Source organism: Notamacropus eugenii, chromosome 4 (assembly GCF_028372415.1).
Source record: "Notamacropus eugenii isolate mMacEug1 chromosome 4, mMacEug1.pri_v2, whole genome shotgun sequence".
Taxonomy (NCBI): Eukaryota; Metazoa; Chordata; class Mammalia; order Diprotodontia; family Macropodidae; genus Notamacropus; species Notamacropus eugenii.
Genome location: NC_092875.1, coordinates 186,074,750 through 186,146,838, shown reverse-complemented (window position 1 = coordinate 186,146,838; position 72,089 = coordinate 186,074,750). Strand labels below are relative to the sequence as shown.

Here is a 72,089-nt window from a genome sequence, read left to right as displayed (position 1 = left end):
CATGAAGTCATAAAGATGTGATTTATTCTCTACTAATACCCTCATTGAGGATTCACCAAAATTCTAAATGAGTCAATATAGTTATTTAAATGTATCTAAATGAGTAAATATATTTGGTACTTTATAATTACAAATAATTGGCATCACTTTGCATATTTCTGACATTATTTGCTTTTCAGGATAGCCCAGGGGAGTAGGTAGCTCAATACCATGTTACAGAGCAAGAAACCAGGGCTCAAGGGAAGTAAAGGACATGCCCAGAGTCACACAGTTAATTACTAGCTGTGAACCACATCATTGATCCCAAATCAACACTTTTTGCATTCGCCTTTATTCCTTGTTTTTAATCAAGGTCCAGGCACACTGGCTTGTCACTACACTGTCACATGCCTGTCTTAGCAATTTGGGGAGAAATGTTAGGAAGCTTTTAAAAACTTGCTAATGACTTGTTAATTACTTTTTATGGCTTTTCAATAAAGTGTGAAATGCTATAACAGATGTCAGCAGAGTCAAGATGTCGCAGCACTTTTTCTTTACTGATGGTCTTTATCTGGTCTGGTAATTAAAGGAAGCATCCTGATACAGCAGAACAGCTGGCTAGATTTGAAGTCATAGGGCCTGAATTCAAATCCTAGCTCTGCTCCTTACTGTCTCTGTGAACATGGGCGAAATCTCTCTTGGTCACAATTTCCTCATCTGTAAAACAGAGGCCTGAGTTACATGACCTACAAGTTTCCTTCTAGCTCTAAATCTCTTATATTGTTATCATCAAAAGTAAGTTCATTTTAATAATCTGAGGAGATGTGAAAGAAGATTCAGTTCTCAAGTTTTAAAATGCTTCTTAGCTATAGAAAAAGAACCACCACTACCACCATTTTCACCATCACCATCACTGCTGCTACTGTCACTACCCCCATCACCATCACTCTTACAGCTATCACCACCATTATTATCTTCACCACTACTATTATCATCATCACCACCATTATAATCACCACTGCCACCACTATCACCACCACCACTATCACCACCACCATTACCACCACCGCCACTATCACCACCACCATTATCACCACCACCACCATTTTCATCCATCACCATCATCATGACAAATCACATATAGTTTACAAATCATTTTCTATGCTACAGTCTTATGAGATGAATAGCATATTTTGACTTTAGAATGGAATAAAGGCAAAGAGATATTACATGACTTACTTAGGACCCATATCTCTTCTGCCTCTGGGGGCTAACTCCTTAAGAAAGTCATCTCTAATAGGTGAGTGCCTCCATTTCCTCTCCTTTCATGTTCTTAATGCTCTACAATCTGGCTTCTAGTGTCATTATTCCACCAAAAAAGTTAACAATGATCTCTTAATTGCCAAATCCAATGGCTGTTTCTCAATAGTTGTCCTTGATCTTTCTTTACCCTTTTATGTTTTTTATGACTTTCTTCTCCTTAATACTCTCTTCTTTCTAGGTAGTCAGGATGATACCCTTACTTGGTTCTCATCCTATCTGTCTGGACTACTTCTTAGTCTTTGCTGGAATTTCATGCAGGTCTGTACCATTAACCATGGGTGTCCCACATTACTCTGTCCTCATCACTACAGGACAGCTAGATGGTACAGTGGATAGAGCACCAGTGCAGGAGTCAGGAGGACCTGAGTTCAAATCTCACCTCAGACACTTGATACTCACTAGCTGTGTGACCTTGGGCAAGTCACTTAACCTCAATTGCTTCATCCTGGGTTATCTCCAGTTATCGTGATGAATATCTGGTCACTGGATTCAGATGGTTCTGGAGGAGAAGTGAGGCTGGTGACCTGCACAGCCCTCCTTCATTAGAACAAAGTCAAGTGCAAGTCATGTCATTATTTCTCTGATGGCATGGTCTTCTTTGTCAATGAAGGATGAGCGTACAAACACACAATACCTTGTCCCTTTTCTCTTTTCCCTCATTTGGCGATCCCATTAGCTCCCATGGATTCAGTTATCATCTCTGTGCTGATGCTTCTCAGATCTACTTATCCATCCCTAGACTTTTAGATGGCCTCTATTCTTGCATCTGTAATCGCCTATTGGACATCTCAAACTGAATGTCCTGTAAATATCTTAAACTCAGTATGTCCAAAACTGAAGTCATTATTTTTCCTCCCAAATATTCCCCCATTCCAAACTTCCCTATGACTTGACAGTGCTGCTATCTTTCAAACCCCTTCCTTATCCTATTGCCAGTCTTTCCCTTGTAAGCCCCAGCCTTGATTTACTCCCACAATCTACTATCTTCATTCTTACTTACCAGCTACAGAACAAAAGTGGGGAAAATCATGAAACTATGTTTATGGGTCCACTCTAGATTTATGTTACATAATCTCAACTGGATCTTTAATGCAGTAGGACAATCATTTTACACCTCTCTTTAACTAATTAGTTAATTAACAATGGATAGAGTGCCAGGTCTGGAGTAAAGAAAACTCATCTTTCTGAGTTTAAATCTGGCTTCAGACACTTAGGAGCTATGTGACCTTGGCCAAGTCATTTAAACCTACTTGCCTCAGTTCCTCATCTGTAAAGTGAGCTGGAGAAAGAAATGGCAAACCATTCTAGTATCTTTGCCAAGCAAACCCCAGACAGACTCAGAAAAAGCAAGACACAGCTGAGAAGACTGAACAAGACACAGCCACTTTAAGCCAAAGATGAAACTTGAACCTATGACTTTTTAACTGATGCTGATGCTACACTTTCTCAGAAGATGAATTGGGCAAATAATATTTTTGAATATAACAAAATTTAGAATCATTTTCCTCTCTATTATTCTTAACTGAGTTTTTTTTTGTCTATTAGTTTTATTTCTTTGTAACAGAAAGAAGCAAATAAGAAATGAATTTAGATAGTTTGGGGATTTTGAATGGGATCACAGCTCTAATGAGAGTGATCATAGAAAGGATGACCCTCAAATTGCCATATGGATTTTTCTTCTTTTCACGGCTAAAATCCATCTTTGTCTATTTACTTCTTAACTGTCTTTACCAGATAGATGTCCAATAGGCAATTACAGATGTGAGAACAGAGGCCATCTAAAAGTCTAGGGATGGATAAGTAGATCTGAGAAGCATCAACATAGAGATGATAACTGAATCCATGGGAGCTAATGGGATCGCCAAATGAGGGAAATACTAGGGACAGCTTTCCTCAATACCAGCAAACCTAAAATCCCCTCCTATACAGAGGTCTCGGTCTTAGCAAAATGTCCAAGTAGTGAGAAAGAAAAATAAGTCCTAACCTTGAGTTCTGGCTAAATGAATGTTTTCCCCTTTCTTGTCTTAAAATGTTGCCTTTTTTGAAAAAATCAGTAACACCCTGGAAAAATCCCTTTTGTGGCTTTCAACTAAAGTTTCCCCTGTCTAACTCTGAATTCTTAAAATATCACTGGCTTCCCTATGACAATGTCTTCATGATACATTCATTACTCTACCTTCTATAAATACATAATCAATATGAAAAAGAGGGACCCCTTGTAGTAAACATTTTACAAAATACTGGTTGCTTTACTATAAAATGTGGACAGTGAATTAGTAAGGATATAAGAGGATCTGCTCCTCATTGTTATAAGAAACAACACAGAATATATAAATAGCACAGAATCACAGAATTGGAGAATTGGAAGAGATCTCTGGGGTCATCTAGTCCAAGTCATGCTCTCGAAGGAAACTGTAATACTCAAAACTCTTAGTTAAAAATTTCAACTTATTTCTCAAACAACCTTAAAAAAGGGAATCCCTTTTTTGTAATAGCCTGAAGATAGAAAATAGAAAATGAGGAGGGAAAATTAACAGTTCTAAAAATTCAACAAATTGAGTTGTTAGTACTTTAATAGAATATTGCCTATGAAAAAGCTATTTCACATTTATGAATTTTTGCTTCATTTGTTTGGTCTTTGGTAAAGACTTCTAAATTTATCTATTCTAAGCTAAAGGGATTCCAACAGTCTCTGATTGAGATCTCTTAGAAGCTTGCGTGTGAGTCAGCTGCTTTCAGTATGACTGGTTCTGAAAGCAAAGTGGGAAATTCACAAGAATCCTGATGATTAGAATGTCGGCTAGAGTATGGGGACCTAAGTCAAGGAGCTGAAAGGGGTTCGGACTAGTGTTCAGGACCTGGACCATCAAGCCCTGTTTATCCATTTGTTATGATAAGGAACAGCACTTTCAGAAAAGATTGTAATTTTATTATTTATTATTTTATTATTTGCCTAGTTCTTTTCCCAAAGGAAACCAAAAGGAGTAGCCAATAGGGAGATGAATTTTCATTAAGAGACCTGGGGTGATTGACATATACACATGTATTGTAAACATATGTGTAAATACATGTACTTGCACATGTTATATATGTAACTAAGTATGCTGTATATTGTTATGAACGTAAACTAGTTAAATATATTGTACAACTTAAAAAATAACCCTTGGAAATGTAACTCTGAGCTTATCTTCAGTCTTTTCATAGAATTATAGAACTGAAAGTGACTTCAAAAAACACTTCTAGTCCAAATGCTCATTTTACAGAGAGGGAAACTGAAGTTCCAAAAAAGGACAAGGGATTTGCTCAAACACAACTGGCAGAACCAGGACTAGGATTCCCCTTATTATGAGTCCTGTGCATTTTGTTTCCTCCTAAGCTTTGCTTTCACTAGAGGATGCATTCCATAAGGTTTTCAATAGCCGAGCACCTTATCTCTCATTATGAGGCAATCGTTCAAGTGAATGCCACCAACCCTCTAACTCTAGATATGTCCATCTGTAGAAGAGTTGGGTTCAGTAATTCCTGTTCTGGACTATGCCATGAGCCAGATAATTTCTGAGATCTTCAATGGAGTCAGAGCCGTATAGAAAGTGGCCATTGCGGTGATCCCCTTCAAACTGTCATTTCCTTTCTTCTCACCCACTCTTCAATTTCTTATAGGTGTGGTTTCTATCACAACCAATTGACTGAAACTGCTCTCCCGATGGTCACCAACGACATCCTAATCACCAAGTTCCAAAGCCTTTTCTAAGTTTCCTTCTTCAGCACATTCACGTTTACTGGTGTTTACCTTCATCTCTAGTCCCTTTTGGTCTCCATAATATAACACAAATCTAGTTTTTCTCTTACTTTTATGATTAATTCTTATCTCTCTTTCACCTGTATTGGTTCTCCTTGGGCCCTTTAAATATAGGCTTTCTCTGAGGCCTTTTTCTCAACCCTCTTTTCTTGACCTTTGCTTTCTTTTTATGTTTTTCAGTCATTTTTCAGTCATGTCCAGCTCTTGGTGGCTTCACTTGGGAATTTCTTGAGAAAGACACTGGAGTGCCTTGCCATTTCTTCTCATATTAATATCCGAAAGGGTGAATGACTCTCACCCTTCTATACTCTGGCTTTGCTCCTGACCCTCTGGACGTTTTCAGCTTTTCCCCAGCTCCCACCTCACCATAGAGGTGCTTCCATACTCACATAGGTATCTTCTCCCTTCCTTCTCTCCACCCCTGCTCCTATACTCTGCTTGAAGCTCTCTTGAACATGTTGTCTTCTCTCATTTATTTGTGTTTATTTTCCCACTACTTAATATAGTGCCTAGCATACAGTAAGGACTTAATAAATGCTCTCTCTCCCTCTCTCTATGGATGACTTATATGGATGACTCCGAGATCTACCTCTCTCACCACATCCTCTCTTCTGAGCTCTAGTTCCATGTTTACAGCAATCTATTAGGCCTATCTTATGAACATCCCACCATATCTCAAACTTGAAATGTCTAAAATTAAACTCATTATCATACCAGCAAATTCACTCCTTCTCCAAAAATTCCTTAATTTTTCTAATGACACCACCATATGGCCAAGAACTGGAAATCAATAAGATGCCCATCAATTGGGGAATGGCTGAACAAGTTGTGGTATATAAATGTAAGGGAATATTATTGTGCTGTAACAAATGAGGAACAGGAAGACTTCAGAGAGGCCTGGAAGGACTTATATTAACTGATTTTGAGTGAAAGGAGCAGAACCAGGAGAACATTGTACACAGTAACAACTATAGTGCACAAGGAATTTTTCTGGTAGATTTAGCCCTTCACAGCAATGCAAGGATCTAAAACATTCCCAAAAGACTCTTAAGGCAAAATGCCTTCCACATCCAGAGAAAGAACTATGGAATTGGAACACATAATGAAGCAGATTATTTCTTTTGTGTTGTGTTTTGTTTTGTTTGGGCTTTTCTAGTGGTTTCCCTCATTCATTTTAATTCTTCTAGATAACATGACTAAGGTGAAAATGTGTTTAATAAGAATGTATGTGTAGAGCCCATATAAGATTGCATTCCATCTCAGGGAAGGAGGGATAAGAGAGGGGGAGAAAATCTAAGACTTATGGAAGTGATCATTTAAAACTGAAAGCAAATAAACCAATAATAAAATAATGACACCACCATATTCCCAGTCCCCAGACCCAGAATCTTGACATCCTCCTAGACTGTTCCCTCTCCCTTTCCTCCCCCATAAAATTAATAGCCAAGTCCTGTTGCTTTGACAATCCAAGTATCTTTTCCAATTTTTGCCTCCTTTGTACCTCTGAAACTTGTTATAGTTCAAATACCCTTAGCACCCTTCACTTGGACATTAGTCTACTAACTGGTATTCCCAAGGAGTTTCTCTCCTTCCAAGCCATGCTCCATGCATTGGCAGATTAATCTCACTAAAATATAGCTCTAATCAGGCCATTTCCTTGCTTCAAAGGCTCCCCACTGCCTACCTAATAAAGTTAATACTCCATAGCTTGACATTTAAAGCCATCCATAATACTACGCAAATTTTCTTTCCAGGCACATCCCCTATTATTCTGCGGTATATACTCTATATTCTAGTCAAAATGTATTACTCAGTCTTCCCTAAATACTGCCCTCTCAAATTTCTCAAATATATACCTTTGCTTATGCTTTTGAGAAATTAAAATAAATGATTTCTTCCATTTCAGAACTATACCCCACCAAAATGAGACAGAAGTCCAGTACAGGTAATGGAGTCAAGAACACAAGGTCAAGGTCCCTAATCAAGAATGGCAAAAGACTGGAATGTGAGAAAACAAGGATACAGCCACAAGATGAGTTGGATACACACAATGGAAAGTCTAGTCTTCACTGTTTATGAGGGCCCCTAACACTCACATGAGCCTAAAGCTCCCCTCCTCACTGAGTTATGACACTAGCATTACAATGAGCTAATATTATCATTTAGTTTTTTTTAACTCCATGTTAAAACTTAAAATTCCTACTTTTGTCAGTCAGTAAAGGAGTATTTTGCTGCCACCATTCTCCCACCTGTATCAGAAGAGGTCGATCTTTTACCTTTCTGAAACAAATGAACTTAAAAGTATATAATAATGATATTATTATATATTATATTATATATAATTATATTATTATAATGTATAATTAATATAATATAATAATAATAACTCCCACTGAGCAAGATCTTATTCAACAAGTTTGCTGAACAGTCAGTAAAAACTGCTCAGGACAGTTCTCCTTTCTACCCCTTCCTCCATTGTAAAGAATTTTCCCATGGTTTTCTCAGTGGCAGGGGTATGTTTGTTGTTTGGCTGGGGGTTTTCTTTTCTTTTTGTTGGCAGGAGGAGGGTTAGAATTTTTTCTGAGTCATCTTGAAAATTGCCTCAATGTACCTATTCACTTTGCAGAGATGATAGTCAAACCCATCCAGAAATCTATTTTATTTCATTACTTCATGAGGACCATGCAACTATACCTTCTTCTCATCTCACCTCCCTCACCCTGCGTCACCTCTATTATCTACTACAGGCTTCCCTCTACCCTATTCTCCAAATGCTCTCAGAGCCTCAGGTATCTTTCTGTGGGATTGGAGCAGGATCCAGGTGCTGACTGGACTAGGCTGTTCCTGAGATGCTTCATTTATCACCCAGCCCTAGTCTTTGTTAACAGTTCATGAGAACAGGTGGTGCACAAGCAGCTGAAACTTAGTTTCACAAAATGGTGAATCAAGGTAAAATGGAGTCACTCATGTTACTTTCAATGTAACAGAATGGGGATGCTTGTCCTCACATCAAGCTGAAGACTGCCCCTCGATGCCTTGCATAGAGTTGACCAGCTTTTGTCTTCTGGGCCAAGCAGCACAGGTCTGAACCCTCTTCACAACAGTCTTTCAAAGAGGTAAATATAGGTTTATTTCTCTCTTCTTTCTCCCCCTCATAATCTTCTAAACAACTCCAGTTCATTCAAATGTGACTCATGTGGCATGCTTTAAAGACCCTAATGACCCTTCTCTGAAGTCATAAGACTCAGATTTAAATTCCACCTCTTATACCTCTTATCTGTGTGACCTCAAGCAAGTCTCCAAATATCCCTTGGTTCCACCAGCTGGACTCTGAGGTCCCTTCTAGTTCTATGATCTAATTCATCTTATCAATATCCTTCCTAATAGGATTTAGGCCTAGAAAGGGTTTCAGTGTCATTGAGTCCAGGCACCTCTTTTTACAGATGAAGAAACTGAGGCCTAGAGAGGTTAAGTTATTTGACCAAAGTAATGCAGATCATGAATGGTAAAGTCTACTTTAGAAGCTTAGAGCTTCGGGCTCCAAATCTAGGACTATTTCTGTTGTCCTTTCATGCTTCCAGGTATAGGGGGTGTCTGACAAAACCATGACGGTCCAGATGAAGTGATGACCAAGGTAGCAAGGATGGTGGGTCATGGCTGAGTTGTGAGCTGATTAAGATTTAAAGAGATCTGAAAGGAAGAGTTGGGGCAGAGCTAAAGTCAACAGTGGTAGGGGAATGTTTTATTATATGATTTTTTAAAATGCATTTCAATTACAAAAATGAGGTTGTGACTTAATGATGGAGCAGATTCCCCTATAGTGTTGGTAAAGGGAAAAGATGATTTTCCCCTACAGGTAAAAGAAGAGTATTTGACTTGCTTGTAATTTGTTTTGCCAGCAACTTTGCCATATTTCCTTGTTTGTTTTTTCTAATTCTGGATTTTTGCTTTACTAGTTATCATGATGAGGAAGCTAGATGGTGTAGTGGATAGAGTGCAGAGTCTGAAGTCAGGAAGACCTGAGTTCAAATCCAGCCTCAGACACTTACTAGCTGTGTGACACTGGACAAGTCACTTAACCTTGTTTGCCTCAGTTTCCCCATTTGCAAAATGAGCAAGAAAAGGAAATGGCACTATTGTATCTTTGCCAAGAAAACTCCAAATGTGGTCATGAAGAGTCAACATGATTAAAACAGCTGAGCAACAACAAAGTTATCCATGACAGTTCTAAAAAATGCTTCCTGAAAATGGTAGCAGGAGAGAGAGAGGGTGCAGAATTTATCCATTTCAGAATAACTGAATCAAGTTGTCTGCCTAGACCAGCATGTTTTGGCCCAGATAACAGATCCAACTCATTTAAACAGTCATGCGAAACAGTACAGGTGACAGCCGTTGGCTCCAGAGTAAACTTCACTTTTGGTCTAGAGATTCCCTACTAGGAGCATGAGATGACCATCACCCAGGAAGCCAAAATCTGGAGGACAATGTTGTATGGGTATCCACCATCCTTCAACTCCCTTCCCAGAGGATGTCATTCTGCTTACCCTTGCCCATGAATAGTAAATAAAGTTGGTTAGAATAGCACTTCCCAGCCTGTTGCAGTTGATGACAAACCAGTAAACCTGTTCATTTATAAGAAGAGAAATTCTCTGTTTAGTCATCTGTCTAATTACTCTATACACATGTACACACACACACACACACACACACACACACACACACACACACACATACCAGTCATTCTCCCTCCTTTTTTCGCATAGCTAATCTACTTTCAATCCCCCAGGTCAAAATTTGGAAAAGGAAATTAGGGAAAGCCAGAATATCTTAATACACCTAGGACATCCTCATGATGCATCAAAATTGGCTGGGAAGCAGAAATAGTGAAGAAAATTTTGTAGGTTTCTTTCTCACGAGGCTCAATTGATTGTCTTCTATTTCAAGGCCACAGACTATCCTCCTGATCACTGAAAATATAATTTCTCTTTCTATCTCTTCTTGCTGAATTTTATTGGTATTGTATAGGAATAATATTGATTTTGTGGACTTATTTTATATCCTGCAAATTCATTGAAGTTTTTGTTTCAATTAATTTTAGTAGTCTCTTTAGAGTTCTTAAAGTAGAAATCTCATCTGCAAAAGAAAGTGATCATTCTGTTTCTTATTTACATGTATTTATTCCCTTAATTTCTTTTTTCTTGTCTTATTGCTATAGCCAGTATTTCTAATACTACTTCTACTACTAATAATAAAAACTAACATTTAGATAGTGCTTACTTACTTGCTTATGTACTAGGCACTGTTCTAAATGCTTTATGATCATTATCTCATCTGATCCTCACAACAATCCTGGGAGGCAGGTCCTATTACTAGCTATTTAATTTAGATTTTGAAAACTTTTTCATTTTCTAGTATTTTTAGTTGAATTCTTAATTCATTGATCTGTATTTTTTCTTAGGGCAAATATTAGTAATGTCTTTCCCCTTCGGACTTCACGTAATACTTTATTTTGCACTTCTCAGATATGTTTATGAGGTTGTGTTTGTTATCATCTTTGTCCTTTGTTGTAACTTATAGCCCTACTAAACTGTAAATTCCGTGAGAGCAGGAACCAAGTCTTATCTAAATTTTCTATCTCATCTAGAGTCTAGCATAATGTTCTGCCCAAGGAGGATTCTGAATAAAAATATGCTGAATGAATCAACCAGTAACTGAAAGAATAATTCTAACCACATCTGTTGAAATCAGGTTCTTGAAGACTCAGAATAGATCAGTTCTTGGGGTCCCTGAAAGAGAAAGATCTAGAGACTGTGAAAAATACTGAAGTGTTGAGACTACAGAATTGAATTGCAAGTGCCTCATGACTTATCCAACATTGTTGTGTTTTATAGTTGTTTGTACGTGTGTCTTACCCCTCTACTAAAGTGTAAGCTCCATGAGGGCAGCAAATATCTGAACTTTGTGTCTTTTCCAGCACTTAAAATGGTGTATGGGACAAAGTAAAATAATGAAATTTATTGATATACAATAAACCTTACAACTTGTTACATCTCCATTTAGGAAATTCCTATCATTTCAAAATAACTCTGCTTCTTGGTATGTCAACATATTTATCAAAGTTCATCATTCCCTCAGTGAGTTCAAGATGTCCAGGCCTGCTAGAAGTTAAGAAAAACAAAAACATTTTTGAGTATAAAGAAAATGTCAAAATTTTACAGGCTCATCTGGACTTTTTCTTGCAATGTTTTTAGTGTTGACTAGTATAACAAAAAACTGGTCAGTGAAAGTCCAGTCCTAAAGTCCTGCACAATATTCTTTGCCTGACTTTAATCAAACACATAGAACTTTGAAGAACATTCTTCTGGCTGTGAGTGACACAGGGGTTGGCGCTATGTGGTGTCAAGGAATTTTCTGGTTGACTTTGGAATAATTTTGCATCTGGAAGGTTATTTACCCCTCACCTAGCCTTTTTTAAAAAACCTCTTTCTTCCCTAGAGACTTTTAATTCCAAAAAAAGTATCAAGAGCCTCTAGGTACAGGGAGGAGCTGTGGTTTCAGTTGCCTTATCTCCCCATCTGGCCACCATGTTCCCTTGAGTACATGGTGCCTATTTCGGTCCTATTTATTCTTTCTTGATCTTAGTTGAATGAGTACACAAAGACAAAATAGACTAGATTTTTACATTATAAGATTTGAACGGTAGGTCCCCTTAGAAACCAGAGATGGTAACAGAGACCACTAGAGCTACTAGCATCAGCAGAAAAATATAGTGAGGAGCCAACCCTGAGGATCGACCTGTCTAACCCAGCCCTGCAGTAGATTAACCTGTAAGTTAATATATGGCATCCTGTAAAGAATTAGTCCAGCAGAGGAAAGGGAAAAACCACATTGGTCGATGGTACCACACCCAGAAAGAATGCTGGTGGGGATCCCTTGAAGGAAGAAAAAGATTCCCAGAGTTAGCTGGGAACGTGAGGGTGCCCCTCAGCTCCACCTGTTCCTTATATATGTGCCTCAGTAACTTTGAGCTTCAAGTTTGAGCCCACTGTCTCCAGGGACCAAGTACGTAGCAGAGGAAAAAGTGCAGACCTGATTTGTGGAATATTTTTGTAATATCTATCACTGGTATACCTTCTCAGTAAATATCTCTTTGCATTGGAAGGAATACACCAGATGGAGCTCATAAAAAAAAGTAGTAGAAGATATAACTCCTTAGGGTTATCCTGAGGAAAGATGTTAGCCAACCTCTGCGGATCCAACCTACCAGTGTGACTGAACTAGCAGTGAGCCCAGAGAAGGAGACTGCACTCAAATTAAAAGGTGAGTTTAATGAGTCAACAACATGGCAGCTAGGTGACACCATAGTGCACAGGAGTCATGAAGACTCCTGTATGGATTCAAATTTGGCCTCAGACACTTATTAGCTGTGTGACCTTGGCCAAGTCACTTAACCCTGTTTGCCTCAGTTCCCTTATCTATAAAAAGGAGCTGAAGAAGGAAATGGCAAACCACTCTAATATCTTTGCCAAGAAAACCCCAAATGGAGTTTTGAAGAGTCGCATGTGATTGTACAACAATTAGTCAAAAATTACCTTTTTCCAGTCTTCCTGGCTCCAATTTTTGTATCATCAATGGTACTTGAGAGTAATTTTTTACTGGACTTTTTTTCCTATTGTTACAGCTTTAAAAAACCTATGTTGCATTGTAGAAGATAATCAATTATAATAATAATAAAGCTAACATTTATATAGTGCCTACTGTGCCAGGCACTGAGCTATGTGCTTTACAATATGATCTCATTTGGTCCTCAGCATTACCCTGGGAGGCAGGCACTATTATTTTGCCCATTTTATGGTTGAGAAAACTGAGGCAAATAAAGATTAAGTCATTTGCCCAAAGTCCCACAGCTAAGTAAGTATTTGAGGCTGAATTTAAACTCAAATCTTCCTGACTTCAGGCCCACTGTTCTATCTGCTATACCACATAGCTGTCTCCTCTAGTTAACAGATCCCACTAAAGGTCTTTGCTTATTTTCTGAAAGTTAATTGGACTGTTTTATAGAGACAGTTTTTCAGTTGTTGGCATTTTTCAAAAATTTGACCACATTTTCCTTTCTTCTTTGATGCCTCTGATTCTATTTCTTTATGGGCCTGAATCGTCCTTTAGAGGCTTGATTTCTCTACAGTAATAGCCACAGCAGTATCTCTAACAGTCATTGTAGTGTTGTCTGTTAGAGTTTCAAGTTTCACATGTTTACCTGAAATAATATCCATTCTTTAAAAAGTACAAAATTAAAAACACAAAGAAAGGAATGAAGCACACATCTATAGCACAACCTCCTGCATTGAATTGATGGACACCTAACTAAAGGTGAAGAAACTAGTTCAGTCCAGTTTTATCTGGCCAAGATCAGAAGTTCTGAGATAACACATACACATATGATTTGCCACAAAATAAAGTCACATTAGAATTATTCTTTGAACTTAGCAAGGACCATGGCACACAGTAGGTGTTTAATAAATGTTTCTTGAATTGAATTCTCTGTCCCAAGTAATCTGAATTGCTACGATTTAAAGTTTAATATCAGTGACTTGGAGATAGAAGATGTGTGTTTGAGCCCCGGCTCTGACATTTATAAGTTATGGGACTGTGGGTGAATCATTTCAACTCCCTGGGGCTCCGTGTCTACATCTGTAAAATGGGATTAATAATACTTGTATTACTTACCTCATGAAGCCCTTTAAAAGAAAATATTCCCAACAGAGTAGAAAGATGCACATACGCTAACTCCAAACCCACTGCCCATAAAATATCTGTAAAAAAAGAACCACTGGCGAATTCTGGAGCAGCAGAAGCCACAGAACAACAGACGGAGATTTCTGCTCCAGAGAGCCTGAAAACCTCTTGCAAAAGGTCCCTCACGCCCCAGACGAGGAGCTCAGCCCAGCCCTGCCGTGGAGCAGCGCGGAAAGGAGCGGATCCGAGCAGGCTTCAGGGATGGAATCTCCAGAGGCCGCGCGGGTCCCCCACCCACAGGTCACAAGGGTCAGTGAGAGGGTCTCTTTGGCGGGTCAAGAGGGGAGCGGGGTACCCCCATAACTCAGGCCCCCTTGGGAGGCAGCAGCGGAGGTGGGAGCAGACCAGGGCTCCCCAAGCAGGCAGGAGCCCAGATCCATTGTTGAAGGTCTCTGCATAAACCCCCTGAGGGAACTAAACCCCCTGAGGGAACTGAGCCCTGTGAGGCAGCCCTGCCCTGCCCTGAGCACCTGAACTTGATCTCACACTGAATAGTGGCCCTGCCCCCGCCCAAAGCCCTGAGGCTGGGAAGCAGCATTTGAATCTCAGACCCCAAGTGCTGGCTGGGTGGATCTGGAGGCGAAGTGGGGGTGGAGAGGACACTCAGAAGTCAAGTCACTGGCTGGGAAAAGGCCCAGAAAAGGGAAAAAAAATAAGACTATAGAAGGTTACTTTCTTGGTGAACAGGCATTTTCTCCCTTCCTTTCTGATGAGGAAGAACAATGCTTACCATCAGGGAAAGACACAGAAGTCAAGGCTTCTGTATCCCAGCCCACTCAATGGGCTCAGGCCATGGAAGAGCTCAAAAAGGATTTTGAAAATCAAGTTAGAGAGGTGAAGGAAAAACTGGAAAGAGAAATGAGTGACATGCAAGCAAAGCATGAAAAACAAGTAAACACCCTGCTAAAGGAGACCCAAAAAATGCTGAAGAAAATAACACCTTGAAAAATAAGCTAACTCAATTGGCAAAAGAGGTTCAAAAAGCCAATGAGGAGAAGAATGCTTTCAAAAGCAGAATTAGCCAAATGGAAAAGGAGGTTCAAAAGCTCACTCAAGAAAATTGTTCTTTCAAAATTAGAATGGAACAGATGGAGGCTAATGACTTTATGAGAAACCAAGAAATCACAAAACAAAACTAAAAGAATGAAAAAAATGGAAGATGATGTGAAATATCTCATTAGAAAAACAACTGAGCTGGAGAATAGATCCAGGAGAGACAATTTAAAAATTATGGGCCTACCTGAAAGCCGTGATCAAAGAAAGAGCCTAGACATCATCTTTCATGAAATTATCAAGGAAAACTGCCCTGAGATTCTAGAACCAGAGGGCAAAATAAGTATTCAAGGAATCCACAGATCACCGCCTGAAAGAGATCCAAAAAGAGAAACTCCTAGGAACATTGTGGCCAAATTCCAGAGTTCCCAGGTCAAGGAGAAAATATTGCAAGCAGCTAGAAAGAAACAATTCAAGTATTGTGGAAATAAATATCAGGATAACACAAGATCTAGCAGCTTCTACATTAAGGGATCGAAGGGCGTGGAATAGGATATTCCAGAAGTCAAAGGAACTAGGACTAAAACCAAGAATCACCTACCCAGCAAAACTGAGTACAATACTTCAGGGGAAAAATTGGTCTTTCAATGAAATAGAGGACTTTCAAGCATTCTTGATGAAAAGACCAGAGCTGAAAAGAAAATTTGACTTTCAAACACAAGAATGAAGAGAACCATGAAAAGGTGAACAGCAAAGAGAAGTCATAAGGGACTTACTAAAGTTGAACTGTTTACATCCCTACATGGAAAGACAATATTTGTAACTCTTGAAACTATTCAGTATCTGGGTACTGGGTGGGATTACACACACACACATGCACACGCACACACACACACACACACACACACACACACACACACACATAGAGACAGAGTGCACAGAGTGAATTGAAGAGGATGGGATGATATCTTAAAAAAAAAAAATGAAACCATGCAGTGAGAGAGAAATATATTGAGAGGAGAAAGGGAGAAATGGAATGGGGCAAATTATCTCTCATAAAAGAGACAAGCAAAAGACTTATTAGTGGAGGGAAAAAGAGGGGAGGTGAGAGAAAAACATGAAGTTTACTCTCATCACATTCGACTAAAGGAAGGAATAAAATGCATACTCATTTTGGTATGAAAACCTATCTTACAATACAGGAAAGTGGGGGATAAGGGGATAAGCAGGGTGGGGGGGATGATGGAAGGGAGGGCATGGGGAGGAGGGAGCAATTTGAGGTCAACACTCATGGGGAGGGACAGGATCAAAAGAGAGAACAGAAGTAATGGGGGACAGGATAGGATGGAGGGAAATATAATTAGTTCTTACACAACATGACTATTATGGAAGTCATTTGCAAAACTACACAGATCTGGCCTATATTGAATTGCTTGCCTTCCAAAGGGAAGGGGTGGGGAGGGAGAGAGGAAGAGAAGTTGGAACTCAAAGTTTTAGGAACAACTGTCGAGTACTGCTCTTGCCACTAGGAAATAAGAAATACAGGTAAAGGGGTATAGGATGAAGACAAGGGCAGAGAGGGATGATAGAAGAGAGGGCAGATTGGCAGACAGGGGCAATTAGAACGCTCGGTGTTTTGGGGTGGGGGGAGCGGACAAAAGGGGAGAAAATTTGGAACCCAAAATTTTGTGAAAATGAATGTTAAAAGTTAAATAAATAAATAAATAAATAAATAAATAAATAAATAAATAAATAAATAAATAAATAAATAAATAAATAAATAAATAAATAAATAAGGGAAAAAAAAGAAAATATCCCCTAAGAAACAACAGATTACCTATTCTGAAGATGACAGTCCTATTTTTCAGAGTTCCTAGACCTATACACATCCATAAGTTTATCTCATATGTGTTTCATATCAACAAAGCAACCACCAATACCATCATCAAGTTTCTCAGTTGTTAATAATGCCTAAAATTTAAAGAGATCTTTAAACTGAGCTACACAGAGATACTCTAAAGTGGGGAGTAAAATAATATCCTCATTTTACAGATGAGAAAATGGAGGCTCAGGAAAAGGAAGCAAACTGCCTAAGAACATACACTTAGTATGTGGTAACTCTTGAGTTACTACAAGAACCAGGAATCCAAACCAAACCTCCTGATTCCTTAACTTTTGCTAATTCATAGAATGATAGCTCTAGAATTGGAAAGGACCTCAGAGTCTGTTCAAATAATTCTCATTTTATAGATGAGAAAACTGAGATCCAGAAACTTGTCCATGGACATACAGCTACGTCAAGGCATAATTTCAAAGGCAGAAGGCAGAATTTGAATCCAGCACTTCCAAATTCCAAATGAAATACTCTATCCCCAATGCAATGCTTCACTGCATGGCCTCAAAGCAGCTCTTATTTGCTCAGCACCTGAGAAGATTCACCTCTGCAGAGACCAATAAAATAATAAAGTAAGTATGAAGACAAAAGGTTCTTAAAGGAACAAGACAACTAAGGCAGGAACTTCCGCCGTGTCTGTATTCAGGACCTTCCCCAGTACTATAGCCATCCTATCAATGGCCCTTGAAAGGGAACAGGAGCTATCAAAGTATCTAGAAAGAGAGCTGAATTTGGGAAAAACTAACATAAATCCTGGCTTTGAAACTTAATACTTATGTGACCCCAGATGAGTCACCTGACTTTTTTGAGTCTTAGCTTCCCCATTTGTAAAATGAGGATTTTAATATTTGTGCTTCCTACCTCACTTGTCAGTCCTTTCCCTCTTTTAATTATTTCAAATTTATCCTAAAAATGGCTTGCTTTGTTTTCATGTTGTCTCCTCCATTAGATTTTAAGCTCTTTGAGGGTGAGGGCTATCTTTTGCCCTTTTTTATGTCCCTAGCCCTTTGCACAATGCCTGGCACATAGTAGGTGCTTAATACATATAGATTGTTTTGCAAATCTAAAAGTGTTATATAAGTTGTAAGTTATTATCAACAGCAGCACATTTACCAGTGCTCCTTCCAGGGGTTATTGGAATTTGGGGTTCATGAAGCTATGTCCTTAGAATAGAATGTTGCCAAGTTGTCCCTTAAAATAATCTTTAATTTTTTTAATATCTGTCAGAAGTGATGATTTTATTTCAGACTTTATTAAATATTTTGAGAGGAGCCAAATTTGGACTTTTAAAAATTTAGTTATAGCTGTTGATAATCCATAAACAGGAGGAAGAAGTTGCACAGGTATTGGAGAATTTTTTGTGTTCAAATCCCATTCCAACAGCAGCCTAAGGGACCTTGAACAAAGGACAAAGGTTCTGGTATTTGCTTTTCAGAATCTGTGATTCATAGTATGACCTCTAGGTGGCAGTAAGGTACCACACAGCTATAAAGGCGATTGATTGTCGGATTCCTCCTTTCAAATGAAATAAGGCTGGAGACAGGCACAAAGGAAAATTTTCTATTGATTAGTTCTCTGGTGTGACAGCTCAGTGACATTCTCTCCTGAGCTGGAATGAGTCACAGAAGTCTGACAACATTATAGGGTAGGAGGCAAACACAGTGGACATTAGCATTCCACCCAATAAAGCTAACACTGCGTTCCTCTGGGTGCGTCAAGAAAGCCAGTGTCTAGGATGCAGGACGAATAGGTGGGTATGCCTATTCTTGTCAGGCCAAACCTAGATGTGAGGAGGAAATGTGGTTCTCCCCCTCACTTATTGATTAAGACACAGGAAACAAACGGTGGATAACAGCAGAAATAAGTGTTAATGTGCTAACATGTCATTAACTAGCAGGGATCCTTTTACAGTGTTAACATCTTTCTCTGAGTGAAAAAAGAAGGGGTATCAGTGATTGGCTAGGCTGAAAATGGGGAGGGGGCTTTAAAATAGCTGAGCCCTAGAGAAAGCAGGCAGAGAGGTGAGCAGTGACTTGGAGTCAGGAAAACCTACCTTTCTGAGTTCAAATCTGACCTCAGACCTTTACTAGCTGTGTGATGCAGGCAAGTCACTTAATCCTCTTTGTCTCAGTTTCCTCATCTGTAAAATGAGCTGGAGAAAGAAATGGCAAACCAATCTTTTCCAAGAAAACTCCAAATGAGGTCACAAAGGGTCGTTCATGACTGAAAAACAACAGGACCTAGCACCCAGTAGGTGCTATATAATATTCTTTGCCTTTTCCCCACTCTTCAAAGTCCAGCTTATAGGCTATCTCCTTCTAGAAGCTTTTCCTGGAATCTACCTTCTTCTTTTCTTTATATCCTACCCACATTGTTCTGCACCTCTCTGGTATATTAAGGTGTATGACAGCTTTCCTTATTGGCACCTTACTAGACTCTACAGTTAATAAGGGTAGGAATTGTATCTGCTGGATTTTCATATATCTCCTCTTTCTCAAATGTAGGCATCCTCCAAGGCCCTGGCATAGGACCTCTTCTCTTCATTCTTTATATTCTGTCATCTCTTAATGATTCAATATCACCGATATACAAGTGACTGCCAAATATCTATATCTAGTCTGAATCTTTCACCAGAACTCCAGCCTTGCATTGCTGACTAAAGTTACTGGCAACCCTGGAAATACAACAGGTCCCAAACAAAACTCATCATTGTTCACCCTAAACTGGTGCTTCCTGTATTTCTATTGAGGGCAATATTTGTGATTTCAACCTCAGAATCATTTTCCATTCTTTTCCCTCTCTCCCACTCCATACTTAATCAATGAATTACTAAATCTTGTCAATTCTATATCTCTCACATGGATTCCCTTTCTAACATTCACATAGCTGCTACTACCCTAGTTCAGGCCCTTTTACCTGAGTGTTAAATTGTTATAACTGGTCTCCCTCATTCCGGTAGCTTTTCTTATCAATCCATTGTACACACAGCTGCCAAAAATAATATTGATCAAAAGTTTTTCATGGTTTCCTATTACTTCTAGAAAGGCAGCTAGGTGGGGCAGTGGATAGATTGCTGAGCCTTGAGTCAGGAAGAATCATCCTCATGAGTTCAAATCCAGCCTCAGACATTTAGTAGCTGTGTAACCCTGGGTGAGTCACTTAACCCTATTTGCCTCAGTTTCCTCATCTATGCAGTGAGCTGTAGAAGGAAATGGAAAACTGCCTCTACATCTCTGCCAAGAAAATTCCAAAAGGGGTTGTAAAGAGTCAGACACAACTGAAAAACAGAATCACAAAAATTACTTCTACCATAAAGTACAAAATCCCCCCACCCCATTCCATATAACTCCAAACTACCTTTTTTATCATACTTTATGACTCCCTTTCACATACGCTTTGTTCCCACCAAATTAGACAACTAGATGTTCCCCAAACTCAGCATTTCACCTTCTGTTTCTCCTTTATGCCTAGGATATACTCTGTCTTCATCTCTCCTTTTAGAATCCTTCATCTTTCTTCAGGATTCATCTGAGGGGCTACCTTTTCCTGAAACCTTCTCTGATGCCTTCTCTTGCTAAGGTTCTCTGCTCAAATCCATTCACCTTTATTATATGATGTACCTTTTGTAACCCACATCCCCAAAAAGAACATTAATTCCTTGAAGGCAAAAACTATGTCATTGGGAGGCAGTGTGATACAATGAAGGGCGAAGAATGTGTAGTCAGAAGTCTTAGGTTGAAATTCCAACTCCACCATTTACTGACTTCATAACCTTGGGCCAGTCCATTCACCTTAGTTTTACCTTGGACCTTAGTTTCCTCATATGTAAAATGACGATTTCTATGATGCCATCAAACTCTAGATCCATGATACTTTTTGTCTTTGGACCCCCAGCATTTAACATAGTACTTTGCATATAATTTGAGCTTAATGAAAGATTAAGTTGACCCAAATCTAAGCTTCATATCTCCCCCAGCACCTAGCACCATGCTTTACACAGAGTGATATTTAATGAATGTTTGAGTAAAAATGAGGTAATAACCATTCCCCAAGGGAAGAGTTGCCAAAAGAAATGAACAGAAAATTCTCAAATGAATTGCAACCTATTAACAACCAGATGAAAGAGCATTCCAGGTCACTAACAAGGAGGGAAATACATGTGAAAACAACTGACATTTTTTCACAAAGACAGCAAATTGGAAAAGATGACAAAAGACAGGAATAGTCAATACTGGAAGCACTGTGGAAAAACAAACACATTAATAAACTTTCTATGAAGCCATGAATTGATCCAACCATTCTGGAAAGTAACTGGTTAGACACATGCTCTAGATATAAGAGGTCACATCACAAACAAATTAGAGGAACAAGGAAGAAAATATTACAATTATACTTAGAAAAGAATGCATAATAAGTCAAGGGACAGAGACGATCACAGAAGTTAAAGTGGATAATTTTAATTAACATATAATTTAAAAGTTTTTACACAAATGCAACCAGTACATTTAAAGACATTGTAAGTCACATGTTGAATTTATTATACTTTAAAAGAAAAGCAAACAGTATGTGATAGATTTGAAGTTTCATGTACAATCATTTTCTTCTGTTCTACTATATGTGGAAATGTTCATTTTATCTGGCATTTATTAAGTTAAAAATTTTCAAAAGCTATTTAAAATTATGCTAAGAAAGTGACTAAAACATCCATGCTCTTTGACCCATGGATCCCACTGCTAGGCATGTATCCCAAGGCCACTCTTTAGTCAGTGATAGAAAGAAAAGTCCCATACTCCCTAAAATATTTAAAGCAACATTTGTTGTAGTAGCAAAGAACCTGAAACAAAGAACACGCTGATTGATTAGAGAATGCCTAAATAAACTGGGGCACATGAATGTAAAGGAAAATGATGGCTCTGTAAGTAATATGAGAAGACTGAAATAAACCTGATGCATCATGAAAAGGAGCCAAGAAAACAATATATACAATGACTTCCATAATGTAATTGGGGGTGGGGGAGCAGAACCAAAACCTAAACTGGATGCTGTGTGATTTCAAAGACCAAGTTTGACCCCAAAGAAGATAAAAAATTGCTTCTTACTCCCCTCTTTTCAGAGGTAGGGAGACCATGAGGATCAAACATTATACACAACCTCTGAAGACTGATTTGTTAGTTTTTGTGAATTTTCCCTTTTTTTTGTTCTTTTTTTTATTTACAAGAGATGGTTCTCTTAGAGGGGTAGAAGAGAAATACATTTGGAAATGGTTATAATATAAAAACAAAAGATATCAATTAAAATTCACACTTTTAAAAATGAGAATAGAGTGAGTATAAATAAAAAGGAAAGAAGGAAGGAAGAGGGAGAAAAAAGGAAGAATGGGAAGGAGGAAGGAAGGAAGGAAGGAAGGAAGGAAGGAAGGAAGGAAGGAAGGAAGGAAGGAAGGAAGGAAGGAAGGAAGGAAGGAAGGAAAGGAAGGAGGTATGGAGGGAGGGAGGAAGGAAAAAAAGAAAAGTTTCAAGACCATTAGTTGACCTCAAGTTTGTGGCATCCAAGTAAAAATACAGAATAATGCATTGTATAGAGGCTCCAGTACTAGGACTTACCATAAAGTAGATACTCTTGTCACTGGTGGATTAGTTTATGGGGATACATGTGTGTGTGTGTGTCCTGTTGTTCTTCTCTCTAGTGGTTTCCCTACCCACCATCTTACCCCTTCCTTTGCTCTCAGAAGTACTTTTCATCACTGTGACTAGGAGAAGAGAAGCATCAAACAGGAGAAGAGAAGCATCAAACAAAGACACCTGGAGATCATTGAAATGGAATCATGAAATTGCCTCAAGAGTTGAAGGACAAAGGTTTTTCATTCCCACTTTTATTCACTCACAGTTACCTTACTGCAAGAGTGAAAAAAGGATAAGTACCATAGCTTATCCTATGAGGACTGATTCATAGTCATTAAAGAGAAAAAAAGAAGTACACTATACAGTTCTTTTTCTCGGAAAATGATGCTTTGAATTGTTGTTGTGGTACTGTTTTCAATCATGTCTGACTCTTCATGACCCCATTTGGGGTTTTCTTGGCAAAGACACTCTGAGCTAAAACTCAGCAAAGTTAAGAAATCTCCTGAAGATCACACAATTAGTAAATGTCAGAACCAGAATTTGAATCCAGATTATCTCCTGACCCTAAAGTTCTTCCCAATCAAACACAGAGACATAATAGAACCTTATCAAAAAATCCCACTGGGTGACACAGTACATAGAGTACCAGGTCTTGGTACTCCTCCTCCAGCTCATTTTACATATGAGGAAATTGAGGCAAACAGAAATAAGTGAATTGCCCAGAGTCACATAGCTAGTATATATCTGAGGTCTGATTTGAACTCTGGTCCAGCACTCTATCTAGTGCACCACCTAGCTTCCCCATGAGGGAGAAAGAGAAAGCCAATCTGATTGAACCATGGGGTTTATGGAGGGGCTTAAGATATAAGAAGACTGGAAAGAAAGGAAGGGGCTAGGCAGTGAAGAGTTTTAAATGTCAAACATAAGAGTTAGTGTTTGATCCTAGGGGTAATAGGCAGCTGCTGGAATTCACCGAATGGAGGGAGGGTAGAAAGAGAGTGAGAGATAATGTGGTCAGATTTATAGTTTAGGAAAAATCATTTCAGCAGTAGTATGTAGAAATTCTCAGTTTCCTCATCTGTAAAATGGGGACAATTAATAATCAAATTTATAGAACATCTACTACATGCCAGATGCTTTACAAGTATTACCTCATTGATCTTTACAACAACCCTGGGAGGTAGGTGCTATTATTACCATGATTTTATAGCTAAGGAAATTGAGACAGATAATAAGTGGCTTGCCCAAAGTCTGAGGCTCGATTTGAACTTGGATCTTCTTGAATCTAAGCCCAGTGCTCCATCCACTGTGCTACTCACTACTTTCCCAATGGGGGAATTGAGGGAGGGAGTGCTTTGTCAGTGTATGAACAAATGAAATTAATGAAATTATTGAGCGTTTGCTCTTTGCTGAACACTTGATGAGACAAACAGAAAAGTAAGACAGCCCTTGTTCTTGAGGATCTGACCTTCTAAGGGCGCTGGTTGTGGTGGTTGTTGTTCATCCTTGGTTCTGAAAAAAGGACAAATTCACACACAAGTCTAATAGAAAGACAACACACATAGGAGGTTTCAGCTTTGATTAAGAAGTCAGGGTCCATTGACCCTTGGGATGAATCAGCAATCCAAGGTAGCAGTAGCAAAGTCATACATGTTCTTTGTGTCATTGACATAAATAGTCCCACCTTGGTTTCCAATATTGAAGCTTTTGACTGAAGCAAGGACTTTGTCCTTCTTCCAGGTCTTTTGTAGCCACTGTGGGCACTGAGGAGACAGAGGTTTCAGCACCTGCAAGGGAGATTTCCAGGCTTCATCTCCCCAAGGGTCCTTGCCCAGGACATTGGATGTTGGACAAGGCTGGTAGTCTGGGGAATACTAGGAAGTCCTACTATTCTCAGGGCTCTTGCACTTGCCTGCCTGTTCATGGCAGTTGGTTAGCCATTGATCTTGGTGGCAGAGATGTTAGGCATCTTCTTCTCAAGGGCTGTTTCCTTAGGTTGAGAAGGAAGCAGAGCTAGTGGTCTGGGTATCCAGGGTTCTTGGGCTCAGGGTACGGTAACACTAATGAGTTAAAGATCTTCCCCACTCATTGATGGGCCTGCCCATTAAGGGAAGCTTGATTAGAGGAGGCCCACACCTTTTGTTAATTTTCTAATGAGACACTGGTTTTCAAGGGTTGTGATGCCCTTTGGCTCTGAAAAATGTATAAATTCTCTGAGGTGAGGTTTTACTTTGTAATTTACTCATTAGAAATGTTTGTTTGGCCAAGCAAGACTGTGGGCAGCTGCTAAGGATCCTTCTGACTTTGAAAACTCAGATGTTGGTGCTTCTCTCTCTGTCAACTATGTATGTGTTATCAGACAGTTGGATCTTTCTGTTGATTTGTGATGTATGTATTGCTTATGGCCAGGCAGCTGGAAGCCCTGTCTGTTGGTTGATTTTTGTTTCTCTCTTTGTATTTTCTCTGAAGTTCAGGGAACTGACATTTTTCCTCTCAACTAAGTGAATGACATATATGTGCTTCATTAAAGGGATTGTTGACCCCCTCAAAAAGTTGCCTTTCTTTTTAGAAAAGCAGATCAAAGAATCTGTGATAGCAGACCATCCTGGATGTGTCAGGATGCTTGCTTTTACAGGTACTGGGCTATCAGCATCAGAGTCTAAGGGAAGATGTTGGCAGAGGTCATTTGAACCATGTCACTTTCCTGTTTCTGCTAAGCTGCCTTGTTAACCTTAAAAATCTATAAAAATGTCAGTTATTATTATTATTATTTAGGCATGTTGAGTTCCTTCTCTTCCTTTCCCAGTCCAAATCCAACATTTTTGAGGCCTTCCTTGATCTCCTACACACACACACACACACACACACACACACACACACACACACACTTTCACCTTTTCAGTTAGAGATGACCCCTTCCTATCTCGATCTCTGTTTGACCTTTCCAGTGTACCTTTCTCATTCTAATATATGTTGTAATCATTTTTACATACTCCCCCAACGATGTTTTAATGTTTACAATGCACCTTCTTCACAATAGCTTGTGAGGTAAGAACCTACAAGAATTACTGTTGCCATTTTGAAGATATGGAAACTAGTGCCCAGAAAGATTATAACAAATGATTTAATCAAATAACTAATAAACAGAGCAGATGGGACTCAGACCTAGGCTTTCTGAACCATAGTTTTTCAGTTATACTAGACTTCTTCCTGGTTGGTAAGATCTCTTGTCCATTTTCACCTTGGTATTCCCAGTATACAGTACAGTGCCTTGGCATAACTGATGCTTACTGAATAAGTGTTTTCTTGTCCTTATATCAAACCAAATTTTTTCTCCCTGTAATATCATGGCAATTGGGTGACACAGTAGGTAGAGTACCAGGTCTTGAGAGAAATGATTATTTCTATCTTATATTAATAACCAATTACTGAATTAGGACTAAGAGTTTCCCTTTCCTATTTCCTCATTCAGAAATTAGCCCCTGTAGGTTACTCAGGCAGCCTTTGAAGAGCAGGGCTGATAACAAGAGGGAAAACTCAGATCTGTGCAAAAGATAAAGAAATTCTAATTTAGATGAAGATGGATTCTGGCCCACTGTGGAATTTTGCTTTGGGGGGGGGGAACAAATGAAAAAGAAGTATTGTTTTATTTATTTGAAATGTTTTCCATTATTGATGGCAATAAGAACAGACCAAAGGTCAGTGCAGTTTAGTGGAGAGAACATTTTTCATGGAATCAGAAACCTGGGTTCAATTCAACAAATATTTATTGCATACCTAGTTCATATAAAATGAGTATGCTCTAGTCTGGGCTCACTCTCTCAGAAGAGACAGGTGACTCAGAACTTTCCAGGTAATTCTCCATTTTCTATCAGCATCTCAGCTTGGTTTCACCAGCCCATTGTGTTTTACAGACAAGGCTGGATAAAAGTAGATTCCTCCTTTTGTCTAGTTTACCCTAGGCCAGATGATATGGATATGGACCAAGGCTGAGTGATCACAGTCAAGTCTCCCAGACTCTTATTAGAATAAGCCCACCTTTCATTATAATACTCATTCATTCATTACTTGTTAACCAATTCGATTTGATGGCCACCCTCAAAGGTGCCCCTTTTTCTAAAAGCTTAATAAATATTGAAAGTTCCACAGATTAAGTCTCTTTGATCATCAAGAGGATAAATGGACCCTTTTTATTGACTGGTTGCTAGCTATAGTTGACACAATTGACTATAATTTATCCAGAAACTCCATCTCTTGGAAATTTTTACTCACCACAGTCTGGAGCTGAGAAGACCTGGGTTCAAATCCAGCCTCAACATTTACTAGCTGTGCGCTCTTGAGCAAGTCACCATAAAATGAGCTGGAAAAGGAAATGGCAAACCACTCCACTACCTTAGCCAAGAAAACCCCAAATGGGGCCATGAAGAGTAGGACATGACTGAAAGACAACTGAACAACTGAAACATCCATCACATGAATGTCCTTTTAGGGCACACAGAATACATCTAATCTCTCCTCCACATTCTTGAAGTTAAATGTGGAGAAAGTGCTTTAAAATGCTTGTCAGTTTATCAATGGAAAACTCAGTATTGTATTGAGAAAATTAAAAAAAAACAAAACAACATTGGTCTGGAAATCATGAGACCTAGTCTTAACCAGATCTTAACTGGGTAACTAATCTTGGAGAAGATAACGAACTACTTCACATCTGAGACTTTTTTAATGGCAAACTATCAATGCTAACACTTGTTCCCTTTCTATATCACAAAAAAAGTGTTTTAAAGATAAATGGAACAACATATATAACATACTATGAGTTCACTGGAAAAAAGATTGTGTGTGTGTGTGTGTGTGTGTGTGTGTGTGTGTGTATGTGTGAATGGATGGCTGTCACAGGAAAAGGACCATATATTATGGGCAATGGCAATAATCTAAATGGAACCATCAGGGAAGGGCTTGGGAGTGGCTTGCATCACAATGAGCTTAATGTACTTTTTCCTTTTTATAACATTTTATTTTTTTCCAATTACACATAAAGACAATTTTTAACATATTCTTTTTTATTTTGAGTTCCAAATTTTCTCCTTCCCTTCATTCCCTCCCTCTTCCCTAAGGTGATAAGCAATTTGATATAGGTAATATAGGTGTAATCATATGAAATAATCTATTTTTTCAAAGTATTTCTAATGAAATTGGACAGATTTTCTTCTCTTATTCTAGTAATTTTACTTGATTCTATTCAATTGGATTCTAAGAACATTTATGCAGCACTTGCCCTATATAAAGAACTGTGTTAGACAATGACAATACAAAGACAAAATGAAGCAGCTCCTGTCCTCATGCAGCTTACATTCTATTTATTTACATTTCTTTTCTCAAAATTATTACTTACTTTTTAATTAGCTTGTTTGTTCTTTTTTTTTTTAATTTTGAGTTCTAAATTCTTCCCATTTTTCCAGGCCTTCTCCCATCCTTTGAGAAAATAAACAATATAAGAATTATACATGTGAAATCATGCAAAACATATTAATTAGCAGGGATTTTGCATGAATAAAATCTATACAAGTTAAGCATAAGAAGGGAAATTATCCTTTCTGAGAAAAAAATTTACATCAAATATCTCTGATAAGGGATCCATGATATATAAGAAATTAATATAAATATGACCCAGAGCCATTCTTAAAAGTTTAAACAAAGGATATGAACAGTTCTCAAAAGAAAAAATAAGAATTCCAAACTATTAACAACTATATGAAAGAATATTTCAAATCACTAACAATAAGGGAAATGCTAATACTTGCTTTCTCTCTATAGCATAAGTAAGCTTTAATGATAAGTAAGAATATATTTGAGAAAACTCTGATTCTGTCTTACACTGAGAAAATGCACAAAGTTAACAAAAGTTGAAAACAGTCAATATTTGATGGATTGTACAAAAACAGGGAAACTAATCCATTATGGATGGAACTTGAATTAAACCAATCATTCTGGAAAGCAATTTAGAATTATGATGAGAAAGTGAGTCAAGTATTCATATTGACCCAGAAGTCCTTGCTGAACACATCTTTCCAAGGAAATGAAAGATACATAGAAATATCTGTATATACCAAAAATGTTCACAGAAGCACTTTTTGTAGAAGTAAACAAAATAGGTGCCCATCAAAAGGAAAATGGCAAAATGAATTATGACCCTATAATGATAATTTAAATGGGAAGCTCTTTCCCATTCATCAATAGGTCCATGTGACCTGCTTAAATCACATGGAAGCCTAAATCACATGTGGTGGGAGGAGCTTGCTGAACAGGTGGAACAGAAAGGGTGGAGCAGACCTGGGAGGAAGTTGGTGAGAGCTATTAGGGCAGAGGGAGGAGAGGGCACAGGCAAGCAGACACATCTAGGCTCCTGAGTGTTTGTTTGTAGGAAGGCTGGGAGGAGGGAGGAGAGTCTTGGGAAAGGCTTCATCCCCTACTAATGTATATTGACTTCTTGGTTACTATGACATATTTGGTTTTCTGGTGTTGGGATTTGGTTTTCTGGTATCTGAATAAATGTTTTTCTTCTGCCTTCTTTATGGAGAGTCTGTTATACTTTGCCACTCAGAACGAGGCCAGAATATTCATTGTTGCCATTGGGGCAGTGAATATCGCCTTGGTGATATAGACCCACTAATGAAGTATCACTACACCAAAGAAACAATCAATAAGAAGAATATGGAGAAGCATGGGAAGACTGACATGGAATGGAATGGAAAAACTATGTGCCGTGCACTTCAGTGTGAACTATGACAAAGTAAAATCATGAGGATCAGGGAAACAATATACACAATGACGACAACAATTGACACGGAAAAACAAAAACAATTACTTTTTTTAAACCTTGAAAATGAATGCTAATAATGAACTAGTTCATCCCAGAAGAAAAGAGTTAAAAATGCACTTCTCTTTCTTCTTTGCAGAAGTATGAACTATCTGTGTGAAACACTGTATGTAGTTTCAAACTCAGTTCCTGTGTTGGTTAGTTTTGCTGAACCACTTTTTTTCATTCTTTTGCTCTATACTCTTTGTTGTGAGGGATGGCTCTCTTGGGGGAGAGATAAGGGGAAGACATATTTGGGAATGAAAGTGGAGTTTTAAAAAAAGTAACATGAATTAAAAAATTTTAAACATTTTAAAGCTCCAAAGGACTTATGATAAAAAGTGCTGTCCACTTCCAGACAAGGAACTGATGAGCTCTGAGTGAAGATTGAAACATACCTTATTTACTTTCTTTATATTTCTTGCTTATTATTTATTTTTAATTTATCCTTATTGAATTTATTTTAATTAATTAAATGTATCTTATTTTATTTATTCTTATTTACTTTTCTTGCTTATTAAATTTTTCTTGCTTGACTAATATGGAAAATTATTTTGCATGAATTCACATGTATAATTGATATATTGCTTGCCTTCCTAATGGGTGGGGTAGTAGTGAGAGAATTAACAATTCTAATTTTTTTCAAATGAATGTCAAAAATAAATAAAGGGTTTTTTTAGGTATTTTCAAGCTAAATTTATGTTGTTATTATCTTAGAGCTCTGGAGGTGACCCAGGATACTGTAATAGAAAAAGAAGTCAATTTAGAGTCAAAAGATATGGTTTTGATTTCTGAAACCAACACACTTACTATTTATAAAGACTCTGAACAGGTCCTCTTGGAGCATCAGTTTCTTCATCTGCAAACAGAGGACAATAATATTACCACAAGGTTGTCGGAAGGAAAGGAATGTTGTGTGTAAATTAAGTCCTTTGTGTTTTTGTTTTTAGATTTGTGTGTGATGCTCAATTTTGAGAAAAATATTAATCCCAGACATTCTCAAATCATAGAGCAGTGGAAAGATCACTGAAAATATTTACTTTCTTGTCACCTCTCACATTCGCTACTTATGGCTACATGACTGTGGGTAAATTGCTTCAAGTCTCCAAGCCTCCTTTTTCTAATCTGCACTCACCCCTCTACTTTCAAACTCTATGTTTTCATCCATGTGGGTACCCCCTTCCCTAGGCAGATTTCAACTCCTTGGCAACTTGGTTTTCATTCCTTTCTTTCATGTTTAACTCTTTGTGACCCCATTTGGGGTTTTCTTGACAAGAATGCTGGAGTGGTTTGCCATTTCCTTCTCTAGCTCATTTTACAGATGAGAGAACTGAGGCAACCAGGGTTAAGTGATCTGCCCAGGGTCACACAGATAGAAAGTGTCTAAGGCTGGATTTGAACTCAGGAAGATGAGTCTTCCTGACTTCAGGTCCAGCATTCTATTGCACCATCTAGCTGCCCCACAGTTTCCTTATTTTACAGAGACCATAAGAGATTCAGTGACTTGGCAAAGGTCTCATACACAGTAAGCATCAGGACTAGGATTTGAATCCAGGTCCTTTGACTTTGGACCCAGTGCTCTTTCCATTTGTAGCACAGAGTTAACTTCATGAAATTCTGTTCTCCCTCCATAAGGCAGCTGGCACCATATGGCCTCATAGTCTGAAGGTGGATTTATTCAGTTAATCATGATGAACAGAAAGTATCCCAGTTGATGAGCTGCTGAGTTGAGACTCATTCAACTTTGACCAGTCACCCAAGTGTAATTGTGGCCTTAGTCCATGACCTTAGGGAAAACCATGTAATCTCTCTATGATTTTTTATAAACTTGGGATTAGCAGGCAGGAAAAGATTAGCAATCATGGCTGTGATGCATTTTGCAAACAGACTTTCATTTATTATAGCGGAAAGCATTTTTAAAATGTTACTCTACTACTACATTAACCTATAAATTACATTTTAAATATACTTTATCCCCAAAGAACATCAAAATTAAGATCTCAGGGTTAAAAAAATGACAACATAGTACATAAAGAGATTGATGTACAAATCTGGGGAAAGTATGAAATCTCCTTATTTTAAAACATTTCATCTCAAGAGGTTTTCTTGGTAGGGTAAGAGATCTAACGGACAATGAGCTCTGGCTTTATAAGAACTGACCTTTATAGGATATTGTACGGTTTGCAAATCTTCGTTGGAGTGAAAAGAACATTGAAAATGGAGTCAGGAAATCAGAAAAATGTGACATTTAAATCTTAAGGTCTGGGAGAAATCCAAGTTATCATACATGCATGTCTGTATTTATATACATGTGTGATATATAAATGTATGTGTGTATAATACACATACACATACATACACACATATATACGTGATCTCATTTGAAGTTCCTAGAAATCCTGTCTGGTACATAGAGCAAGCCTTATTATCCCTGTATTAAAGATTTATAAACTAAGATTCAAACAATCAAATCCATGAAAATAGGGATTATTTCATTCTTTGTTTGTGTATACCCCATGGCACAGTACCTGGCATGCATATATACATATAGATAGAGATAAATAGAGATATAAGGACACATATGTATATATACATACACACATGTATGTGTGTATATATAAATATATAGCATGCATATATATAAAATATATACACATGTGCATATATGTATATATGCATGCACACATGTGTATATATGTGTGTGTATGCATGTAACAAACAGTAGTTGACTGATGAATTGATTGAATTGACTTGCCTAAGGTTATTATGTTGGGTCAGAGCTTTGAATATTGCTTCTCTGATTCTATTGTAAACTCATCAAATCCAATTCATATTTATTGAGTGCCTACTATGCGCAAGGCCTACTATAACCAGGTCAAGTTCACCACTGCATTGGACTATGCTGATATCCAAGTCCAAAAAAGTACAATTCTGGTGTATTGCATGAGAAAGACCACCAAAGTTTTGTTATAAGTCACTGTCCAGTGTAGTTAATGAATAGACATGCGGGGAATGGTGGAGAGGGAGGTAATAACTAATCAAGATTTGTCACCACCCAATTTCTTCCTCCAAAGTTCTTCAAATACATACTTGGCATACAATATGTCTGTGCAGATCATGAAAAGGAGGTTATTTGAGGAAACTAGAAAGGCCCTTTCAGGCGTGGCATTTCTCTCTGGACTTGTTTTTTGTGCACTGATAATTTGCTTAAGAGGACACATTAACACTTGCGCCAAGTAACAGAAAAAGTAGATGACAAATGTGACCCGTTGGCTCCTCAGCCTTCCAGGAAGGCCATTATCAGAACCATCTTTTGGTAGACAGTTCATGGAACATAGTAGGAGGTTAACAAAAACACCTAAAATGCCAAACAAAAACAACTTTAAAGTAATTCAGTAATAATTTATTGGAGGTGCCAAGAGGAGAAAGTGCCACAAAAGGGCAACACAACAGCCAGAGGACAAGAGGCCTTATTGCTAGGAAGTTGGGCCTTGTCCTAGGTTCGTAGGATTTAGAACCGGAAGAAAACCTAGAGATCATTTAATTCTTCTCCCTCATTTTATAGACAAGTAAATTGAGAAATAAAGAGATAACTTAAGTAGGATATAGCAAATAGTAGATAGCCAAGGCCAAGACTTAAATTCAGGTTCACCTGATTCCAGGAAGTATCCTTTTCACTATCCCACGGTATTCACCTATCAAAATGGTTTTTAATATTTCTCTAGCACTAGCTGAGAACCAGCTTCTCCTCCCCTACCTGGTCCCTAAAGCAGCAAGAGACCAATGTATTAAAATCTGAGAAAGTGTGGTAGGGTTTAGGAAGGGGAGAGGTATCAGTCAGTTTTTTAATACTAAAGCCCATGTTATCTTTTCATCTGTTTGTTGTTCAGAGCCAGGCTCAAGGCCAGTAAGAAGTCCACAGGCATGTTTGTTCTCTATTCTCATGATGATTTCCTTCCCAGTGCCCTGAATTCCTTTTCCTGTTTAAATAAGATGCTAAAGGGGCTTTCTGGGTGACTGTTCTGAATTTCTAGGCCCTTATTTAAATTTTGGTCATAAAATTTCGTTTAACTCTTGTCCTACCTTGAGATGAGGGCAGCTAGGTGGGACAGTGAAAAGAGAGAACTGAGTTGGAAATCCGGAAGACTCCTTTTCCTGAGTTCAAATCTCACATTGGACACTTACTAGCTGTGTGACCCTGCACAAGTAACTTAACCTTGTTTGCCTCAGTTTCTTCATCTGTAAAATGATCTGGAGAAGGAAATAGCAAACTGCTCTAGTATCTCTGCCAAGAAAACCTGAAGTGGGGTCACAAAGAGTCGGACGTGACTGGACAACAACAACAAATTCTTGACCTCCTGATGACTAGCTAGCCTGTTAACTTATCTTTCTGAGATTTCCACTTACCAGAAAAAAAGGAATCAGGTAGAGCCATGATAGGGAAAAGCATCATGTATTTCCCTTTTCTGTGCCTCAGTTTTAGCAATATGGTCATAAATTTTTAACAAATGGTTTTTGGGTCGGGTGGGGGGAATATGCACAGGATACACTTTTTGGCTTAATTTGCATTGTTAACATTTTTTCCGTCACTTTCTTAAATCTAGACAATCTGCAAAATGGCCAATCAAGTCCTTATTTGTAGTATTTGCCAATTTCTGAGGTGTACATTTTCAAACTGAAAATTTAACCATTAGTGGATTCATCCTCTGTCTCTAGCATATCCTTGTGAGTTAGTGTTTTTGTATGTTAAATGGATTCAATGGCCTTTAAAATATCTTCCAGTTCTATTGTTAAGAATCTTTCAATTTCCATTATTTCCCTGGTCGCTAGCCTGGCTCCAAGGGTATGGCCTCTGGAGCAAGACTGAAAGGGACTGATTAGAGCACCCCATTCCCATCCCAGCAATCAAACTGCTGTGCTCTTTAAACATAATTGTACTTAGTAGCTTTTTTTCTTCTGTATCTTTGCTTCAGTTCACAAATCTGGGTAAGAACCTCAGAGCAACACTTCTCGGATTCTGAGGTAGGTCCAGTCAGTAAATAAGCTTTTATTAAGCACTTTTTATGTGCCAGGTTATACTAGTCTCCCTCTTCCTGAGACTCTTCTGAGATATATAATATATGTTATATGTAATATATAATAATATATATTATGTGATATATTATATAATATGTTATATTATGTATAGTATATAATATAATCTGAAAGTGAAATCAATCAATAAACATTTATTAAGCTCCTACTGTATGCCCAGAACTATGCTAAGTGCTAAGGATACAAAAGGAGCCAAGAGATAGCCCCTGCTTCAAGGAACTTATAGTCTAACGGGGGAGGCAACATTCAAACAAATACATGCAAAGCAAGCTATGTACAGAATAAATAGGAAAGAATTAAAAGAGGGAAGACACTGTAATTAAGAGAGGTTAGAGAAGGCTTCCAGTAGAAGGTGGGATTTTAATTGTGACTTTAAGGAAACCAAGGAGGTCAATAGTTGGAGCAGAAGAGGAACAAGGTTCCAGACACTGGAGACAGCCAGAGAAAATACCTAGAACTGAGATATGGAGTGTGTTGGTCATGAAAGAGCCAGGAAGTCAGTATCATTGTACTGAAGAGTAAATGTTAGGGAGTAAAATGTAAGAATACTGGACAGGTAAGAGAGAAAAGGATGAAGGAATTGGGAGGGACAACATTCATTCAATGAACAATAACTGTTTATTAAGCATCTACTGTGTGCAAGGCACCATTGTAAGCACTAGGATACAAACATTTAAAAACGGCAACATTCCTTTCCTCAAGGAATGAATGAATGAATGAATGAAGCATTTTTTAAGGTTTAATATGTGCAAAGCCCTGGACTAAGGGCTGAGGATACAAATAGAGAAGTAAGACAGTCTCTGCCTTCAGGAAGTTCATATTCTCATGGGAGAGCCAACACATCTGGAAGATTTTTGATGTTGAACCACTTGACAATGATAAGAACTTTTTTTTCTGGGTCTTCAGTATCTCTGTAGACCTTGTGGTCCCAGGCTATCTCTCCACAGGGGCTGTTTCCCAGGACAATGTCTGAGAGCACTGGGCTATGAGCACTGCTATTCCCAAGGATCTTGGGTTTGGGGTCTCAGGCTGTCCCAGTCAGAGTCTGAGGGAAGATGATGATCAAGGTGGTGCTGGTGGTTTGACTTGCTTGGCACATGCTGCCTCATATGCCTCCCTCTGGGTGCCTTGCCACCTCAGCTAGCTGACTTGCCTGCCCTGTCTGTGCCAATAAATTGATAGTTGGTGGGAATATCTGGTCTTTTAATTAAGGAGCTTACATCTTACAGAGGGTGAGATGGAAGAGGAATATGCCATGCAGAGAGAAGTGAAACAAATTTTAGGAGAGGAAGACCACTCCTCTCTTTCTTGGGGGCTTTTAAGTAAAAGGGCAGAAGAGAAAAGGGAATTGCCAAAGATTCACCTGAAATAGGAGTGAACCAAGACTGAAGAGGATTCTCAGGGAGTGTTGGACCCCTCTCCACACAGCAAAGAGATATAGAGGCCAAAGGACAACTCTGGAACCTTAAAGCTTTCGAGGTCATTCCGTGGGCCCAGAGTCATAATAATAGCTAACACTTATATATGACTTGAAAGTTTGAAAAGTCCCTTACAAATGTCCTTTCTCTTTATCCTCACAACAACTCTGGCAGGTAAGTGCTTTTATTATACCCATTTTACAGATAAGTAAACTGAGGCAGGCAGAGACTAAATGACTTGCCCAGAATCATACAACTAAGTGATCCTACAGACATAGGTTTTTAACATGATTGTAAATCCCTAGGATACCATGCAGAGACCATAGCAGAGACATTGAAACTAATATCAGAGAGAGCAGAGGAAAGTCATCCTCTAACCCAGAGAGTGGGAACCTGTGGCCTCAAGGCCATGTGTGGTCTTCTAGGTCCTTGCATGTGGCCTTTTGACTGAGTCCAAGTTTTACAGAACAAATCATTTTCTTAAGAGGATTTTGTTCTATGAAATTTAGATTCAGTACGTGAGGACCTAGAAGGCCACATGAGGCCTCGAGGCTACAGACTTTCCACTAATCAGATGAGATTGCCTAATCAGTCACCTAACTCTTTAAGCAAATCCTTTGTGGTCATGGTCAGAAGTACCTATTTGTTTGGTATTTTGGAGTTTCAAGTTTGGGCTTCAAACTTCTAAGCTGAATTTTGCAAAAGTTCTACCTTCAGTCCACTCAGGCAACCAATGGCTTTAGCCATCTATCCTTCTCAACTTGGTCCTAATGTAACATTCTAGAGTCTTTAACCACCACCCTCTTCTTACTGCTTCTCACACACAACACTCTATCGCACATCTCTGTGCCTGGAATGTGCTCCCTCCTCATCTCCATCTTGTACAATCCCTTGCTTCTTCCAAGCCTCAGTTCAAGTCTATGCAAAGCATTTCTCCATTCCTTGCTGATATCTTCCCTCCATAAACTGCCTCATATTCTTAATATCAATTTTTATGTTGCCTATGTTTCTAGGTACACTCTACCCCAATCAAATATAAATTCTGTGAGTGCAGGACTGTTTAATTTTGGTCAGCCCATTGCACAATGCTTGGCACATATGGGTTATTCAATTGTTTCAGTCATGTCCTAATCTTCATGACCCCATTTGGGGTTTTCTTGGCAAGATACTGGCATGGTTTGCCATTTCTTTCTCCAGTTCATTTTACAAATGAGGAAAATAAGGCAAACAGGGTTAAGTGACTTGCCAGAATCACATAGCTATTATCTGAGACTGGATTTTTAGCTCAGGTCCCCCTGACTTCCAGTCCAACACTTTATCCCCATGCTACCTAGCTGCCCACATCTGCTTGGCACATAACAGGTACATACATACTCATTTATTGATTCATCAATTGATCTTGATCTTTCCTCCTTTAGTCATTATCCCCAAGAATAATGTTAGGAATATATTACATGACCTACCAAGATTTCCAGAGATCTTCCATCAATGATAATACTATGGATGAAGTCATATGATCATAAGATTCAACAGGAAGAGACCTTGGAGATCATCTAATTCAACGAATTTAATTACTGATGAAGAAACTGAGTCACATAGAGGCAAAATGACTTGCTCATGGGGAATGGAGAGCAGAAAACAGTAGTGACTATGTGCCTATTAACTGCCTTGGCCCCTAGCTATCCCCCTATCCCCCAAGCTGGACTGTGGAAGAATAAGTTGAGAATCTGCAAGAGCCCCTGCAGGGATGACAGTTCATTTGAGAGCTGAGAGGAGGTATAATCTTGAGCAAGTTTTCTATGTGCTCACTGCTTCTATCATCTCCTAAGATTTTCTTTTATTCATTGTTAAAGCATCATTGGAAGATAGGAAAAAAGTGCCTTCAAATCTAAGTAGTTTTCTCTAATTGGTGGGAAAGTTTGTCTGACAATGGAAAAGTGAAAGAATACTTTCAATTCAAAATATTGAATCAAAGAGTCAAAGTTCTTTTTTAGGCCTGCAGAGTCTGATAAAAATAAACAACATGGGAAGGCTTGAAGGAAGCAAACATGTTCACTTTCAAGTATATGAAAACACAAAACTGACAAAACGGGGTGGTATATCTTAAAGAATCTTATTGATGAATTAAATACTTCAGCCACACTTCAAGTAGTCTGGATACAAATATTCTTACCAAAAATTGTTAGTTGATATAGGATTAGATAGATAGATAGATAGATAGATAGATAGATAGATAGATGACCTTCACTGTAAAGAGGAAACATTTTCCTGAGATATGGTATTAGTTTACTTAGGGGTCAACCTATAGAAAAAGTAGAGCAATCTGTGCATCTGCACTGTTTACAATTTTGTAAAATGATGGGGTTAGGGGACAGAGCCAAGATGGCACAGTGAGAGCAGCTACTCACCTAAGCTCTAAGACAAACTCCTTCAGATACCTCTAAAAAGAGAATCTCAACAAATTTTAGAGTGGCAGAATCCAATAGGAGACAGAATATGGCAGATTTCCAACCCAGGACAAACTGGAAGGTCAACAGGAAGGATCTGTTACACAAGGCTGAAGGAGAATCCTCTGTCTACCTCCTGAAAGGGATCTCAAACTGAAAATACCAAGGAACATCATGGGCAAATTCCAGAACTATCAAGTGAAGGAGAAAATACTGCAGGTAGCCAGAAAGAAACAATTCAAATATCAAGGAGCTACAGTCAGCATCACATAGGACCTTGCAGCTTGTACATTAAAGACTGCAGGGATTGGAATATAATATTCTGTAAGACAAAGGAGTTGAGACTACAAACAAGAATCAATTACTCAGCAAAACTGAACATAGTATTTCAGGCAAGGGGATGGACATTCAGTGAAATAAGGGATTTCCAGACCTTCCTGATGAAAAAGTCAGAGCTCAATAGAAAATCTTATCTTCAAACTCAAGTCAAAAGAGAGGCGTAAACAGGTAAACAGGGGGGAATAAACTTGTTATTCAATATTAGCAAACTGTTTACATCCCTAAAAAGAAAGCTGATACCTGTTAGCCTTGATAATTGTATATTTATTATGACATATAAAAGGGATATACAGAGATGGAGGGAGTGGGTATAAATTAAATGATGTGATGACAAAAATGTGATTTAAGGGTGCAAAGGGATTGTAACAGGAGATGTGAAAAAGAGGAGGCAGAAAAAGTAAATCGCATCACAGGAAGAGGCACAAAAACATATTACAGTACAGAGAAAAAGAGGAGGGAGATGAGCATTGTGTGAGATTTACTCGCATCTGATTTGGTTCAAGGAGGGAACAACAAACTCAGTTAAATATAGAAATCTAACTAGGTCTATAGGCATTAGGAGGGGAAAGGGAAAGAAGGGAGGGGAGGCTAAAAGGGAGGGAAGAAGTAGTAAGGGAAAAGGGGAGTAAAAAGGAGGGAGGCTGAAAGAAGGGAGGGAAGACTGAGGGAGGCAGTAATCAAAAATTAAGATTCTATTATGGAGGGGAAGGGAGAATGGAGAACTAAAAGCATAAAAGGGGGGAAAGAGGATGGAGGGAAAGACACAGATAGTAATCATAACTGTGAATGTGAATGGGATGAACTCTCCCATAAAACAAAGACGGATAGTAGAATGGATTAAAGACCATAATCTAACATTATGTTGTTTACAAGAAACACATGTGAAACAGGGGGATACACACAGAGTAAAGAGTTGGAGCAGAATATATTGTGCTTCAGCTGATATAAAAAAAGTAGGTGTAGCAATCATAATCTCAGACAAACAAAAGCAGAAAGAGATCTAATCCAAAGAGTTAAGGAAGGAAATTATATCCTGTTAAAAGGAACCATAGACAATGAAGCAATTTCATTACTAAACATATATGCTCCAACTGCTATAGCATCCAAATTCTTAGGGGAGAAATTAAGGAGTTACAGAAAGAAATAGACAACAAATTATACTATTGGGGGCCTCAACCTTTTTCTCTCTGAACTTGATAAATCTAACCTCAAAATAAACAAGAAAGAAGTTAAAGAGGTGAATTAAACTCTGGATAAAATAGATATGATAGCTGCCTGGATAAAAATGAATGGGGATAGAAAGGAATATACCTTTTTCTCAATGGTACACGGCACATGTACAAAAATTGACCATGCACTAGGGCATAAAAACTTCACACTCCAGTGCACAAAGGCAGAGATAGTCAATGCATCCTTCTCAGATCATAATGCAATAAAAATTATGTGTAATCAAAGGCCATGGACAGATAAACCAAAAATTAGTTGTAAACTAAATAATCTAATCCTAAAGAATGAGTGAGTTAAACAACAAATGATAGAAACAATCAACAACTTCATTCAAGATAACAACAAAAATGAGACAACCTACCAAAACTTATGGGACACTGCAAAAGCAGTTCTTAGGGGAAGTTTTATATCATTGAATACCTATGTGACTAAAGTACAGAAAGAGATCAACGAAATAGGAGTGCATGAAAATGTTAGAAAAAGAACCAATTGAAAATCCCCAAGTAAATATCAAATTAGAAATACTGAAAACCAAAGGAGAGATTAATAAAACTGAAATTAAGAAAACTATTGAACTAATAAATAAAACTATGAGTTGGTTTTATGAAAACCCCAATAAAAAATAAACCTTTGGTCAATTTGATTTAAAAAAAAGAAAGAAGAAACCAAATTACCAATATCAAAAATGAAAAGGATGAACTTACCTCCAATGAGGAAGAAATTAAAACAATAATTAGAAACTACTTTGCACAAATGTGTGCCCATAAATTTGACAATCTAAATGAGATGGATGTTTATTTTAAAAAATATAAATTGCCCAGATTGACAATAGAGGAAGTTGAATACTTAAATAACCCGATCTCAGAAAAAGAAATTGAACAAGCCATCAATGAACTCCCTAGGAAAAAATCTCCAGGGCCAGATGGATTTACACTTGAATTCTATCAGACATTTAAAGAATAGTTAATTCCGGAAGCTGTGAGCTCTCCCACCCAGCGTGCACTCGCCCTCCCCTGCCTCCAAGTGCGGCACCACCTCCTCTCTCTCTTAAGGGTTTAAACTTGCCACTTCCAAGTTCGCCATGGATGATGACATTGCTGCTCTCATTGTTGACAATGGCTCTGGCATGTGCAAAGCTGGCTTGGCCGGAGACGATGCCCCTCGGGCCATCTTCCCCTCCATTGTTGGGCGCCCCAGACATCAGGGTGTGATGGTGTGTATGGGCCAGAAAGACAGCTACGTGGGGGATGAGGCTCAGAGCAAGAAAGGTGTTCTGACCCTGAAGTACCCCATCGAACATGGTATTGTCACCAACTGGGATGACATGGAGAAGATCTGGCATCATACTTTCTACAATGAGCTCCGTGTGGCCCCTGAAGAGCACCCTGTGCTGCTCACAGAAGCCCCCCTGAACCCCAAAGCCAACAGAGAGAAGATGACTCAGATTATGTTTGAGACCTTCAACACCCCAGCCATGTACGTTGCCATCCAGGCTGTTCTGTCCCTGTATGCCTCTGGTTGTACCACTGGTATTGTGATGGACTCCGGTGATGGTGTGACCCACACTGTGCCCATCTATGAAGGTTATACCCTTCCCCACACCATTCTCCGTCTGGATCTGGCTGGCCGTGATCTGACGGACTACCTCATGAAGATCCTGACCCGAGAGAGGGTACAGTTTCACTACCACAGCTGAGAGGGAAATCGTGCATGACATCAAGGAGAAGCTGTGTTATGTCCCCCTAGACTTTGAGCAGGAGATGGCTACTGCTGCATCTAGCTCCTCTCTAGAAAAGAGCTATGAGCTCCCTGATGGTCAGGTATCACCATTGGCAACGAGAGGTTCCAGTGCCCAGAAGCTCTTTTCCAGCCATCTTTCTTAGGTGTGGAATCCTGTGGAATCCACGAAGCTACCTTCGACTCAATCATGAAGTGTGATGTTGACATCCGTAAGGATTTGTATGCCAATACCGTATTGTCTGGTGGTACCACCATGTACCCAGGCATTGCCGACAGGATTGCAGAAGGAGATTACAGCCCTAGCTCCCAGCATAATGAAAATCAAGATCATTGCCCCACCTGAGCGCAAATACTCTGTCTGGATTGGAGGCTCCATCCTGGCGTCTCTTTCCACCTTCCAGCCGATGTGGATCAGCAAACAGGAGTATGATGAATCTGGGCCCTCCACTGTCCACTGCAAATGCTTCTAAATGGACTGTGTGTTTTTTGATTTTTTTTTTTTTTTGTCAAAAGGGTGTGACATGATAATTGCCCAAAAAAAGAGATGAGATTGGCATGGTTTTATTTGTTTTTGTTTGTTTGTTTGTTTTGGTTTGGTTTGGTTTTTTTGGCACTTGACTTAGGATTTAAAAACTGGAACGATGAAGGTGATGAGCAGTCTAAGTATGTTGGAGGCAAACATCCCCAAAGTTCTACAGTGCGTCTTCAGGACTCTTGATTGTACATTTATGTTTTTTTTTTAATAGTCATTCCAAATATTGTATAATGCATTGTTACAGAGAAATTAGCTCTGTAATGAGCTAAGTAACAAATCCAGATGGGGATGGGGGGAGGGGGAAGGTACTAGTATTGCTTTACATGTAAATTAATGTAATCCTTTAAAAAAACTTTTTGTATCTTCCGCCTTAATACTTGTTCCGTTTTTTTTAATTGTCAGCCATATTGAATGGCCCCCTAAATTCCCTCCCTGCCCCCAACATAGATGTGAATGAAGACAAGACTTCATAGTCTCCCTGCGAGTTTTATGAGATTGGTGCCAGTACTTGGGGGAGGGGAGGAGCTTTACCTGTACACTGACTTAAGACCAGTTCAAATAAAAGTGCACATGTTAAAGAGAAAAAAAAAAGAATAGTTAATTCCAATACTATATGGACTATTTGGGACGACTGGTGAAGAAAGAGTCCTACCAAATTCTTTTTGATAGAAAAATGGTTCTGATACCTATACCAGGAAAAGCCAAAACAGAGAATGAAAATTACAGACTCTAATGAATATAGATGCAAAATTTTTAAATAAGATATTAGCAAAAAGTATACAGCAACTTATCACAAGAATAATACATTATGATCAGGTAGGATTTATACCAGGAATGCAGGACTGGTTCAATATTAGGAAAACTATCAGCATTATTGAGCATATCAACAACAAAAGTAACAGAATCCATATGATTATTTCAACAGAGGCAGAAAAAGCTTTTGACAAAATACAACACCCATTCCTATTGAAAACACTGGCAAGCATAGGAATAAATGGAACCTTCCATAAAACAATAAGCAATATCTACCTTAAACCATCAGTAAGCATTATATGTAATGGGAAAAAGCTGGATGCATTTCCAATAAGATCAGGGGTGAAACAAGGATGTACATTATCACCACTGTTATTCAATGCGGTACTAGAAATATTAGCTTTAGCAATAAGAAAAAGAAATTGAAGGAATAAGAATAGACAAAGAAGAAACTAAGTTATCACTCTGCAGATGATATGATGATATACTTAGAGAGTCCCATAGAATTAAGTAAAAAACTACTTGAAATAATAAACAACTTTGACAAAGTTGCAGGTTACAAAATAAACCCACATAAGTCACCTGCATTTCTGTATATTGCTAACAAAGCCCAACAGCAAGAGATAGAAAGAGAAATCCCATTTAAAGCTATGGTAGACACTATAAAATATCTGGGAGCCTACCTGCCAAAACAAACCCAGGGACTATATGAACACAATTGCAAATCACTTTTCACAGAAATAAAGTCAGATCTAAGTAAGTGGAAAAACATCAGTTACTCATGGGTAGGCTGAGCTAATATAATGAAAATGACAATCCTACCTAAATGAATTTTCTTATTCAGTGCCATACCAATCAAACTACCAGATAATTATTTTCTAGAGCTAGAAAAAAATAATATCAAAATTCATGTGGAAGAACAAAAGGTCCAGAATATCAAGGGAACTAATGAAAAGAAATGGTAGGGAAGGTGACCTAACCCTACCAGATATCAAATTGTATTATAAAGCAACAAAACCACTTAGTACTGGCTAAGAAACAGAGGGAATAGGTTAGGTATTCAAGACACAGTATTCAATGAATATAGCAATCTATTGTTTGATAAACCCAAGGACCCCAGCTTCTGGGATAAGGACTCGCTGTCTGACAAAAATTTCCGGGAAAACTGGATAACAGTGATAACAGATAACTGGGGATAGATTCTGACACTGTACACAAGAATAAAGTCCAAATGGATACATGATCTAGGTATAAAGACTGATACTGCAAAGAAATTAGGAGAGCAAGGAATAGTGTATTTGTCAGATTTATGGAGAATAGAGAAATTTTCGACCAAACAAGGGACAGAGAACATTATATAGTGCAAAATGGATAATTTTGATTATATTAAGTTGAAAAGTTTTTGCACAAACAAACCTAATGCAACCAAGATTAGGAGAGAAGCAGAAAACTGGGAAAGAATTTTGTACCTAGTGTCTGTGATAAAGGCCTCATTTGTAGAATACATAGAGAATTTAGTCAAATGTAGTCTAATGTACAAGAATACAAGTCACTCTCAATTGACAAATGGTCAAAGGATATGAACAGGGAGTTTTCAGAGGAAGAAATTAAAGCTATCTATAATCACATAAAAAAATGCTATAAATCACTATTCATTAGAGAGATGCAAATCAAAGCAACTCTGAGGTACCTCATCACACCTATCAGATTGGCTGCTCATGAGGATCAATAACCTCCTCCATCCCTTTTCCTGACCTGTCAGATGAATTCAATACCTTTTAAACCTAAACACTTTGACTTTTCTTAACCCAATTTTAAAAATCCTTTATTTTTATTGGGTTAAATAAATCTCCCTTTGATCCTAATCAACTTAGAGCCTTTCAACATATGTAGTTTCCTACATGAGATGATTTATAATGAGAAAATTGTTCTCTGATCTGTAAAACACAGTATATCAAATCTTGGGGGATTAATAATGATAATTAATAATAATAACTCTCATCTACATATGTAAGGCACTTTACTTTTGTTATCTCATGATTCTCACTGCAATTCTATGAGCTTGATGTTATTACTATCACCATTTTACAGGTGAGAAAACCGAGACTTCAGGAGAATGACTTGACCAGGGTGATAGAAGACGTTAAGTGTGAGGCCGGATTCAAACTCAGATCCTCCTGATTCCCAATCCAACACTCTATTCATTATGCCACCTCGCGGTTAATAAAAGAGATTGTGAGGTTAACTGACTTGTTCACATTGACTCAGTCTGTAAACTTCAGAAATTCAAACCCAGGTCTTCCCACTCCAAACTGAGTATTTTTTCCACACTGCTCTAAATTCTAAACCATGCGCTGCCAGGTGGGGCCATATCCCCTTTTCTTTACCTATTTGTAATTTTATGTCGTCCTATTCATAGTATTAAACTTGTTACATTAAACAATTACAATGAATTTTACAGCCATGTGATTTCCTCTTAGGATGTCATCAGGCTAGCCATCAACATTGCTTTAAAGACACCCATCCATCTGGGATTGATTAATTCTGAGTCACACACTGCGTTGAGGAAAGGAGTTGTGTTAAATTACTTTAGAAGACCTCTTTCCCTACTAAATATATCCTTCTAGATTAACTGGTTCAAAGGTTTAAAAGCTCTCTCCGTTGAGGTTGTATCTGCATCTAAATTTGAATCAGAGAACTAAGGAATAATCTATGGCCAAATAATCTATTCCACAATTTTCTTCACTTCACGCATGCCTCAGCAGTCAGGATGAGAACTCTATTAAAAGATGTAATAGTCTTAAAACACTTTTTAGCTAAGAGCAATGGGGTGGGGAGATGATTAATTAGTCAATTCATTAATTCATCTCCCCATCCATCTACAGTCAACAAGCATTCATTAAGCTGTAATGTTCAATGTCCCTATGTCATTCTCCTGTTCAAGAAGTACCAGCAGCTTCTGATCTCTAGGTAAAATACAAATTTCTTTCTTTCATTTTTAAAGCCCTCCACAGTCTGTCTCCCTTGTCTTTCCAGACTTATTGCATGTAATCCTCTTTACAGACTTTTTTTTTTAGCCAAACTGGTTTACTAGTTATGCCCTGCTTTTGTACAGGCTGTCCCCAACACCTAAGATGCAATTCCTCTTCCTTCTTCCATTCATAGAATTCTGTGTTGTTGTTCAGTCTCGTCCGACTCTTTGTGAGCCTGTTTGGGGTTTTCTTGACAAAGAGATTGGCTTGGTTTATTGTTGATATTTAACAGATGAAGAAACTGAGACAAACAGGTTAAGTGACTTGCCCAGGGTCACACAGCTAGTAAGAATCTGAGGCCAGATTTGAACTCAGGAAAATGAGTCTTCCTGACTGCAGGCCCAGGCCCTGACTGAGCCTATCTGCCTAACTGCCTCCTTCAAAGATCAGCTCAGGAATCACTTCCTGCAGGCAGCACTGAAACCTCCAGTGGCTTGTGCCCCACAAAATGCTTTCTTTGTATACTTACGTCTTTGTATGTCCTTTGTACTTCATTTTTCTAGTGCATTCTTTATCCTCAATGCAATGTGAGTTCCCTGAGGGCAAGGATTGTTTAGTTTTTAATCTTCTGTATGCCCAGATCCTAGCAGTGTCTGGCATATGATAGCTACCTAATATATGATTGTTGAATTAATCAATAAATTAGTTAATTAGTATAAAACACTGTGCTAGGTCCTAGGGTTAGAAAGACTAAAAAAAAAACCTGAATAACTTTCACTAGCCCCAAGCTTACTGTCCACTAAGAATTCTTAAGGATGACAGCCACCCTCCCTACCCCACCTTGAGCCCACCTCTTACTTACTGATGCTTAGTGCTGAGTGACCTTTGAGATTCTGTAAAATGAAGAGATTTAACTGGAGTACTTTTAAGGTCATCCCATCATCCTAAATTACCAATCTATTGTTTGAGGATGATACATACATATGTATTATTACTATGCGTGTATGAATGTATATTATATTACGTATATATTATTGTGTACATATAATGTATGTTGTGTAGGTATATAAATGTATGTGCATCTTGCGTGTGTATATACATTGTATTATGTATATATATGCATGTATATGCATCATGTGTCTATGTGCATGTGTATTATTTAATCCACACATTGTGTTTGTGGGTATATACATGTGCCTGTGTTGTACATGTATATATACATTTGCATTGTGTATATACATGTAGGTATATGCATGTGTACTATGTATAGACTTGTGCATATATGTCCATTGTGTATATATATATATACATGTTGTATGTGCATGTATATTGCTGTGTATATATGTAGATGGAAACAGCCTTCAGCACGCATGGATCTCACCTACACTTTGAGCCTCTCACATGTTATGCATGGAAACACATTATCTCTTTCTTTCTCCCTCCCTCCCTCCCTCCCTCCCTCCTTCCCCTCTCTCCATAGATATAAGATAGATAGATGTATGTGTGTATATACGGATATATACATATGTGTATATATCCGTATATACACACATCTATGTAGTAAGAAACATGGCTCTGAAGTCAGAGATTCTATGTTCAAATTTTGTTTCTGATAATACCTGCCTCTGTGACCTTAGTCAAGTCCCTTAACTTCATCAGGTTCCTCATTGGTAAAATTAGAGGATCAAACTAGATGCCTTCCAGATCGTCTCCAACACTACCAATGATCTGATGTGTCACTGGAATTAACCCGAACATATGCTCCGTGCCATCACCCCTGTTTACATACCATAATTTTTCACACATTTATGTTTGATTCATGTCCCTTAATTTGACCTCATGTGATGGGCCCTTTCCCCCTAGTTCTCTTACTAATGTACTATTGTAGAGCTCACATTTCAGGGAAAAGGAAGTTTGTTTTTGTTGTTGTTTGCATTTCAATTAACTTCAAGGAGTGAAAACAAAGGAGAGATCAACTCACTCTCATTAAATGCTCCCAATATCACTTCAAGTAAGCCCTTCCAGCACTTGCACTGTTCCTGGAAGGCTCTTAATAAATGTTAATTGACTGACTAAATTGCAACAAGGCTCAGCAGCCTCTTTCCTCCCCTTTTTTGGTGGGCATAGGAGTGGGAGGAGGCAGTTTAGAGAAATTGAAACCTTATTTTGGAGACTGAGCCCCTGGCTACCTCACTCAGGCTGCCCATACATGGTTCAGATCACAATGCTGATCAGCGTGAAAGCTTTAACTGCCTCCATTTCTAACCTTGGCTGATTCACCTTTCCTTAAGAATCCTAATGCTCCCTCCCAAGGGCTCACAATATTGATGCCAGATTTAGTGTGAACACCAGATAGACTTTAAACCTTTCAGAGCTCAGAAATTCCAAGGCTGAACAAATCATTCAGCCTCAATCTCCTCTGTAGCTAGAAATACCAGGGTGTGCCACCTCACCTGGTAAGGGAAATTGAGTCTTAAAAGATTTCAGAAGAGGAAATCAAACACCAAGTCAGTCAGGAAGCTTTGGGTTTAAGCCCAGGTATCCAGACTCCCAATTCAGTGGGACTACCCAGACTGCCATCAGTGAAAAGATTCATTGTTTACTTCTTCCTTGCAAAGAGGCTTCTGGGCAGTCAGCCACATGTCCAGCAGCCTCATGAAAGAAAGCAAGAGAGATGGTGGTCCCTGAATGCCTTGCTTTGTGTGTTTCCAAGCACAAACCGTAACGGAGCCAAATGGTAGGGAAGGTGTTGCTCAGTGTGGAAGGAACGGAATTGATCAACTTTAGCGGGTTTGCATTTGTCAGTTGCTGACCAAGAAAATTATACTTTGCTTCGTAAATTTCCTAGAAGGGAGCAAATTAATTCCCTTCGAATGCTTGGTCTTGCATAATAGCTGCTTGTATAAGCTACTCTTTCTTTTTCTTCCTCCCCTTGGGATCGTATTAAGCATCATGGGTGGGTGAATACAAACCTCAGCCAGAAGGCAGGCTTTGTGTTCCTAGACTGCAAGTCACCCTGCTGTATGTTGTTGACTGAATCACTTAATCTCTAGATTTGGGGTAATAATATCATGTCTGTCTCACAGGGGATGCTGTGAGCAGTGATGACCTTTAGCAAAATGGTGAACTGGGAAAAATGCATACTGCATTCATCTTTCCATCACGGTGCTCCTCCCTTTCACTGTCGCTCGCAACCAGTGTCTTCTGATGACCCTTCAATGTTGAGGGGTGAGCTGTGTCTGGCTCTGTCTCTCTTATGACTCTAATCTGTATTATCCTTAGCCCTGAGTCCCTCCTCCTTTCAGCCACTCTCCCCAGGCTCCTGGGTGTCCCCATTTCGATACTGTACTGGCTAGGAGCCTCCCTCCACTCCAGACCTTTTCCTCCACTGTTCTTCTCCATCAAAATTTACCCATTTTTTGTTCCAATTTTTCATGGCCTGACTTTCAGAAAAGTAACCAAAAATAGCCTAGTGTTACCCCACACTCAGGACACTTGAATCTGGGCCTTAGGGACTATAATTTTGGATTTTAGGACAAGCGGTAAGGTTGATATTTTTGGTCAAAGGCGACTTCTCCAGTTCTAAAAATCACACCACACATGTGTCTTACTTGTAAAGCAGTGAGTCAAAAGTAGTTTGACATCATTTTTGAAGAAAAGAAATTTTATGCTTTACAATATATTTGCACATGTGTAACCTATATCAGATTGCTTACCGTGTCAGGGATGAGGGAGAGATAGAATTTGGAACTCAAAACTTCAGAAAAAATAAATAAACAATGAATTTTAAAAATTGTTTTTACATGTAATTGGGGAGAAATATTTTTTAAAAGAAATTTTAGAAATACAACCAACTGCAGTAAGTCCATCAATTTTGCCACTTATTAGCTTTTCTAGTTGTTTTGGAATAGGTTGTTAAGAATGTGTATGTGAGAGAAAAACATATATTTGCTGACATATGGGATTGTTAAGGAAAGTTAAACATGTTGGGGGAATGCCACTGTGCTTTTGAAAATGATTCTGTAGACCCCTGGGTATCTTGATGCTGCCATCAGAGACAGAATTGCAGACGAGATGGCTTAAGGAAAGGTATATAGCTGTATATTGGAAAGAGCCCTAAACTTGGGTTCCAGAAGGTTTAGATTCAAATCGTGCCTCAGACGTTACTATTTGCCCTCAGCAAGTTAATTTCACTTCTCAAGCCTCAGTTTCTCTGTCCTCAGAGTGAAGATAGTAAAAGCATCGACCTTACAGGGTTATCGTGAAGAGTGAATGATACAATGTATATATGCGCTTTTTTCAAACTTTAAAGCGCTGTATTTGTCAACTAAGATTGTCAGCTATTTCTTTCTTTTTTCTAGCTAGCTAGCTATCACTAGACAGTTAGGTGGCTCATTGGATAGAGAGAGCTGGGCCTAGAGTCAGGAAGACCTGAATTCAAATCCAGCCTAAGACACTAGCTGTGTGACCCTAGGCAAGTCACTTAACCTCAATTTGCCTCAATCTACTCCTGGTTTTTCACACTTGCCTTTGTGACTCCAACATATACTCTGTGTGCAAAATGATTTACTGGACAAATAGCAGAATCTCTCAGCTATTCCTTTCCTTAAGGATACAGTGAGACACCGGAGGCCGGTCATAAGAACAGTGTCTAGCCAAGGCCAGCTTTGGGGCTCAGTCAGCTTGAGAATCAAAGGCAAAGCAGAAATCATTTCAACTCTAATGAGAACAAAAAGATGAAGGTGAACGCTAATAAAAAACAACTCTCTGTAGTTGTTGAGAGAGGCCTGAGAAGGCTGATTTCTGAAGTTTCATTTCCTGCTCTATAATCAGCAGATGCTCATCTAAGAAGACACTGCTTTCAGCTACATAAGAAAGTGGCTAGGTGGTGTGGTGGATAAAACACAGGACCTGGAGTTAGGGACCCAAGTTCAAATGGAGCCTCAGACACATACTAGCTGTGTGACCCTGGGCAAGTCACTTAATCCTGTTTGCCTCAGTTTCCTCATCTGTAAAACAATCTGGAGAAGGAAATGACAAAACACCCCAGTATCTCACAAAAAATCGAATGCAACTGAAACAGCTCAATAAAAACAACACAAGAAAAAAGCTGGGGTTTTGGATATTACTTTTCTATGGTATGACTAAATAAAGTCCTTCTCTGATATCTCTTTGTGGGCTGGAAGAGACCCTGGGTGCTTTAAGAAAAAAGTATTATACGGATGCCTTTTTTTAACATCAGATATATCCCTGCTACAGAAATGAGTCCTTAACAAAAAAATAATCATTAAAAACCAACCACCACAGTGACTACATCTGACAGTCTAGGCAACATTTCATACCCGTATCATCCCCACTTTTTTACTGCAAAGAAGGGGGTGTTTCTAAATCTCTTCCCCATGGCCAAGATTTGAGCCTAAGATGATGGTTTCTGAATACAACTATACCGCTCCTCTTACTGAACTGTGGTTGTGTATTTCTTTTATGTAATCTGTATGTATCCTTTGCCTTAAACCTCTCTTCTCTTCTATCCCCCTCCCCACACTCATAAATGACTCAGGTAAGGCCTTATACTTTCCCTTGTATGAACTAAAATTCTTTTAGCATTACTGGCTAGTCTGCCTCTTCAGAAAAAGCCTTAGGAAAGACAAAAAGTAGCATAATGGACTGAGATGGTCACCAAGATAGTGTTTGGGGGCTACAGTAATACATAAAGACAATATCATAGGGGTAAAAGATATGGGATCTCTCTCAGGGGAGAGAATGCCTATATCAATGAAGCCAGAGATCCAGTTAAGACATAGAATCATAGATCTAGAACTTGAAGGACCTTAGTGGTCATTTAGCGCAATTCCTTCCTTTTCCTTACTTTAATTTTTTTCAATTAATGAAAATATTTTGTCTTTCCCTTCTACCTCCCCCCACATCCACAGTTGGGGCAGAGCAGAAATGAGGTACAGAGAAAGAAAAGAGAAAATCTTGTAACAAATATGATAATCAAACAAAACATGGTCCATGTCTAAAATGATCCCTTCATTCTACAGATAGGGCACTTAGGTGGTATGGTGGATAGAACATTGGGTCTGGAGTCAAGAAGACCTGAGCTCCAATCTGGCCTCTCAGATACTTTTACTAGCTGTGTGACCCGGGGCAAGTCATTTCACTCTGTTTGCCTCAGTTTCTTCATCTGTAAAATGAGCCAGAGAAGGAAATGGAAAATCATTCCACTCTCTCTGCCAAGAAAACTCCAGATGGGAGCATGAAGAGCCAGACACTACCGAACAACAACAACCTTTTCATTTTTACAGATAAGGAAACAAAATCTGAAAGTTTGGTTAAGAATTGTTCAAGATTGCAGTGGCAAAGACAAGTATTAAACTCCGATCCTCTGTTCAGGATTCTTTCTGTGGCACAGCACTAGGGTTTTTGTTTGTTTGGGGGGAAAGAAGGGGACTTTTGAGACTGAGCCTCCCTATCTTGCCCAGGTTAGAAGTACATCAGCTACTTACAGGTCCAATCCTACTACTGATTTATTCAAGAGTTTTAAGCTACTCTGCTTCTGATCTGGACCAGTTAACCCCTCCTTAGACAGCCTGATAGACTCTACCACCACAATCCTGGGGTTCTACTATATTGGTGTTGGACTTAGTGCAGATCCAATTGGCTTTAGCCCACTGCAACTCAGAAATCCAGAGCTCAAAAGATCCATTAGTCCCAACCTTCTCAGTAAGGGGAATTCTAGATGTTCACCACCACATCTAGACATCATGTCCTCGATGAAGAAAAATACCTAAATGGGGTAAATAATGAAACATGGAAATGTGCTGATTCCAGAAATAGAGCTATGCTTTGGGCGATAGGGATTGAAGATGGGGGGAGGGGAGGAAATCCTCACATGCAGCACAATATAATTGTAAGAATAATCTTTAAAGTATAAGCCATTTATGCTTAAAATGTAGATTGTTCTGTGTAACATGACATGAAAATTTGGTTATAGTAACAAGATAACTCAAATTCTAAATTCTTACTAAAACATTCTCATGTTAGTCAGCTGAGTTTCATTTCATTTCACACCAAGAAATTAATCCTCTCTGCCTTAATGGAAATAGTGGGGGGTATTATGATCAAGGCAACATAAATCAGTCTTCCTGCCTTGCAGCTATGCATAATCCACTGATATAAAAATAGGTCTCAGAAAATATTGGAGATTTTAGAATGATTGGAAATAGCAACAGTTCAAGACAGAAGCAGCTACACTGGAGGAGAACTCAAATCATCTTTGATGGAACTTGGGCAGAAGAAAAGGCCATTTCCAAACCAAAAATGAGTTATTCTTCCATTCCTTCAATTTTGTGTCTACTTTAAGTGTTGTGGGCTTTGAAATTTATAGAGAACCTTAAGAATGTATAAGGTCTGCTATTATCATACAATGTTGGGGATACAGGGCTGATCTTTTTTTTTTCTTTTAAATAGTCTAATTTCTCTGATGGGAGCTGAGGAATGGATCAGGGAAATGTGTTTTTAGTTGGCTAGGGGACTGTGTTATGAAGAGAATAAGTTTGATATCTTCTTTACTCCCTTAAAGCAATACTGTGGTCTGTGAGGCTTCATGACCCAATTGATAGAGATACTGACATCTCTGATTTTAATATGCTGAGAGAGAAAGAGGAGGGAAGGTGGAAGAAAGGGGAAAGGGGAGAGAGAGGAGGAGGAGAGAGAGACAGAGTATGAAAGAGAGAGAGAGCTAAAGAGAAAAAGACAACGTTTTCAAGCTTTTCTAGAACTTAAAATATGGATTCGTCATCCATCACTGTCTTCTTGGTGTCCCCTGTGCCCAAGGCATAGGAAGTTCTGCAGCATGCCTGGCACAGATGATTGCCTTGGACATATACATGACACAAGGGAACACAGAGACACACAAAGAAAACCACCCAGGAACACCAAAATTACACCTCCCTCCTCACCCCCATCTCTCTGTCTCTCTGTCTTTCCCTCTCTGTCTCTCCCTGTGTCTCTCTGTCTCTCTCTGTCTCTCTCTCTGAGTGTCTGTGTGTGTGTCTCTCTCTCTGTCTCTGTTTCTGTCTCTCAGTCTCTCCTAGGTAAAACAAATTCTGTATTAGTGGTATGGTTGGTCTTCTTTCAAATACCAGCAGAGAAGTCTTGCTTCTCACTGTTTTTATTTGCTGGCTGAAAGGCAAGGTGTGAGAGAGATGCTGCTCTCCTTGGATTATTGACAACAGTCACCACCTTCCATCCCAGGAGTTCAATTCCTTTGCCCCCTTTACTGGGGTGATAATAATTCCCTGCCTGTATTTTGTATGCTACAGTTATACCTCTACTAACAGACGAGTAAGTGATCTGTTCTGGATCTGAAACACTTGTTTACTCTCTGAAATTAGAGACTGTATTGAGATAGTTTAATTCCTTTTCATTTACATCATAGGATGGATGTAATTACATTTTTCCAAGGCTAAAAAAAGGAAAAAAAGTAACCTGTCGGTTGAGGCCGGGGAACTATATGTTGAAGTTTGGGGTGGTTGGGATCCCAAAATACCACCAAGCCGGGCCCTGTCTGAATGAATTCGACCCAAGCCTTCTTTCAGTCAAAGTAAAACAAAGTTTATTTAAGATCCTCCATATTGCGTTGAGTCTTAAGAAGCTTCCCATTTGGGATGCCTGTATTAACAAGCAGGCCAGATAGAATCTGAGCTAGACTAAACCTGAGCCAGATTGAATCTGGGCATCTTCATGGAGACAAGAAGGATCTTATACACAGAAAGACTGTGGGAAGGATCTGAGGGGTGGTCTAGCTGTCTGGGGTGATGGGAGGAGGGGTTTAGGGAAGGTCTTAAGGAGGAGTCAGAACCAAAAGTGTGGCACTTCGATGTGATCAAGGCAGGGAAACAGTTGGAGGTAATCAGGACATAACAGATAATGGTTATGTTTGTCCTTCATTTTCAAAGGAGGACCATGACATTAGAGAAATGATGACATGACTTGCACTTGGCTTTGTTTTGAATGAGGAAGGCTGTGCAAGGTCACTAGCCTCACTTTCTCCTCATGTGCCATCTGGATCCAGTGGCAGATATTCATCAGGATGACTGGAGATGGCTCAGGGTGCAATGGGAGACCTTGGCCTTTTAGGCTAAGGCCTTTTCAGGTACTCACTTAAAGTGAGGTAATGCCCATGCAGTGAATAGGCCTCTTTAAAAAGTAGTCAGAGGGATGGCCCTTTTAAATAGAAAGAAAAAGTAAATAAATAAATAAATCACACTTGCAGAGGCAGTAGCCTCAAGGCTGTTGTTTCAAAGAGAAACTTACTATTGACGTTGACTCTAAACCAGGAGGTTTCAAAAAACAGCCACTGAGAGGAGCTTGGACAGGGACCCATTGTTGTTCAATGTATGGACTTCAGAGTGCACTGGGTCTAAGATTTCAGGGAAGACAAGGAAGAAAGGAAGGGAGGGAGGGAGAGACAGAGAGAGAAAGAGAGAGAGAGAGAGAGAAAGAAAGAAGGAAGGAAGGAAGGAAGGAAGGAAGGAAGGAAGGAAGGAAGGAAGGAAGGAAGGAAGGAAGGAAGGAAGGAAAGAAAGAAAGAAAGAAAGAAAGAAAGAAAGAAAGAAAGAAAGAAAGAAAGAAAGAAAGAAAGAGAAAGAAAGAAAGGAAGGAAGGAAGGAAGGAAGAAAGAAAGAAAGAAAGAAAAAGATTCTTTCTAACAGACAATGGAGGGCTAGGGTGGGAAGGAGGTGAGGCAATCCAGAGGTAACAGACAATGGACCACCAGGCTAAATTAAGGGTGACAGATTTGAGATGAAAAACCAGACTAAGTGGGAAAATTCTAGAAGAGTTCAAGGAGGTTCCCAGAGTCTGTACTCCATCATGCCCAGGGTCACACAGCTAGCATGTGTCAAATGAAGGGTTTAAATGTGAGCTTTTCTGATTTTGAAACCAGTGCTCTCTCTGCTATGCCAGGCTGTCTCACAATCAGGAAAGCCCTGGGTTCAAATCCTGCATTTGACCCTGGGAGAGTCACTTAATCTCCTAGTCCGAGACAACTCAAAGTTGCAGAGTTAAGTGCCAGTCCATATTGATCCAAGGAATTTCTTATCTTTCCCATACCACTGAGGTCATGGGACCCATTTTATTTTTTTTAAAGCATGCACTCATTACATACAAATAACCCACATATGTTGAGTCAGCCTTCAGGCATTTATTCAGCTTTACTATGTGCCAGGAACCATACTAAGCACTGGGGATACAATACAAACAAAAAGATAGCCTCAAGGAATTTATATTCTAATGGGGGAAAGAGAGGGAGGTACCTGCAAAGGAACATAGAAGTGATATCTGGAGAATAAGAAGCAGAACCAAGAGAGGAATGACAGATGACAGTCCTGGGGCTCCTCCTCAAAATGAAAATTCCAGGAGGAACTCACCAATAGAGAAGGAACTGCAGGAGGAGAATGTCCCAGGTAATGAGGAAACATACAGGGTGGAAAGGAAATTGAAGTATGGTGATGAAATCTGGAGATTCAAAAGCAGAGACAGGAGAATTAGGAGTGATTGGCCAAACACCCAGGGGAGGTTCTGAGAACTCAGCAATGGGAGATGGGAGCTGTAGGGCAGTGAGACTGAAGTCAAGTTCAAAGATGAAAAGCCGTAGAGCGTGGGCATGTTCTAGAGTGAGAAGGTCACAGGCAATACTCAAGCCAAATAAACACCATACTAGATATTGGGGTGGGAGTTGGGGAAAGTTCCCCTATGCTCCAAGAATAAGAAGCATTTCCCAAACCATCATGTTTCCTTCTTGGCGGTCAGTAGTTTCCAAATCAGTTTTCCTAGCCTCTCCAATTCTGACTTGGAATGCATTTTTTCTTAAAAGTTTGGAATTCATTACACTTTTTCCTTAATTTCCTTAGTGTATATGAAGTCTCCATACCTTTGAAGATGATAGCTGTGACTTAAACAATTCATCACCTGGGGGGTCATCCTGGTAACCCAGTCCTGCCTCATATAAATCCAATTCCCTTGCAAGTCAAGACATCACCCTCCTGATATCCTTGGTCCTCTTCCAGAATGAAGGATAAACCACACCACAACCATTCTGAATTTTGTTAGACTGGAACTTTGGGCAAGAGTCACTTGGTTGGTTGGTTGTTGTCCTTCATTCTTTTTTTTTTGTTGTTGTTGTTGTTGTTGTTGTCCTTCATTCTTGAAGAGAATTAAAATGACATCATTATGTTAGAGTGAAATTGCAATGTGTCTGACTGTGGCTGATCAGACCAATATGAGCTCGGAATGCTCTATCACAAGTCAGGCATGAATGGTCCCTGGGAAAATTCAGGGGGGATTTTTTAAATTTATGCATCTCATGTTTCTTTTGAGCTACTTCAACTTTGCTTTGCTCCTATAGGACAGAACCTTCTCTGATGAGGGTATGCCATGTGGGATAGTCCTGTACTAGTGCCTCCCATGTCATACAAACAGTTTCAAAGTTGTTAAGAGACACCTTGAGAGCATCCTTGTATCACTTCTTCTGACCACCATGTGAGTGCTCACTCACAAGAGACACTATCTGTCACTGGGACCACACTCAGAACATTTCCACTTGAAATGAGCTTACCAGACCTTGTATTCTCTTGATATAGCCTTTTAGAATCCAGAGTTCTTTTTTTCATTTCTGGTGGCACAAAATTATTCTTACATTCACAAGTCACAATTGCGTTAGTCATTCCCCAATTGATGGACCCACCTTCAGCTGCTAATTCTTTACCATTACAAAAAGATCTGCTTTAAATACTTTTGTGCATATAAAGAGTTTTCCCCCTCTTCCTTTGATTATTTTGGGGCGGATACAGACCTACTACTGGTGGGTCAAACAGCATATACGTAGTTATTTTCTTTGGGGGCACAATTTATTCAGTAACAAAAGCATCAACCAAACAAACAGTTTTGAAAGATGTAAATGACCAATCACAATTCCAAAGGACTGATGGTGAACAATGCCACCTACCCCCAGATACACAGGGGATGGACTCAAGAGAGAGAATACTGGTTTTGGACATAGCCAACGGAGGAATTCGTTTTGCTTAACAGCATATGTGATTTTTCCTGGATAATTTATGTTTTCCACTTAATCAAACCCTGGGCTATTGAGTTCTGTTGTTTCTGATTTTCCCTTGTCTGGTATGTCCATTGTCCATTTCTTCATTTTTTTAACCAATACCAACCAGTTTGGATGACTTCTGCTTTATAATGTAGTTTGAGGCCTCGAAGTACCATTTCACCTTCACCCCTACTTCTTTTCATCATTTTCCTTAATATTCTAGATGTTTTGTTTTTCCAAATGAATTGTTATTATTTTATCAAGTTCTAAAAAAGTACTACTTTGGTAATTTGATTAGCATAGCATTAAAAGTATAAATTAATTTTGATAGTATTGTCTTTTTTTTTAATATTGGCACAACCTCACCATGAGCTCCAAATATTCTTCCAGTCATTTAAGTTGCTAATTATTTCTTAAGGAGCACTTTGGAATTGAACCACCATAGGATTTTTGGTAGGCCAGTTCTCAGATATTTTATGCATTTGGGGATTATTTAGAATGGAATTTCCCTTTATATTGTTGCTTCCTGTATTTTGTTGTTATCTAAAAAATGCTGTTGATTTTTGAGGATTTACTTTATAGCCTGAAACTGCTAAAGATAACATTTTAATTGCTAAAGATAGTGCATTAATTGCTGAAAATATTGTTTCAATTTATTGAAACATATTTTTTCATTTATAGTTAAACTCAGATTTGCAGGGTAGGTCATCCTGGGCTGCATCCTGAGCTCTTTGGCTCTTCAAAACATTATTACATTTCTTCTTACATTTTCTGGTGGGTGCAGAATAGTCTTGCATTATTAGAATTTCCTTTCCTTTGTATTTGAAGGTCTTTCTCCTGATAATTTGCAGAACTTCTGATTTTTTAATGGAATCATTCAATTTTAACCACTATGTGTCTTAGAGTTTGCAGCCTTGGGTTAAGTTGCTGCTTTATTCTCTGGAAGTGATCTATGAATTTTTTCAAATGATATTTTGTTCTCCGTGTGCAGAAGTTCTGGGAAGTTCTCTTTGATTATTTCCTGCATCGTGGTGTTAAGGTTTTTTGTCCTATCGTGTTCTTCTGGGAGACCTGCGATCCTTTGGCTATCTCCACACACCTTGTTTTCAAAATCAGTATATTTTGCTCACATAGTAAACATATTTTTTTTCTAATGTAGTTCCTTTTTGCTTCTCTTCTAGATATATTTTTATATTGAGTATATTTGCATCGACAATCTGTTGTCCTCTATTGTTTCTTCGCTGAGAGTGGTCATCACAGAATTCTATTTTTCTGTTCTGCCCACTATTTTTGCTGCTCAGGCAATCATACTTGCAGAATTCTCATTTCTCTTTTGAACTACTCAGGAACAATGTGTTATGGTTCCATATTTCCCCCACATTCCACAGGGTCCTCTGTCTCATCAAGTGCTGGATCATTTTCCTTTGTCTTGTATCATATATTCATAGATGCCTGAAATTATTTACTAGATATGGAGACCATATTTCCTACTGTTGTTATTGTTTTTCCTGTTAATTTATCTGTTTATGGTTTTATTTTCTTGAGTTTTCTTTTTCCTGAAATTTTTGGTAATTTTGGTCCTTTTTTTCCTTCCTGGTTTTCTCCTATTCACTTTCTGATTCTGCCCCCTCTGAAGGGGGTTTCACTGGAGGCTGGATCTCAAAGCAAGTCAGCCTCCTTTCATGCTAGGTAATTCATAGTTCACCAGCCTAGATTTCTGCCCCAGGTGACTTTTGGGTAGTCAGAACTGATCTCATTTAGACATTATGCTTTTTCAGGCTTAGTGGAATTCTACACAGCTTCCTTCCCCCAATTCTACAGACCTTCCCCCCCACACACACACACACACAGTATCCTATCGTGGTGTCCCATCCAGCTTCCTCCGGTTCTCATTTCACTGGCCCATCACCACTCGGGTGCTAAGGGGCTGTCCATCCCACCACCGGCAGTTCAGAGCTTCTCAGTACTGGTGCTATAGCTTGTGGCCCCCTAGCTGGCTTTTTAGAAGATTTGCAGTTTCATATGCAATCTTTTTCTTTATTATACTGTCATGGAAATGCTTATTTTATTCCATAAATCAAAAATAAAACAAATAAATAAACCAATTAATTAATGAATTAGAAGGATTGCTGGCTGTCTTTTGTGGCTGAGCAAACTTCCACAGCCTGGAAAGGAGGGGAACCAGGGAGCTTGAAGCTGAGTTTTGTTTAGATCTCCGTGTCAGGTCCTTGGACTTTTTAGTGCAGCCTCAATGCTGGTAGCATGGGAGGTAGGGGAGAGGTTAGACAGAGTCAGTTCATTTTTTAAAAAATATTTTAGGCTCCTTTTGGATTCTGGATTCTATTCCAGATCAGGGGACAGCTGAAGTTACTTCATCTCTGACACATAATTTCTGTTTTGAGAGATTTAAGAGGTCACAGAGATTACAGAAAATGTCTACTCCTCCAACTTGTTCACATGACCCAGAAGTCAACTCTGCATATTTGTTTCAAGGGTTTTCTTTTTCTTTTTCTTCCCTAATGGTAGGGAAAGATTGTAGGGAGAGAAAGAAGGCTTTTGTTCATTGAAAAATAAAAGCTTAATTTAAAATACATAAATATTTTAATGTGTATATATGTATATATGTGTATACATGTGTATGTGTGTGTGTGTAGTCACCTCTAGGCCACAATGAGATATCAGAGTAGAAGTTTAGTGAAGAACTTTGAGTTTTGTGTGCTATCCTGGAATCCAGTCACCTTTTATAATATTTGCTTTTATGGGAAAATAGGGTCTGACTCACCAAAAGGTTTTGTCTCAAAAATTCATTTGTAAGAGGAAGGCTGCCCACACAAAGTACTAATATCATTATATCCACTGAGACGCACATACACACGTACACACATAAATCACAAAAAGAGAAAAACTTTTATGCTGCTATTGGACAGCACTGAGTGGTTCGAACACTTTCCCCAAACCTGGGTACTTTTCCTCTCCATCATGCTGAAGTAGGAGAGTAGTTAATCAAATGATGGCACAGCAGGTAAAAATCACATCAGTTGCAATGGAGTCAGGTTTTTCTCCCTTGAAATTATCTTCCCTGTTAACAAGACTGCCTGGTTTTTAGTGAGATTTTCAACTACATGAAGTGTTTTCAGAGAGTAGCAAAGCAGGAGAGTTATGGGCATCTCAGCTGGGGGAATGTGCTTCACAGTGGCCCCCACCTCTATGCTCATTGCCAATTTGGAGCATTTTGGGGAAGCAGTCTCACTGTAGAGAGCATCCCTGAATACTTTTGTAGGGTTTCTCCTGGATACATTCACGGTCCTCTGTATCTTCTGGCCTATGATGTTCAGGATTCCTCCTGAGTCAGAACCAAAATCAAGGGAGCCTTGATTTCAACCAGATATGCCTCTTGCCTTTTCACTGTCAGAGAGATGTGTCTGCCTAACTACAGATACTATAAGAGGCAGAGCAGCTAATGAATCTTCACAAAGACATATGATTATTACCAAGCTTAATGAGTCTACCTATAGCCTGCTGAGAGACTCCAGCTCTATTTCCTCAGCGTGTTGAGTTAATTGAGATACAAGCAGATGAACCTGAGGTGGAAGAAATTACCCTCAAATACAGTCTAACCATCACAAATGCAAGGATGTGTGTCACCCATGCTATTGAACAGGTGCAGGAGCTGCAGGAAAAATGCCAGATTAAGAAGCAGTCATAAGATCTTCCTTAATGGTACAGCAAAGAAATTTAATGCATAAACAGCAAAGAAAATAAATGGACAATTTTACAGTACTGCAACCAATTTTTTTAATCCTGCATTTTTTCCCTTTAGCTCTGCACATGATCACTAATATTCACATGGTATATTCATATATCTTTCCCTAACTCAGTATTTAGGGCAGCTAAGTTGTGTACTGGATACAGTATTGGGTCTGAAGTCAAGAAGACTTACCTTCATGAGTTCAAATCTGACTTCAGAAACTTACTAGCTGTGTAACCCTAGGCAAGTCACTTAACCCAGTTTGCCTCAGTTTCCTCATCTGTGTGTGTTAGTCCTTCATTGCCAAAGAAGATGATGCCATCAGAGAAATAATGACATGACTTGTACTTGACTTTGTTTTGAGTGAGGGAGGGCTGTCTCATCTGTAAAATAAATTGGAGAAGGAAATGGCAAACTACTCCAGTATCTCTGCCATGAAAACCTCAAATAAGGTCATGAAGATTTAGACAAAACTGAAATGACAGGACAGCGACAAACTCAGTATTTCCCTCAAATCCAAAGAGACAGTATCATTGGGACTTGCAGCCAAGAGACCTAGGTTCAAATTCTAATAGAGTTAAGATCTTTCAGGGAAGGGACTGTCTTTTCCTTTGTATCTGTAGCCACAGAGTAGAAACCTGATAAATACTTTTCCATTCATTCAGGTCCCACCATTTATTAACTACATGACTCTAGGAATCAAGTCATTTGATATCCCAGAGCCTTGGTTTATTCATCTGTAAAATTGAGATAATACCTATGTACCTACCTCACTAGCATGTTATATGGTAAAAAAAACTTTTTATAGATTTGTAAAGTTCTATAGTATTAATATGATTTAAAGGAAACAGAATTTTTTTAACATTTACAGGTGCTCACTGGGTCACTTTTTAAAATTTTTGTCTTATTTTTGTTTCCTTGAAGTTCAAGCTGATATCAATGATTATCAATCAATCAAATCTATTGTCAATGATTATTTGAAAAACAGTTGAAAAGCTTCATAACCCAAAAGGGTTCCTTTCATGCTGGGTATAAGGAGAGTCCAGATTCTAATTTGTGACTGCAGGTGCTGATTACCAAGCAGCATTTGCCTTGATGCCATTCGTCAAAAATAGTCTCCATCTCCCTCCGACTACTACACGTCAAGTTGATCTGTCATCCGCTGTCATTTTGTGCCATCCCGGAGGCACAGTGCCTCCTTCGCAGTCTGGCTTCGACATGTCCTTTAAGTCTTTTCTGGCATACTCTGCTTGTGGCTGCTTTTTTTCAGCTCACCTCATTTGTCTGCCTTTCCCAGGTGCTGTGTCAGTATTCAGCTGTCATCAATCCAGTCCAGTGGTCTGTATCTCCTCAGTACTACATAAGGCAGCCCTAACAGAGTGCAGAAAGCACTGGCTATGAGGTCAGAAGACCTGCCTTTAACTCCTTACTCCATCGCTCTGTGGCCTCAGGCAAGTTTCTGTGCCTTGGGTCTCTGATCTCACAGATTCGTACATAAAAGAGACCACCTGGTCTAACTTCACATTTTGGCATTGAGGAAACTGAACTCCAGAAAAGGTTAAGAGACCTGCCTAAGGCACCATAGAGAATAAGTAGTAAAACCAAGATACGAAACTATATTTTTTATTTCAAATATAATAATTTTTCTACTGTATCATCCGGCCTCTATAAAATATGCAAAGTAGTGATTACTTCACAAAGTCGTTGTATTGGATGAGATAATGCGTGTCAAGAGCTTTATAATTCATAAAGCACCATGTCTAAGGGGGTTTTATAGTTGTTGTTCTTGTAGTTTTTATTAATATTGGGAGCCTGAGTACATTCCTTAACCAACTGTGACTGCTGCTGCATCTTGATGTCCTTTAATGAGATCTGCTCTTCACCACCCATCCAAATTCAGAAGGGTGGGGGAAATCATCCTCTTAAAATCTTGGCTAGTGCAGGCTCAACCCTAGGGCACCCAGTTTGTTCTGTCACTCCTGCGCATGTCTCTGAGAATGGATATTTGGAAGACCCTTTGGGTTACTACACATCTAGGGGTTAAATGATACTGCAGGCATACCTTTGAAGATATGGTCAGTTCAGTTCCATACCACAACAATAAAGCAAGTTCAGAATAAAGCAATTCACGTGAATGTTTTGGTTTCCATAAGCATATTAAAGTTATGTCTACACTATCCTGTATTACATTAAGTATGCAATAGCTTTATGCCTAAAAATGTGCATACCTTAATTTTAAAATACCTTATTAGTAAAAAAAAAAAAAATGTTAACCATCATCTGAGCCTTCAGCTAGTCCTAATATTTTTTGCTTGTTTCAGTGTTAATAGCTGCTGAGAAAGCTGAAGGTTGGGGTGGCTATTGTAATTTCTTAAGATAAGACAACAAGGAAGTTTGCTGCATCCATTAATCCTTCCTTTCTTTTGAACATGTAGAGACCACTGTAGGATATTCATTGATATGATTTCAATATTGTTGTATTTCAGGGAATAAGGAGACCTAAGGAGAGGAAGAGAAAGGGAAAACAGATGGTTGGTGGAGCAGTAAGAACATATACAATGTTTATCTATCAAGTTCCCTGTCTTATATGGGTGGGTTCATGGCATCCCAAAATAATTATAATAAAGATCACTAATCACAGATCATATAACAGATTTAATAATAATGAAAAAGTCTGAAATATTGTATTACCAATATGTAACACAGAGACAAGTTGTGAGTACATGCTATTGGGACAAAAAGGTGCGGAAAGACTTGATCAATCCAGAGTTGCCACAAATCTTCAATTTGTTTTAAAAAATGCAACAAAGCAAAACCCAATAAAATGATGTGTACCTGTCCATGGCCTTGTCAAGAATAACTCTGACTAGTCAGAGGGAAGCGAAATGGAAGAACTGTCTATCTTGAACATATGGAAAACAAGCCAGGGAGGTATGGGCCAGGCCATAGTATAGTTAGGTACATCTGGATCTGGTTCAATGATGGACCTAAAGGGTCCATGGTCCAGGACCTAAAGTCATCCATGGCTCTCTACCAGTGTGGGAGGTCTCTCATGTAAAAGCCCAGGTGCTTCTGTTTGAACCTATAACACCAAACATTTGTGACAGTGATTTGTAAAAAGACACAGAAGGAAGAAACTAGAGGAATTTTGTCTCTGCCAGGATGTTCTTTGTCAATCTCTCTCTCTCTCTCTCTCTTTCTCTCTCTCTCTCTCTCTTTCTCTCTCTCTCTCTCTCTCTCTCTCTTTCTCTTTCTCTCTCTTTCTCTCTCTCCATATGTAATATATATAACATCTATATGTATATATACATATATAACATATATATGTGTGTGTATATGTATATATATAAAATACACATAAACACACATATTTAAACAAACTGGTTCACTACCAGAGATCAACTGGTGTTAGGTAAGGTTTGAAATGATGCTGGTGAAAATTCTCAGTGCGACATATCTTGAGAAACCAGAATTATAACACTGTCTACAGGAACATGATTGGAGAAACAAGATGTCAAACCTTAAGGTGAAGATTGATGGAGGCAGGAATAAGCAATATCATTATCAGGGCCTACTACAGACCACCTGGAGAGGCAGAGGAAATAGATGAGATATTTAGGAAACAAATCACAAGCCTGGCAAGTAGACTTGATAAAGTCAGGATAAGAGACTTCAATTACCAGGACATCAATAGAGCTCTCTGTCTGCCAAAAGCCGAGCAGTTAATAATTTCTTGACTTGCTAATGATAATTTCATCTCTCAAAAGACAGAGGAACTGATGAGGGGAACTGCCATTCTGGACCTGATTCTCAACAAGGTAGAAATGATGGGAGCCTTGAAGAAAAATGAAGACTCTATATTAAAATTGTTGCCAGAGAAGAAGAAGAAAGCTGAAAATTTATCTAATATGCTCCCAATTTTGAGAGAGAGAAGGATTCAGAGAAAAGACAGGTGAAATATCAGGGAATAAAATTTTATAAGGAAAGGAAGGATGGAAAGTTTACAAGAATTAAGTTCTGAAGATACAAAGACACAAAGATAAATGATTCCAAGAAAAAGGAGAGTTGTCTAAGGCAGAAGTCTCAAACATAAGGATTGCACCTGAGGGCACCAGAACCAGATTAAAACGTTATTGGAAAATATGAAATGAAATCAATATAACTATAATAGAGCATATGTGGTTGTCTAAGCGAATATTCAGCTGCAGGGATCTTTATGTATGGGTGAGGGGCCGCTGTTTTATTTGAGTTTGACACCACTGGTCTAAGTACACAGTATAGAGTCAGAGAACTCAGTGACCAACTTAGATATTTCAAAGATGTGTACAGAAGTTAGAAGCAAAGGCAAAAGATAGACGATGAATACAAAAGAAGGGCATGGTCCTGGAAGAATAAGATCAGTTGTGCTCAAGTTCAGAAAGAACCTAAGCTGGCAAGAAAACTAGGGACCATAAATTGGGTTTGTTTATTTGTTTATTTAGATGTCTGGTTTTTTATGATGTTCTTGGGAGGTATCCAAGAAATGCCAAGATCTCTGCTTTTGGTAAAAGAGATGACAATGAGAGTATAGAGGTGGGTTTACTCTCTTTACTCTTGCTTACTTTACTTACTCAAAGTGAGAATCTGATAAGACCTTAGCCTAAAGTGAGACTGGTGACCTCACACAGCTCTCCCTCACTCAAATCAAAGTCAACTGCAAGTCATGTCATCATCTTGATGTCATGGTCCTCTTCGAGAAGGAAGGACAAACATATACAACTTTACTTACTTACTCTTACTTAATTTCTATTTTTTTTCTGCCAAGAAAATGACTTTTGAACTAAAAAGGATAAAATTAAGTAATAAAATAGGTGCCCAATAAATGGAGAATGACTAAAAATTATGGCACATGTATATGGTGAAATATTGCTGTACAGTAATATATGGCAAACATAAAGAATTTCAATAAATTTGGAAATTGGAGTCGTATGAAATCATACAGAGTGAAGAAAGTAGAAATAAAGTATAATAATACTACATATTAATATACATACACTATACATATATATATGTATACATGACAAATGTAACAATAAAAGTAAATTCAGTATGGAGAGGCAACAACACCGTGACCAGATGTTACAATCAACATTAGTGTCATGTTATCTAAATTAAAAGATGTAGTCCTCTTTACTGTTAATAGTTAAAAACTTTGTTTTCAGAGGATGTACTTTGTTGGATTGGGGAAGGGGGACAGCAGAGAGAACATCTATAGGGATATGTCTGCTTTCTCAAAACAAAATGTATAGTCAATTTTAAAAAATAAAGTTAAAGCAGTGTATGAATCTGAAAAAATGTAAAGAGCATTAGCACCTTGAAAAGCAAAAGAAAGAAACAGAACAAAAATGACTATTAAGGAATTTATAAAGAGGGAGTTAGTAAGAGAGCCCCTAGATGCTTTTAAGAGTTCAAGTCACCCATCCCAGATGAATTATACCTTAGGGTATTCAAAGAATTGGTGGATGCTTTTGCTGAGCCAGTGTCAGTGATATCCAAATAGCCATGGAGAATTGTGAAAGTTCCACAGTACTGGAGAAGACCAAGTATTGTCCTGATTTCTAAGGGAAAAGATTAGAAGCTGCAAATGATCAGCTAAATTTATGTCAAAAAAATTTTAAGTATACTATTTAGGGGATGATTACTGAATTTAGAAAGAGGTAATAATTAGAATCAGCATGAGTTTACCTAGAGTAGATAATATCAGATAATTATCATTTCCATTTTCAACAGGGTGACTATACCAGCAGATCGTGGGAATGATATAGATATTTTTTACCTAGACTTTATAGAAGTACCTGACAAATGGACGGACATAAAGGGTAGTCATTCATGGTTCTATCTATATCAATGTGGAAGGAAGTCTTTTATGTAAAAGTGCAGGTATTTGCATTCGACCTTTTGACACTGAACATTTGTATCAATGATTTGGAAAAAGGCATAGATAACATTCTTATCAAATTAGCAGATCACATGAAATAGGAAGGATAGTTAACACATTAAATAAAAACTCAGAATTTAAAAAATATCTTAACAAGATAAAACATTGGCTTAATCTAATAAGATGAAATTTAATTGCAGTAAATTTAAAGTCCCAAGTGAGTTCTGAAAATCAACTTTGGAAAAATAAGATGGAGGAGAGGTGGAAACATAGCAGTTTGTCTGGAAAAGACCTGATGACTTAAGAATTCTGATCAATAGGTTAACCAATCAGGATTCTAGAAGTATGATGATGAAACATGCCTACTGCCAAAGAACGATGGACTCTGGGTGGCAGAATAAGATTTATTTTTGGATGTGATCAATTAAAAAATTAGTTTTTCTTGAGCATGCATTTTTTAAAGTTTAGCTTTTCTTTTTATTAGGGAGAAGAAAAGAGATTTGTTCATTGAAAAAATATTTTTAAAATTTCAGTTTTAGAAGGAAAAAGTCTTGAGATTTTAGTGGACTACAAGCTCAATGTGAGTCATTAGTGTGAAATGGAAGGAAATGAGATTGTAGATGACATTAAGAAAGACATAATGACCAGAACTGAGGAGGTAATGGTCCCACTGCATTCTATGCTCATCAGATGACATTTGAGATATTATGTTAAATTTCAGTCACCACATTTTTAGAAAGACATAGATAAGCTATAAGGTATCCAGAGGAGATCAATAATAATAGTGAAGGCCTTAATAAACGATGATAGAGTGAAGGAAAAAAAGACATGCTCACCCTGGAAAATTAAAGGGGAGCAGAGGAGAAAAGATAGTTTTATTCCAAGTATTTTGAGGGTGGCCACATAGAAGGATTGTATTTGTTCTACTTGGTCCCTAGAAGAGAAAACTAAGAGCAGCGGGTGATGGTTACCAATGATCTCCTAATTGCCAAATCTAATGGACTTTGCTCAGTCCTCATCCATGAGCTCTCTGAAGCCTTTGACACTGTTGGCTACCCTCTTCTCCTAGAAGATCACTTTTCCCTAGGTTTTTATGATAACTTCCCTCCTGGTTCTGCCCCTACTCATCTGCCTGACTTTTTTTAGCCTCCTTTGCTGGATCTGCAGTGAGGTCATGATTGCCAATGGTAAGAATCCCCTAAGATTCTGTCCTGGAACCTCTTCTCTTCCCCCTCTATCGTATTTCCCTTGGTAATCATGGAACCTCCCATGAATTCAATTATTTCTAGGCTGATGATTCTCAAGTCCCAGTCCCTTTCCTGACCTCCAGTCTCACATGTCCAACTGCCCATTGGACATGTTAAACTCAACATGTGCAAAACTGAACTCATCTTTCCCCTAAAATCCTCCCCTCTTTCTAATTTCTCTATTACTATCTATTACTATGATCCTCCCAATAACACAGGCTTGCAACCTAGATGTCAGCCTCTGCTTCTCACTCTCCCTCTCAGTTGCCAAGTTCTGTTGTTTTTACTTCATGACATCTCTCATAAATACCCCCCTATTCTCCTCTAAGAGTGCCACCACCCTGGTTCAGGTCCTCATGACCTCACACCTAGACTACTATGAAGTCTGTTGGTCAGCCTCCCTGCCTCAAGTCTCCCTCTACACCGATTCATCCTCTCTTCCACAGTTCCTGATGCACAAGATTAAGTGTAAAATCCTCTGATTTTTAAAACCCTTCATAATGTCTCCCTCCCCACTTCCCAGTCTTCTTATACTTTACACACCTCCACATACTCTGCAATTCAAAGACATTGTCCTTCTTGTTGTCCCTTGCACTAGAAACACCATCTCCCAACTTCAGGCATTTTCTCTGGCTATCTCCCACATATGAAATGTCTCCCTCCTAATTTCCCTGGCTTCCTTCAAATCTTAGCTAAAGGTCCACCTTCTTTAAGGAGTTTTCCTCGATCCCTCCTTGATGTTAGTCTCTTCCCTCTGTTGATCAACCACAATTGATCCTTTATGTCTTATTTGTACATAATATTTTGCATGTTGTCTCCTCCATTAGACTATAAGCTCCTTGAGGGCAGGGACTATTTTTTTTTTTTTGCTTCCCTAGTGCCAAGCACAGTGTAGACATTTAATAAATGCTTCTCAATTTGACTTGTGGACAGTTGCAGACAGGTAGATTGAGACTTCATGTAAGGAAAAACTTCCAAACCATTAGAGCTATTCAAAAGTAGAATTGGTTGCCACGGGAGACAACAGGTTTCCCCCCTCACTTGAGATTCTCATACAAAAGCTGGATGACCACATGTTATGTGCATTATAAAGGAAACTCTTGATCAGGGATGGCTTTCAATAGATAGCCTCTAAAGTCCCTTCTGAAGCTGAAATTGTATGAGGTTGGTAAATTCCCAATATAAAGACCGCCAAAGCAAACCTTTTAAAAAGGTTCTATGAAATAAAACTATTTCAGTGAATAATCTAAAAATACACAAATGTAGAAATAACACAGAATCATTATGGAAAGAACATTGTGCTGGCAAGGAGATGGCTTAAGTTCAAGTCCCAGCTAAGTCTAATTGACTATGTAACTTTGTCCAAGTCAAATGGCCTCTCTCGTCAAGTGTAGATCTCCAAGGTCCTTTTCAGTTCTGCTATTCTGTTCTGTTCTGTTCTGTTTCCAAAATGCCTTCCTTCATCCCTATTCAGACAATAGCCACTCTCATTACAGTATTTGATTATGTGCTGTTTAAACCACTTAGGAGAGAAAAATTGGCTTTCAAATGAGCTTTTTTTAGAGTTACCACTAAACAACAATTATTTTTCAACTCTCCTTCCTATCTCTCTGCCTCCAATATCCCATCCTGCTTAAACTCTCAAACCAGCAGCCAAAACAACATAGACAAGAATCCAAAAAACAGGAACAATAAAATGGAACACTTTTCTCCTTTCCCAGGCCACTCCATCAGCTCCATTTCATATATGCTGATAAGCTATGTGATTTACAAAAATATGTTTATAATAAAATTCTACTCATAACAACAACAAAAACATGTTCCATTATGTTGTACGGTGATATTGTAATGGGATTTTAGGAAATTAGGCATCATCACCTTGCTGCATATTGTGGCTTGGCTTGGAGTTCAATTTCAGGTTAGTTTCATAATCTGGTCTCCCACGTTGATGGTCTTAGCATGTTTTGTTTTATTTTTTTAACTTTCACAGCCCTGGCTATAATAATGCCAATGCCTTGTGCTTCTACTAGAATTCACCATTACTGCTGGGAGAAGAGATGAAAACCAAAGAGAAAAGGTTCAAGGAGAAGAGGGTGATCTCTTGGTGTCCCTCAGCTACAGAGGGGCCAAGAAGGATAAGGTCTGAGAAAAGACCGTTAAATCTGGCTATTAAGAGATCATTAGTAACTTTGGAGAAAACAATTTCAGTTAAATGATGAAGTCAGAAGACATTGCAAAGAATTAAGTAGAGAAAGAGAAGGGGGGAAAATATAGGTACCTATTGTAGATGGTCCTCACAAGGAATTTAGTCACAAAAGGAAGAGAAAATGGCATAATAATCCCACGAATGGATCAAGTGAGAATTTTTTTGAAGAAGGGGGCAGGCATGGACACATTTGTAGACAAGAGGAAAGCAGTCAGTTGATAGGCTGATTCAATATAAATGATAGAATGGAGATGACAGAGGGGGACAATTTTCTGGATTGCAAGGGATGGAATCACTTGAGCATGCAGGAAGGTTTGTCAAGGAAAAGGACATGCTCTTCATATGAGATGGGGGAGATAGCAGCAGAAGGCATCAAGTCCAGACTTCTAATATCATCAGGTTAATTATGGGGAATTCACCAAATCAATCCCAAGTTTTCCTGATCACCCCTGCTACACAGGTGTCTTTTATTCATAGTCCATTCCATTTCTTTTAGTTTTGTATGCAGATGTGCAAGATTTGTGTAGCAAGTCTATGTAGGTCATCTTTTTAAGGAGTATCTGCAGAAAGGAGTGGAGAAGAGGAGAGAAGAAGGAAATATGGAGGAAGGAGAAGGGAGACAGAAATGAATGCTACTAGATAAACCCTTCAGGAGCCCTGACACAATCCATCTAGTAAAGGACAGTTTTGTCTAATACACATTTCTAAGAAGCCCCAATCCCTTCCTCATGAAAAATGACATCTTGGCCAAACTTATGTCAGATTTCAGCAGCCAGTGGTATGCTGAAGTCAACTTCAATCAGCTCAGAAGAGCTGAATGTTAAATTTTCAGTCTGAGCATTTACATGCTATAAACTAGGACTTGATTTATTGCTTTTTTGATTGTGTAGCCTCAAGAAAATGATGGAGAAAGTGCTAATACTACAGATTAAACTTAAAGGTGTATTCTGCATACTTTCCCTAAAAGAAAACTGGTTGTTAAACATTTACCAGCACTAACAATCTTGTCAACAAAGTTCTATATATAGGAATAACTTTAGTTCAATGGAAATATCCTTATAGATAGCCACCAGATCATA

General features: G+C 38.6%; 1 pseudogene; it reads left to right on the top strand.

The window, feature by feature from the left end:
- The first annotated feature begins 40,773 nt into the window (after window positions 1-40,773).
- LOC140500863 (actin, cytoplasmic 1 pseudogene) lies at window positions 40,774-42,101 on the top strand (annotated as a pseudogene).
- The last annotated feature ends 29,988 nt before the right edge of the window (window positions 42,102-72,089 follow it).